We start from the raw sequence: 72089 nt of genomic DNA, 5'->3' as shown, positions 1-72089 counted from the left end.
TCCTGCCCTTAGAACATTTCTTTATCGTGCTTCCCTCTTCTTCCCTTTTAAAAAGGTCCAGCATCTCATTAAAAAGAAAAACACAATGAAATATTGATTGTTTTCTCACAGAAGCTACAAAAGTTGTCAACAGGTTTGCCACTTGCGATTAATGAGGCAGCTGAGTGCAGTGCAAGAAATTACTATAAACGTGCTTAATTGCTAAGATTCATTTGGGGAGAAAGTGAATCTACTTTTTTTTTTTTTAATGGTATTTGTTAAGTGCTTTCTGTGTGCCAGGAACTGTACTAAGCTCTGGAGTAGATACACGTGAATCAGGTTGGATAGAGTCTCTGCCCTATGTGGGGCTCACAATCTTAATCCCCATTTTACGGGTGAGGTAACTGAGGCCCAGGAAAGTTAAGTGATTTGTCCAAGGTCACAAGGCAGACAAGTGTCAGAGTCAGGATTAGATACTGTGATTCAACATTTTCTCACTTGTGAGATTATTCCTGCACTTAGGTTAGTTTAGTTGTCCCTTTTAGGATAGTTTAACTGGGAGTCACTATCTTAAATTCCAAAATCTGAACCAAGAAGTTTTTTGCACTTTGGTTTAGCTCAAGGCAGGTCAAGCACTTATGTACATATTCGGAGTAACATTTATTTATTTATATTAATGTCTGTCTTCACTCTAGACTGTGAGCTCATTGTGGGCACGGAATATGCCTACCAACTCAGTTGTACTCTACTCTCCCAAGTGCTTACTACAGTGCTCTGCACATAGTGAGCATTCAATAAAACATGGTAGTTTGATTGCTGGATTGATCCTTTTGCAATTTCACCAGTAAAGACGAACTGATGTGGGCCTTCAAATAATTCAAACTTCAAATCAGTGTATCTCTCAGTGATTTGGCTTCTTACCCCAGCTACGTCACTTGCCTGCCATGTTATCCTGGGCAAATCACTTCACCTCTCTGTCTATGTTTATCTGTAAAATGGGGATTCAATACTTATTCTTGCTCCAACTTAGACTGTGAGCCCCATATGGGACAAGGACTGTGCCCAACTTGATTAACCTCTATCTACCCCATTGCTTAGTACCCTACTTGATCTAATGCTAACCTTCTCACTTTACCTCGATCTCTTCTATCTTGCCATTGACCTCTCGCCCACATTCTGTCTCTGGCCTGGAATGCTTCTCATATCAGACAATTTCTCTCCCTGACTTCGAAGCACATCTCTTCCGAGAAGCCTTCCCTGACTAAGCCCTCCTCTCTTTTCTCCCACTCCCTTCACGTCACCCTGACTTGCTTCCTTATTCATCCCTCCAGCAAGGTCCACAGCACTTATGAACATATTTGTAAATTATTTATGTATATTAATGTCTGTCTCTCCCTCTAGACCACAAGCTCTCTGTGGGCAGGTAATGTGTCTGTTGTTGTATTGTACTCTCCCAACTGCTTAGTATAGGCTTTGCACCCAGTAAGCGCTCAGTAAGTACGACTGAATGAATGAATAAAGGAATGACTACTAAGTGCTTAACAAATGCCATTAACTCCTGGTGGGCAGGGAGTGCATCTACCAACCTCTGCTGTTTTGTACTCTCTCAAGTGCTTAGTACAGAGCACTTTCCAAAGTCAGGGCTCAATAAATACCATTGACTGCTTATTATTATTATTATATTATTATTATTAATAACAATAAGGCCTAGATCACAGTCCGAGCCTGCATGCGTTCCCTTCCTCCCTGCCAACCAGGTGTCACCCTCCCCCTGGCACACCAACAGCCCAAAGGAAAAGCGATGGGGCTGCCAGCAATGCCCAGCAATGCCCACGTGATGCTTTTGTTTCCCTTCTTGGTCTTCGCTTGATCTCCTCTCTATTCTACTTCTGAACACAGATCTCACAACCCTGGTTTTGTCTCTTGGGAATCCTTAGGCATATGTTTGGTGTCGGTCTGCGGAATGCTGTATTTTGTCTTTTGCCCAGAGGTTGCTCCCTCTGCCCTAATGAATGCTCTCAGAAATTGTTCTCCAAAATCGATGGGGTCTAAACTAGGCCGCACAAGTCCAGTAAATAGCTCTAAACTTTCCCACTTCAGCTGGTATCACATTTCTGTGTTTAGAAACTTTAAAGGGGAGGGGGAGTCCAGGTTCCGTTTTGGAGAGAATTGAATGTCTGTCATGTTGGCAACTTGGGGTGGGGAAGGAACAGGAAATTAAGGGGCTGGTTTAGGGGGTCGGGGACCCCGAGACTAATACCTCCAACTATTTCCCACATTATGACATCTCACAATAAAATTCTGACTGAGTGGACAGCCAGGAAAATGCTTGCTTGTCATGCATATTGCCTGTAATTCACCTGAGTCTTTGGAAAAATAACTTCACGGACTTTGACCTTTGATTTGTATATATGCAAAACTAGATCCATCAAAACACTTGATTTAATGCTTGGAACAAAAGATGTGGCTGAGGTCCAACACAATGATTTCATCCAGCGCTTAGAACTGCGCTTTGCACTGATGTGATAGTGAGCGCTTAACAAATACCATTATTATTATTCAAGGTAGCTATAGGGCCTTCCACTTGCTATCGGTATGGGATGATTTTGAGTCCTATCCTCACAGTCTTGACTCTCAAATTACTGACTGCGCTATCACTAAAGGAAGTGAGGAGCAGATTCGGACGGCACAGATGTGTAACGGCTGTCTTCTCTTACATGGATAATCTATACATCAATTAAAAGATATCACAAAAGAGGGCAACTACTGCTTCCAAAAATGCACTCGCTTCTGACCCAACACATATTTTCACCATAGACTCTGACCAGAAAACTGTTAGAGAATTAGTGAAGCAGGCGTGACCCAGTGGAAAGGGCCCAAGAGATCTGAGTTCTAATCCTGATTCTGCCGCTTGCTTGTTGTGGGACTTGCGTCATTCACTTAACTTCTCTGGACCTCAGTTTCCTCATCTGTGAAATGGGGATTAAATACCATTTCTCTCTCTCTATTAAAATGTGAGCCTCACGTGGGACAGAGACTGTATCTGATCTGATTGTATCTATCCCAGTGCTTGGCAAATAGCAAGCGCTTAAAAAAAAAAATCACTGATTATTCTTACCGTCTGATAACCGGCTCGCTGATTTGAATATAGCCTGCTGCAATTTTGGAAGAAATGGTTTGCATGGCACTTGGGACCTGGTGAGTACTATAACCCGTGTTTTCCTGAAAGGGGCTTTTACAAGAACGCAACCCCCTTGCATGAGACAAAACTGGATGCATGTGAATGCAACTACAGACGTTATGGTGGACAAATCCTGCTCCAGAGGTTAGGTCTGTAACCACAGAGGAAATCCTGGAGTGAAGAACTCTTTGGAATTAGGCCAGTGACGAGGAGGGGGCTGTACCCACCTGGCAGTCCCTCTTCTCGATTTGAAGGGGTAGTGCTAAGCTGGAGCCTTGGTGTTCTGGTGAGGATACTTGTCTGCTGAATGATCTTGGGAAAGTCACTTAACCTCTCTGTGCCTCAGTTACCTCATCTGTAAAATGGGGATGAAGATTTTGAGCCCCATGTGGGACATGGTCTCTGTCCAACCTGATTAGCTTGTATCTACTCCAGCGCTTAGTACAGTGCCTGGCAAATAGTAAGTGCTTAACAGATACAAAAAAAGAAAGAAAAAACGATGGTCTGGTTGATGATTGGATTGACGACAACAACATTAGACAGGTGATGTCTCAATGTGTTACCATTCAGTAGTCAATTTTAAAAGATTCATTTATTCATTCATTCATTCATTCCATCGTATTTATTCCATTGCTATCGGCAGATGTACAAACACTACAACATCCCTCTCAAATACTTTTGAACTGCTTCACTCACTGTAGGCAGGGGCTATGTCTACCAACTCCATTGTGCTGTACTCTACCAAGTGCTCAGAACAGTGTTCTGCACACAATAAGTGCTCAACCAATACCATTGATTGATTAATTCACAGAATTGTCAAGGCCTACTGACTAACAAAAGGCCTGAGAAAGGCCTAAAACCCCACCAAAGATTTTCACTGGTACCACACAGCAGCCGAATGCTATCATGAAATTTTGCCCACCTTTTGCTCTAGGATGGGCCGAAAGACAAAAATGAAGACCTGAGTCAAAAAGACCGGTCTGTCCTTCGAAGGGCAGAAAGTGTGGGCCCAGCAAGACATCAACGTCGTATCAAACTGAAGGCTGGTAGTATTGTTGTTGAGTCTGACCTGCTGTTCTCCACAGACATCACAGCTGACTTCCTGGAAGTAGTTCACATCCTTAGTTGACATTCGTGAGTCCAACCCTTCAGGAATCTAAGTACCGCGCTTCTACACTCTGGTGAAAAGAGCACAGACCGAGAGTCAGGAGAGTGAGAAAGTACCCAAATGATCCAATTAGACCCATTCCTAATGAAAGCTCAGTTTCCAGCATGGATGTCCACTCCCTGGGCGTGGTGGCCCCCACAGTTTTACAATTGGACTTCCTGTCTCGCTCAACCCCGGTCTCTGACAAGAACTGAGACTTTCCACTCTCGGCTAGAAATACCCCAGGGGTGGCTTTCTGGCCTATTAGCTCCCTGCAGCCACCCCATCCCCAGTAAAGTTCCTGTTCCACTTCTAGACTGTAAGCTTCTATTGGCCAGGGAATGTGTTTACCAATTCTGTTACACTGTACACCCCAAGCATTTAGTATAGTGCTCTGTACACAGTAAACATGCAATAAATACGACCAGTTGATTGATTTGCCTTCTCCATCCAGTGAAAAGCTGGCATTCTCTGACTCCCGGCAGCTTTGATTTTACACATCAACAAACGTGAGATGTTTGTTATTCTCCTTTCTTTGTCCATCCGTGGGCAAAGTTTAGTGTCTACGGGCCTTTCCCGCAGAAACTCGGAGCGGTTCATTTTCTGGATCATTCCAGGACCTAATCCGAAACGAACAGTGGACACAGAACAGTTGAGAGATCATTGGTGAGAGCAGTCACTTATCCTGTGGCTCTTTGTGAAGCCTGGATCAGACTCTCCCTTGGACCAGCAGTCTCTAACACCTCTCCTGGAATTAGTTCCAACTGATGATGAGCTACATCTGGCCTGTGAAATGAAAATAGGAAAACCTTCGATTGAGTCCAAGTTAAGTGGGTCTATATCATCTGCTCAGTCAGCATTTGCCAAGATGGATGATACTGTCGCAGTGGACTGTAATTTCAGAGGTGGATTCCCTCTCTTTCAACAGAATAGTTTGCATGGACTCAAGCAAGGCTGGTGTATGTGGGAATGGGTCTTGGCTGGTTCATTTATTTGGAAACGATGATCCTAAAATGGTTGTCAACTAACACTCATTGACTTCCTTAGATCACTCTTTTACTACTCTCGCATAGTCACATTAGAGAGACCACAGTCGATAGAAATGTTGTAGGGGGACAGGAAGTTCAAAGGGAAGGGAGGAAGAGGAGGTGCCATATTGACAGATGAAGAAACATTTCTGTGGTCCTCTTTTCTCCCATCCGGTACTACACGCCCCTCTCCATCACTCTCCTTGCCCTCTACCCCACTGGAGATCCCCAAATTGGTAGCAAAACTGGGGAGAACTCTGTGGAGCCCAGCCCCCAACTCTAGATGAGGGCAGTACCAATGAAAGAGTCAGTCTCACTTATTGTCAGCTGAAATGTGGAATCCCCAAAAGAATAAAAAGTGAAATTTTCCAATTCGACAGAACATAACCTGATTTTTTTACGTATTTACAAATGGGTATGTCCTCTAAAAAAAACCATGTAGGTTGCGTTGAATCACAAAAATCTACTAAATGCTTGCTGTAATCATTTTCTTCTCATCACTCCTGATTTTAACTTGTGTTAGTGGGTGGATAAAATTCGGAATAAACACAGAGAAAGAGCCAGATTTGAAGATTCGACAACGCAAATTCCATAATGATCCGCAGCCACACTTTTTGATCACACCTAGAGTATTTATACGAGGCCCTTAGTCATTGAGAGTGATGAGTTTTCTACAATGAGTAGATGACAGAAAGTTGATTTATTCTACCTCTCTATGAAGAATGGTTCTAATTCCCTCTCTGTTGAGTGGGGGTGATTAAAAGATGCTAAAAGAACGCTTCCTCCGATTTATCTGACGGTATCTTCCCCACATAAGGACAGATGAATTTTGGTCCCATCATGAAAACTTTAGCACTGAGAACCTGAAAGAAGAAACCTGAATGATTATAGCGCTAGAAGGTTTTACTGCTCCATTTTCTTTCTCTTGTTCCTGCCTATTGTGTTCAGAGAGTGTCAAAGCCTAGAGACCCCAGCATGTCGCCAGCGCTATTCCATAGACCTAAAGACTAGTGGGTCATTGCTAGCGTGGCCACTGAGGTCTTTGCTGTCTACATTAGTCAGAGAGCTCACAATCCTTGGTGGTCCTTAAGTCAGAAACCTTCACCACTGATGAAATAGCCCTAGCAGGTCCTGACCTACTTCTCTGGTTCACCCGCACACTTCCACCTGTACTAAGCTCGAAAGTGACTAAATTAGAAAGAAGTTGGAAGGCAGCACCTGGGGAAGCGAGATCTAAACTACAACAACTTGATGAAGGGATCAGAACAATCAGTCATGACTGAGAAAGAAATTTTGGCCTCCATGTTGATTGTTTCCTCCAACTGCTAATGGCCACAGCTTTATGGAAAAAAAGGCCATAAAACCTCTGGGTATCATCAGCAGGGAGAGTGAAAACAAGTCAAAAAGGATGTCAAGGATGATGTCTTAAGTCTTCACAGTCCTAACATTGGGAAGCAGTGTGGCCTAGTGGAAAATGGTCATGGGAGTCAAAAGACCTGCGTTCGAATCCCACCTCCCACCACTTGTCTGCTGTATGACCTTAAAAGGTCACTCAACGTCTCTGTGTTTCAATTCCCTCATCTATAAAATGGGGATTAAATCCTACTCCCTCTTACTTAAATCGTAAGACCCTATGGCATGGGGATTGTGTCCAACCTTCTTACTCCAGTGCTTTGTGTTTGGCACATAGTAAACTCTAAACAGATACAATAACAATGATAATAATGATAATTCTTCCTCTCCTCCTCCTCCTCTTCCTCCTCCTCCTTGATCCAGGCTCCTTCTCTGAGTCACTGGCATGATCGATCCTGAGTTGCACTAGTATCTCTCGCGAGGGTACCCTTCTCCCCAAGATCTGCTCTTTCCCAACAACAACAACGACAACAACAATAATAGCAATAATAACAACTCTGGCATTTGTTAAGCCCTTCCTACGTGCCAAGCAGCGATCGACGCACTGGGGTGGATAAAAGCTAATCAGGTAGGACACAGTCCCTGCCCCACATGGGGCTCACAGTCTTAATCCCCATTTTACAGATGAGGTAACTGAGGCCTAGACAAGTTAAGTGACGTGCCCAAGGTCACACAGCTGACATGCAGAGGAGCCGGGATTAGAACCCAGGTCCTCTGATTCCTCTAAACCGTAAGCTCCTTGTGGGCAGGGAATGTGTCTACCAACTCTTATAATGTTACACTGTACTCTCCCAAGCTTAGTACAGTGCTCTGAATACAATAAGTGCTCAATAAATATGTCTGATTGATTTTTAGAGAATGACTGTGGCTGCCCTTCCAATTCCGGCCAATTCTGTAACACCCAGCTTGTTTTAAACAGCATCCCTCCTTTGCAGGCAAACAACTACTAATAGCAGCCTGCAGGAAGGTCAGTGAATGACTCTGTAAATCAGGACAGCTCCCTTAGCAGTGGAAATGACCCAGCAATAGCCTAGAAAACATAAAGTGGAAGGAGGCTAGAAGAGTGGAAGAAAATGAAAGCTCCATATTATCCCACTAACTCGTATTGGTTTAAAAGTAAAATCATCAGAAATTCATTGCACTTCTTCAAATGTGAATAGTAAAATACGCATTCAGTTATCATCCTCTTTCTTCATTCTGATATTTTTACGTATTTTCTTCCTCCTGCTCCTACTATTTGTACATCATTTTTGCTGGTATGTCTCCCCGATTAGATCGTAGGCTCCTGGAGGACAGGGAATGTCTATCTCATTTCTGATACCAAGAACTTAGCACAGTGTGCTGCCCTCAGTAGGTGCTCAATAAATAACACCGATTAGTGGATTGCTGACCTTAGCTGTCCTCTGTATTCGAAGATGATGCCACTGATGGAGTTTGTCCTTGCTTGAGAAGGTGGCTTGAAAGGCCCTTTTATGACTTCCAGTCCATTACACAAATTTTCTTGGCTACTTTTTTATTTTTAATGTTATTTGTTAAGTGCTTACTATGTGCCAGGTTCTCTTCAAAGTGCTGGGGTAGATACAAGCTAATCAGGTTGGACCGTGTCCAAGTCCCACATGGGACTCACTGTATTAATCCCTGCTTTACAGATGAGGTAACTGAGAAGTGAAGTGACTTGCCTAAGGTCATACAGCAGACAAGTGGCAGAGCTGGGACATTTACAGTGTCGATCATAATATTTGTGACTCTCTCTCCGGCTCTGCCACTTGTCAGCTGTGTGACTGTGGGCAAGTCACTTCTCTGGGCCTCAGTTACCTCATCTGTAAAATGGGGATGAAGACTGTGAGCCTCATGTGGGACAACCTGATTACCTTGTATCTATCCCAGCGCTTAGAACAGTGCTCTGCACATAGTAAGCGCTTAACAAATACCAACATTATTATGATTATTATTGTTATCTTAAGAGAAAGATCTTTGGCACTCAGATTTGCTCATGTAGTTTACACAGGAACTCTTATTATTTCTATTTCTTTAATCCAGTGGCTAGATCTTTTCCCCCGACCATCACGGCCCAGATGCTAAATGCCTGTTGACCTCCCTGCCTCTTGTCTCTCCCCATTCCAGTCCATACTTCACTCTGCTGGCCAGTTCACTTTTCTAAGAAAAGTTCAGTCCATGTTTCCCCACTCCTCAAGAACCACCCTTCTGCGTCACCCTGACCTGCTCCCTTTAGTCATCCCCACCTCCCAACCCCACAGCACTTATGTACATATCCAAAATTCATTTATTTATGTGAATGTCTGTTTCCCCCTCAAGACTGTAAACTATTTGTGGGCAAGGAATGTGTCTGTTATATTGTACTCTCCTGAGCACCTAGTAAAATGATCTACATGCAGTAGCAGCGTGGTTCAGTGGAAAGAGCCCGGGCTTGGGAGTCAGAGGTCACGGGTTCAAATCCCGGCTCTGCCACTTGTCAGCTCTGTGTCTGTGGGCGAGTCACTTCACTTCTCTGTGCCTCAGTTATCTCATCTGTAAAATGGGGATCAAGACTGTGAGCCCCACGTGGGACAACCTGATTACCCTGTAATTAATTAATACAATTGGCGGACTGATACTCCCTTCAAATGGGTCACCTGCTACAGAATACTGGTTGTTATGGTGATTGGGGCAAAGCCACCCTGAGACTCAGAGAGGGAAAAGGAGGGGTTGTGAATAAAGTGTTTGAGAACTGCTTTATTTTATGGGATTATCCCCAAACTCCTTCACTTCACCACCTTTCCCCAATCCTCCTCCCACTCCTCTAATTAATCAGTGAAATCTAAAAATTTACACCAAGCACTATAAGCACCTGGAAGACTACAGTACAGCAGAGCTAGTAGATCCTGGACACAATGAGCTAAAGAGTGAATCTGGCTCTCCTAAAGAGGTGTCTGGTTGTCTCCGGATAAAGAGTTCAACCGTTTGCCTCCCGCAGGGGCTGACTAACATTTTTGGAAGTCCCCAGGCAAACGGGGGACTAAATCGCCCCAAGGCAAACACGCCCAGAGAAGTCCACAGTCTCCTTATGTCTGTGTCATCTGCCGTTCGGACCAACGCTTTTCAAACGCCGATGAAATATTCAGTTTCGGCAGCCTGGGGAGCTGGTGTCCCTCACAGCAGACCGATGCGCTCGTGTCCCTGAAGGCTGGGACGCTCCAGAGGGGCCCTTTCCCACCAACTACCTGCTTCAGCTTGTCTCAGCAACAATGATAGCCATATGTGGAGCTGCGGGAAAACAGATGCTGTTTTTCCATTTGTGAAATCAAGTTGTTGGAAAGTAGTCAGGTTTCCAATGTTCGAAAGCTCAGCTAATCAACCTACAGAGACAGTGTGAGCTTTTTCAGAAATATTTGACAACATTGCCTATTATTGGTGACTAGAAACATATATGAAATAATAGGACGGAAGTGATCACCCTTTCCATACTTGTTTTGGTAATGTCTGTTTTGATGACTGAAAATGGAACCCTTAATTTTCATAAACAAAGGGAACATGCAACCCAGTTCCCCATTGCCAGAACTGCTTCAAGGCACAAATCTCTAGGTTTGTTGTAGATTTCCCAGAACATCTTGATTATTTTATCATATTCCTTGTAAAGGGCTGGTGAGACTTCGATCCACGACTAGGAAAAATAACGCTAGAGCGCCCCAAAGGAGGAAATCAGCAGTAAAAATGTAGTAGAATGAATCCACGTGTATGCACGTGGGTACACACAAAAGTGGGTCCCTGATTTCAGAAGACTCACTGAAGCCCCCCAATTTCTCATCATGCTGTGGAGGGGACCGCTTGGATTAAATCAATAGATGGTATTTACCGAGTGCTTACTGAGTACGGAACAATGTATTGAGCCCTTGAAAGAGTACAACAGACATGGGATAACATGTTCCTTTCCTACAAGGATTTGACAGTCTAGAGGGGCAGACGGACATTAAAATCAATTACAGGGAGTAAATAAAATACAAGGAGTTCACCAGAGGCAGGGGATGTGCTCTTAAAGAACCTCATGTTACAGAAAAAAATCACAATATAGCAACCATTAATTCAATGGGAATGAATCGGTATGGGGTAGATGGTTTGAAGATATCACCATGGCTGACGATTTTTAATGCAAACTCTTTTATTATTGCTATCTTCACAGCAGCATAACATAATACTCAACACCTTGGCCACTCGTTTTAATATATTAAATTCTTCAAGATGTGAAAAAAAACCCACAGAGTACCGTACGGTTTAGTACTGTGAAGTTAGGCAGGGGCGGAGACTGGGAGCTCCCTATAAGGAAGAAACATGCCTACAGATTCTGTTGTATCGTACTCTCCCAAGCATTTGGTACAGCGTTTTGCATACAGTAAATCCAATAAATACCGTGGATTGATCGATCGATCGAACTGATCACAGGGTCAGACTTTGATGTTCCCCATGAATTCCATCGGCTTCTAACCGAAACACAGTGAAAACAGGTGCTATAAGCAGAACTGGGTGGGATGGTCTCTCTGAGTGAGTCCCTGCCCACCGCAAATATGACTTCATGGTTTCAAAAATGACTAAATGTAAAACCACCAACATGATATGTTATACCGGGAATAGGAAGGCAGGCAAGTCTTTTTCTCATCAAACTGGTGCTATGTGTGGGGCTGTCTCCAGGAGTGGGATGAGATGTTTGGATTGGGGAGGATGAGGTGGGTGTCTCAATCCCCCATGAGTTGCTCCTATTAACAATGTGTGGGATGCAGACCATGCTTCCAGAACTGCATCTCCCAGGAGCCCTCAGGGCAGAAGAATTGACAACAACACTAGGGCAAGATCGGACTAACCCAGTGTGAAATTGGTGTTCTGGGTCTCAGCTGTCACTTCTGGGGCTCGACCGCTGCCTCTCCCACCTGGAGAAATCACAGAGGATGACATGGGGAGGGGGGCACACCCTAAAATTTGCCTTAAAGGGACTACTGAATGCACCCAATTATAGAAGGACGTAGGGGTCCAGAGAAACTAATTATGTGGAGGATCCGAAACACACACTCGAGCATTTGGTTCCACCTTCTTCCTCTACCAAACTTATTCCAGAGGGGCAAGGATTTTCACCTCTTCCAACAGACCCCATGCCTCAATGGGAGGATTAATGAACACTGAAACTAACAAGATGACAGGTAATAAGCAGAACAAGGGTACCCAAGACCTGGAAAATCCCAGACTGGACAATTCATCTCAGAACAATTGAGGACAGTCGATCCCAGACAACAGAGGCCAGCCTGTGACTAAAGAAGCTTAGAGATTCCAGGAGATCGAGTCCCTGTCTTCACCCCTAAATCAATCAATCAGTGGTGTTTATTGAGTGCTTACTGTGCGCAGAGCACTGTACTAAGCACTTTTTAATGGTATTTGCGAAGCACTTACTAGGTGGCAGGCCCTGAACTAAGCTCTGGAGTAGATACAAGCTAATACTAATAATAATGTTGGTATTTGTTAAGCGCTTACTATGTGCAGAGCACTGTTCTAAGCGCTGGGGTAGACACAGGGGAATCAGGTTGTCCCACGTGAGGCTCACAGTCTTCATCCCCATTTTACAGATGAGGTCACTGAGGCACAGAGAAGTTAAATGACTTGCCCACAGTCACACAGCTGACAAGTGGCAGAGCCTGGATTCGAACCCATGACCTCTGACTCCCTAGCCCGGACTCTTCCACTGAGCCACGCTGCTTCTCTAATCAGGTTGGACACAGTCCTTGTCCCACATGGGGCTCACAAGCTTAATAACCATTATACAGCTGAGGGAAACAGGAAGTTTAAGTGACTTGCCCAAGGTCTCGGGAGAGTACGGTACAATGGATTTGGTAGACGTGTTCCCTGCCCACAAGGCCCTTACAATTTAGAGAGGGGAAATGCACCAAATGCACACTCTTTTTTTCCCCAGAAATTTTTGTTCCCTTTGCCCTGCGGCACCTGTTACTCAGTGTGGCAAAATTCCAACTGTGCTATTAGAACCGAGGAGGGAGAGAGGGGTCAGGGAGAGAGCGAGAGAGTGGGCCATTTTGCTCTGGCTCTGACTCTCTCCCCACCTCCTGCTTCCCCTCATGTGAGTGGTCAGGGGCCACCCCTCTCTGCTATCACCAGTGGCCCATCTCCTCCTTTTTTCCCCCCTTCTCCTCCCATCTGACGAAATCCCCTCCCCCAGAATGTCAGAAAGTGGCTGTTAGGCCCGAGGGCTCTGACTTACCTGACTCCAGGGAGACCTCCAAAACCAGGGATCCCACTCTCCACAGCTCACCCTTGGTCTTTACCGCGACCAACCCTCCTCAGAACCACCTCACCAACCAAAAATATTTCCCCAGGCTACAATTGCTAGGGGCTGTTTGAGGATTAAGAAGCTGTACCTTGCAAATAAAGAAGCATATTTATTGTAAGTTTAATTAAACAAGTCTGGGCAGTCTTTTTGGCAATATGGAGATTAACTGTCAAATTTATGTTAATATGATCTCAGAGAATAAAGCTGCGACATAACATTTTTTTTTTTAAGGGTTTCTTTTCTGGTTCTTCACAAAGCTCCTGCTACCGCCTCATCGCCGCTGCCTCGAATTGTTTGGAATCTTATAAAGATGGGGTCAGGTCTGTCTCATGTAAAAGTAATTAAAACACATCTAATGTTTTTCATTTTGAGCTCGGAGAAATTAAGGGCCATAAACCAAACAAGCCATTATCTGATAATCCCGTGATAGAGATGGCCAATGGCTGTGGGTCAAATGGGGCCTGGGTTCAGCTGCAGTCTCCCTTAGCAATCATTCAGTGCCAAACGGCCCTCTCCCTGATTAACACAAGATTATAAAGATCTTCTTGACCCTCCTGACAATACAAGCAGTCTTTCATTTTTGAAGGTTTCCTTTTTACATGGGGGCCACCCAAAATTTTATTTGGAGATTTGAACGGGGGGCGGAGGCGGGTGGAGGGAAGGGGGTAGCCACAAACGGTATCCTGGTGGGGGGACGGAGTTAATTAAAAACCTGATGTATATATACAGCTGATCCTACTCATCCTAATGAAGAACATTAATTCTAGAACATGTGTGGCTGTAGTCACATTGCTACAAATTACTGGACCCTTTCCTTTATCTGTTTCCAAGAAAGTCTCCCCCGGTTAGTTAGGAAAAAAGAAAAATATGACGCCTTAGTTCTCGGCAGCATAAATTACACGCATCAATCAGAAGAAGCTTAAATTAAAATACACATTTGGCAAACAAATATGAATATGTTGATCTCATCTGTGAATCAAAATGATTTAGAGACAGGACTGACCCCCCGCTGATCAACACGAAGGTCACTGCGGACGGCTTCATTCTCAATGAGAGATGTTGTCGTGTCTCTTAAGGATGGGTTTCTCCACGTTCCCGAACCCTAAATTGAAGTAATGTCAATGTGGGGGGACTGATTTATTTTACAAAGAAAATGCAAGACTCATTTTTTAAAATTTATGTAATCCAAAACAGATAGCTAAATTAAAATGTGAGGGGAAAAAAACACAAGTGGTTTATGTATCTGAGCTGAGGATTTTCCAGTGTGTTGATGATATTTTCCAATCTAGTGGGATACTATTTGGGAAATGGAATGCACACCTTTCAGATATTGAGCAGACATAAATCAGTCTACTCTCATCTCCTTGTTCACAGTTCCTTGCTGTGGGGATAAGCACTTGAGTGGTCTCCATTAGGAGGTGAACCGAAGAAAAGATCATCTGCAGTCAGAAAGTTCTACCAGCCCTGGCAAATGTCTACAGCAGCTGAAGGGGGACGGTGATTATCTTCCAGCTGCTTTTTCACAACGCTTCATTTGGGGCACTTCAAAAGCCTGAACGATGTTGAGTTTTCTTGCTTGAATTCAGGTTGGTGAATTCGGATCGTTAGGTTGCACTTGTGGATATTTTCAGGAATACCTGGAAATCCTTAGGTATGCCTGGCCATATCCGGGAATGCCTGGAATTATGGAATACCTAGGAATGCCTACTCTGGCCTCTGGCCCCTGCTCCCTAACCCGATCCTTTTTCGGCCTCTTTCACCTGCACCACCTATTTAATTAATTATGGTATAAGTTGAGTGCTTACTATGTGCCAGGCACTGGAATAAATGCTGGGATGGATACAAGCAAATCGGGTTATGCCACATCGGGCTCACATTCACAATCCCCATTTTGCAGATGAGATAAGTGAGGTCCAGAGAAGTAAAGTCACTTGCCCAAGGTCACACGGCAGGCAAGTGACTGAGCTGGAAGCACCTGTTCTCCCTTCCCCTTTAGACTGTGAGCCCCATGTGGGACAAGGACTTTGTCTGGCCTAATCATCTTCTATCTATCCCAGTGCTTAATGCAGTGCTTGGCACCTAGTAAGTACTTACAAAATTCCACAGTTATTGTTATTATCATGGCTGCTAATGTTCCTGCTTCTGACACAGCCATGCCAACGTCCTGGTCCATCTCCCCTCACACCCCAGCATCTTCTGCCAGCTCTGCGACTCTTCTCTCCCTTGCATTCCCTACTCAACAACCTCCACCCTTTGGCCTCCCAGTTAGGGGGAAACCAGCGGCTGTGAAATATTTTGATTTCTGAAAGACATTTGACAAGGTTCCTCGGTGAAGAGGAGCAGCATGGTCTAGTGGCAAGAACACAGGGCTGAGAGTCAGAGGACCTGAGTTCTAATCCCAGCTCTGCCAAATGATTGCTGTGTGACTTTAGGCAAGTCAATTAACTTCTATGTGCCTCGGTTAACTCATCTGTAAAATGGGATTTAATACTGTGAGCCCCAAGTGGGACATGAACTGCATCTGACCTGACTAGCTTGTATCTGCTCCAGCAATTAGTACAGTGTCTGGCACATAGTAAGTGCTTAACAAATACCATAGAAAGGAGTAGTATTTGTGGCAACTGTTAAGCACTTACTATGTGCCAGGCACTGTACTAAGCGCTGAGGTAGATACAAGATAATCAGGTTGGACACAGTCCCTGTCCCTCATAGAGCTCACATTCTTAATCCCCATTTTACAGATGAGGTAACAGGCACAGAAAAGTTAAGTGACTTGTCCAAAGTCATACAGCAGGATGTACATAGTGCTGTGGAGGTGGAAGTGGGATGAGTAAGTGCATCGCGCTAGAAAGGATTTAGCTTAAGACGGGGTCCCCGTGACTCCAGAAAACTAGTAACTTCTTTGCCTACATAAATCCCCAGAAGGAGTCCGGACCTGCTTCTGGTCTTTCCGTCCAAGGCATGAGTTTAGCACACAGTGAACGTTAAATAAATACCATCAAAATAAAGGAGAGAAAAAAAGATGAACGGCATCGTTTGGTCATGCCGCTCAGGAGCAGCTGGTGATGCAAGCTCTATCAATATGTATCCCCAAGTTTGGATAATCTAAAGACAGTTGTTTGTCACGCATAAATTATGCCCTATGATTTTTGCTCAGAAAACCAAACACATGCACATTTGGTAGGAGGAATAAGCCTTCAATTCAACCTTCTGCTACTGAGTTAGCAGGAGTCAAAGGCTACCCTTCTGTAACCATCCACATGGGTTAAAAACGCACAAATGGAGATTTGGAGGTTATTTTATGCCTCATTGACTGTATGCAATTTTTACATAGAAATCTGCAAAAAGACAGCATTGTGGAGGACAAAGATTTTTTCCACACACAAAAAAAAAGCCATCACTGCGTATAGAGATTTTTCTTAATTTATAATGAGAATGCATACCCCCAAATTCTTCCCAGATTGAAAATGTTATTTGAGTTCATTTGTTAATGTTTAAAAAAACAAAATATCAACTGTAGCAAACTTTTCATGAGTAGTTACTGGGGCTTTGTAAATCTCAAAAGGGCCTCTTTTCGGAGTTTTGAAGTGGGTCTCCTACAGGAATCGAATCACACTCACTGGAATTAGTAATAATGATAATGATATAGTGAAATTTCTTAAGCGTTTACTAAGTACCATGCTAAGCACTAGGGTAAATACAAGGTAATCAGATTGGACAAGGTCTTTGTCTCTCATGTAGGAGGGAGGAGCATTTAATCCCCATTTCACAGATGAGGAAACTGAGGCACAGAGAGGTTAAGTGACTTGCCCAAGGTCACACAGCAGGCAAGTGGCAGAGCCAGGTCTCCTGATGTCCAGTCCCATGCTCTTTACACTAAGCCATGCTGCTACTCAACATTTGGACTGGTGGCCATTTTATTGTGAAATCATTCTCGAAACCCAAGGAGGTTTCTACCAGCAAAGCATATGGAGATGTTGATAGATAATCACAAAAGGAATTTTATGGAAGGATTCGCAGGGAGGAAAGGAAAAAATGAGGGAGAATATCTGGGAACCTGTTTTTGCAGCAGTCATTGGAAAAGGAGCATATTTCCAGTGAATTTGTTAAATATATTATTCGGTAAAGAAAGAGTCTTGTGCTCCTGTTGTACTTTCCCAAGTGCTTAGTACAATGCATTGCACCCAGAGGGTGCTCAGTAAATATCGTTACTACTACTAAATAATGAATCAAAGACAATAGAGGCCTCCTGCCCTCCCCTCCCCATCCTCCTTGTCCCACACTGGGTAGAAGCAACCCCGGTCTATGGTCTGCCTGAAACTACTTGATGTGCAATAAACTGGATTTTGGGGGTAGTGGGAGGAGGGAGTGCCGGAAGGAAGTCTAAGAAACATAGCCCCTTGCCAGGGCAGTAATTCCCACCAATAATAATAATAATAATAGTGATTATTATTGTAGCATTTGTTAATGACTTACTACGTGCCAGGCACTGTACTAAGCACTGGTTGGATACAAGCAAAACGGGTTGGACACAGTCCCTGTTCCACATTCGGCTCACAGTCTTAATCCCCATTTTACATTTGAGGTAACCAAAGCCCAGAGACGTGAAGTGACTTGCCCAAGGGCACACAGCAGACAGGGGATGGACCCGGGATTAGAACCCATGACCTTCTGACTCCCAGACCCATGCTCTATCCATTAGGCCCTTCCTTCAACCTTCCCTTCAACCTTCCCATAGCAAACAAGTCTAAGAGTTATTGGTTCTGGAGTCCTACACTGGGTGATATTTCTGTGAGCGGGGGCTCTGTCTTCACCCACCCCCAAAACCAGCTCTGCCTAAAGAAAGAATTGAGGGGAATCCAGTGCCGATTATTGGTGGACACACTCACACACACATATGCAAAGGCAAATGGGAGTCGGAGGCTGGCATTCCTTCACAGCATGGGCCCCCAAATCCACCTCCAGCTCCTAGGACAGGCGAGAAGTTGGAATGCCGCCCTGGCTGTCCCCCAGCTCCTGTGGGAGCCAGACCAGACATCCGAGGCTGAGGGGGACATTACCCGGCTCGAGGGGAACACAAGGGAAGCTCTCCCACCTAGTTAGGATCTTACCATCCATCGTGTCGGCTACGGAGTCCCCAACCAAGACTGCTCTTTCCTACCACATCGCCCCCACTCAGGCCCCAGACTCCCATACCTGGAGTTTAGTCTCTATGCCACCGATGCAATCTTAGCGGTCAGAGATTTATTTTCCCCTGCTTTTTCCAGTTTGCACTCCAAGCAAAGCCACTTTTATTTAATTCCTACCGATGTAATGACCACTATGCACCGATAGACCTACAGGCGAACTTTACCACAACACCAGTTCTCAGCTAGCACGGAATTCTGACTGCAGCCCTCCACACTCCTATTTAGGCGTCTTCCATTAAAACCCCACTACCACATTAATAATTGACATCCTCAAAAACAAAGTAGCCCCAGGGCTATGTGCTTATATTCTAATATTCCTTGTAGAGATACAAAAGACAGAGTTAGCATTCTTCTACAGAAGACTATTTACTAAGAAATCACGGTTATTCTCTAGAACCAGAAGTTTTGACTGTTTCTGCTGGTTTCCAGGGACTAGTGAACAAGCTCTTTTCTTTTTTTCACTAGCTCATTCATTTCATTTAGCTCTTTAAGGCCACATCTATGAGGCTGCAATTATCTGACTAATTTAGGACTAAAATACCCAACTGGTTTTTTTTTTTCATTTATTTGAGGAATAAAAGGTATTTGGAGGCTCAAATTATCCAGATTTGCCATCTTCACTTCCCCCATTGACTCATTACCTTCCAAATTCATCTTATCTAGTGAATAAACCGCTTCCTCTTTTTTAGCTTTGCTTCTGGGACTTGAATCAGAGAGCAGGTGTGTATTTGGCTCAGTAGTAATCAATTAGTCAAAAGTATTTATTGAGGACTCACTACGTGCAGAGCAATCAATCATTAATGGTATTTGAGCACCTAGTATACGTAGAGGACTGTAATAAGCGCTTGGGAGAATATCACAGAATTAGCAGACACTTTCCCTGCCCATAACGAGAGGGAGTGATAGACATTAATATGAATAAATTAGTAATTTTAATCTATAACTTGAAGGTAGGAATGTAAGTGCCGTGGGATGGGGGTGGGGCAAATATCAAATGTCCAGAGTGTACCGATCCAAGTGCATAGATGATGCAGAAAGGACTGCGAGCTGGAGAAAAGTGGGCTTTATTGGGGAAGGCCTCTTGGAGGAGATACCACCTTAATAATGCGTTGAAGATGGTCCATGCAGCAGAGTGCAGTATGACCGTAGTGGGAAGAGACAAGAAGGGGAGGGACATATATATGTCTGGAACTCAGAGGACCTGGGTTCTAATCTCAGCTCTGCCACTTGTCTGCCGTGTGACCTCGGGCAAGTCACTTAATTGATCTGTACCTCAGTTACCTCATCTGTACATGGGGATTAAATCCCCCTCCTTCCAATTTAGATTAAGAGCCCCGTGCGAGACAGAGAATGTGTCCAACCTGATTACCTTGTATCTACCCCAACATTTAGAATGGTGCTTGACCCATAGAAAGCGCCTAAAAATACAAACAGTAATCATAGTAATAATCAGCATAATAATGTGTTTCATTTTTAATTATGCTACTATAAACTATGATAGGTTGAAAGAGGGTCAGTAATTCTTTTCTACTTTACATAAGCGATGAGAATACAAAGTATGACTCCAAGTTCACAATCAGGGACTCGGGGATTAAACAAGAAAATTTTGTATAAAACCACAAACTATGACTCAGTCCTCTCGCTCTGTCCCTACATCAGAAGGAACCAGATTAGGAGAATAAATTATGATGCAGGATTCTCAGATCACCCCAGTCTACGTCCCATTCATACTGCCTCGACGAGGAACGTGAACATTTTCCAAGGAAGAAACTTGGTTGCATCAGCTCCCAGCGAAGGAAAAGACAGCCCATGGTGATTCATGATGATTCAAGTTTGAGTGGGTTGAAAGGGCTCCAGGCTGGAACTCACTGATTGCCGTAGTTTCCCTGGATTGCCTCACTGCCCTGGTTGCCAAAACCTCTTGGCTGAGTGAGGGTGGGCGGGGTTGAAAATGTGATGTAAACTTTTCCTTGAAAATCCATTTTTGACTAATGTTGTTGGACTGTCTTCCCTTCAGTCCCACCTCCACCAGAAAAAGAAAGAGGCATGACTCCTTTCAGTATGTGAGTCACTGGCATAAAGGGCTTCTGGCCATCTACGTAACAGAGAGATGTGTCGCAATATGATATTCATTAAGGAATTTAACTTTGAAAAAGAGAACCTCCCACACAGTCCTGGCACAGTTTGTTTGGGCTTTTCGGGGAAAGGGAACCAGAATTCAGGTTTAGCAGACAGGTTTGCCCAGTTCAGGCCGTGACACCTTGTACTGACTCTGTAAAAGACTTTCACTGGGCCACTTTGAGGTGGAACAAAGAGAGAAAGCCTGGCCTGTCTCCTAATCCAGGTCTTGGCCTCAAACAGATCAAACCTGACCTTCAACTGGACATTCTTTCCCCACTTTGGAACACATTTCACCACCAGAGCACATTGGAGGGAGGTACATGGTGCTACAGGGATAGGTGCTTTATAAATCCAGAGATTAATCAACCCGCCCCACTACCCCATTTAGGATCACTCTGGAACAGGCCATAACTGCATTCGGCTCCCGCTTCCTAAAAAGTGAAATATTCTGTAACACCTTGAATTTAGCGCTTTCATTTTCCAAAGCATTGTCACATCGTTTATATCATTTTCTCCTCTTGACATCTCTATGAGGTAGGGACAGGCAGGTATTATGATCTCCATTTTATAGATGAAGAAATCGAGGCCTAGAGGGATAAAATCTTGCCCAAGGTTACACACAGGCTTCTGGAAAAATCAGGACAAGATCACAAGACCGTGCTGTCTCTCTATTTCTATCTGACATGGAAATGCACATATCCCTCTCCAGTTAACCTCTCCCAAGCTTGGATTCCCTTCAGAGTCTTGCAGATGGCCTTCCATAATTTACTGGGGTGTCTGTCTTCCCAGCTAGACTGTAAGTTCCTTGAAGGCAGGGCTAATACTACTACTACTAATAATGGTATTTATTAAGCACTTACTATGTAGGGTGGGTACTAAGCTCTGGGGTGGATACAAGCAAATTGGGTTGAACACAGTCCCTGTCCCACATGAGACTCGCAGTCTTTATCCCCATTTTACAGATGAGGGAAGTGAGGCACAGAGAAGTGAAGTGACTTGCCAAAGGCCACACAGCAGACAAGTGGCAGAGCCAGGATTAGAACTAATGAACTTCTGACTCCCAGCCCAGTGCTCTATCCACTAGGCCTCACTGCTTCACAGATTCCATCCCTGTCCAACACAGAGTTCACAATCGAAGAAGGAGGGAGAGCAGAACAGGTACTTTATGTCCATTTTACAGATTATGAAACTAAGTCAGGGTGAGGTTGAGTGACTTGTCCAATGACACACTGCAGGCAAAAGGCAGAGGCAAGACTAGAACCCGGGCCTCCTGACTCCCAGTTCTTTGCTATTTCTACTAGCCCCTGCTACCTCCCAATCAATCATATAAACCAACTCTAAGAGCTCCTTGGAATTATAGAGCCTTATGTCCATATCTGTCACATTTGACAGACCACTGCTCTCCCCATATTCAAAGCCCTTCTGAAATCACATCTCCTCCAAGAAATCTTCCCTGATTAATTTCTCATCTTTTTTTAAGATATTTGTTGTGCTGACTTAGTGCCAGGCACTGTTCTAAGCACTAGGGTAGAAACAAAGTAGTCAGGTCGGACACAGTCCCTGTTCCAAAAAGACCTCACAGTCTTAATCCCCATTTTAAAGATGATGCACCATTTTAAAGATGATTTGCTCAAGGTCACACAGTCAGCAAGTAGTGGAGCTGGGATTAGAACCCAGGTCCTCTGATTCCCAGGCTTGCATTCTTTCTGTTAGGCCTTGCTGCTTCTCAGTTCCCAAGAATGGATTTGACAGAGATTCTTTGGAGGTTAAGGCAGAAATTAAGCAAACCTCTGTTAACGCTCCGACTCTTGGATATTTCTTTTCAAGTCACTGCTACATCTGTCCGTCAGCAGGTCCCACCTGGAGGAGAATTAAACTTCTGAATGGATGGAAATCTGTTCCGTCTCAGCCGGCTTCAAACCAGAACCAGGCCCTCCTCCGTCTCACTCGTTTAACTTCAATATGCTGATAGTATGGTAATGGTGGCTCCCTCCGAAGGAGCTTAGACCGAGGCGCGTGAAAAATTGTGATTGATGCTTCACATCCAAAAGACTAAACCACTTCATCAAAAAGCTCCTGAAGAGCAAAGCCCGACCCAAGCCACTTAGATTCGTGGTGAGATGCTGGAATATTTCCCATCCAGGGAAGTTCTCTCTCTCGCATAAAGCCAACTGATATCAGTTCGCGCTTTATAGCGAAGCTCTCTGGTACCTGAAGGAAAGACCTCGGCATTGGATTGGCAATTGAATTTGTGATTTTTCAGGCTGTTGCGATTATCCCACTTTGGTCGTCTGGAGTCGGAATGTGGTCAGCACAAGGAAGACACATCACGGGCTTGAGGAAATGGCATTTGCGTTTCAGGTGGTGGATCCCCTGAGCTTCACGGATGCACATTCAATCATTCAATGGTATTTATTGAGCACTCACTTCACGCAGAGCATTCTAATAAAGCACCTGGGAGAGTACAGTATAACAGAGTTGGTAGACACGTTCCTTGCCCACAGGGAATTTACAGTCTGGAGGGGAAGGCAGATATTAAAATAAATTGCAGATGGATATGTGCATAGATGCTGTGGGGCTGAGGGAGGTGTGAATATCAAGTCTTAAAGGGTACAGATCCAAGTTCATAGGCAAAACAGAAGGGAGAGGGAGTAGGAGAAATGAGGATTTAGTCAGGGAAGGTCTCTCGGAGGAGACGTGATTTTATAATAAAGCTTTGAAAATGGAGAGAGTGGTTGCCTGTCAGCTGTGAAGTGGGAGGGAATTCCAGGCCAGTGGGAGGACGTGGCAAGGGGGTGGTGGTGGGATAGTTGAGATTGATTTACAATATGTAAATTGGCACTCATGTCAGCTGCTGGTAGCTCGCCCAGCCCCAAAGCAATCGGGGGCAAAAACCAGTTCACTGTCCTGGACACGTGATCAAAATGTTCGATTCCAGGCCCTCCAAGGACAGAGATAGATGGAACGCCTCCCCAGTCCCTTTAATGACTACCCGACTCCCTCTGCATCCACAAATTCACCTTACCATTCGCTGGCTGCTTTTCATCACCTTTTGCCACTTTCCGCTTCGGCTCTCCTCACCCTCTATTCCTCAGTTGGTCCTCTTTGCTCCTCTGTTAACTCTACCCCATCCTGGACTCTTCTCCTGCCTCTAACCTCTCGAGCTGTTCCTCTAACCTGGAACTCCCTCTGTCCACAAGTCTACCTGATCATAGCCTTTTCAACTGAATGAATGAATGAATGAATGAATGAATGAATGAATGAAAAATCCCACCTCCTCCAGCAAGTATTTTTTTTTGTTTTAATGGTATTTGTTAAGCAACTACAATGTGCCAGGCACTGTATGAAGTGCTGGGATAGATGAAAGCTTTGTTGGGCACAGTCCCTATCCCATATGGAACCAGATTTCTTTGATTAATTCCCAAAGCCCAAGTCATGCTATCCTAACAGCCACCCTTAGCATTTATGCACTTATACCCGCTCACAGCACTTAGGTATGAATGTATATTTTTATCTGTATATCACATTAGGTATTGATGTATACATTCAATTATTGATTCAGCTAATTCATCCTGATCTGTCTCTACTATTTCCTACTATATTCTTGTCCTCTTGATTCCATTCTATCTAAATAATGTTTGTATATTTATTTATATTAGCATCTGTCTCCCCCTCTATACCGTAAACTTGCTGTGGGCAGGGGATATGTCTGTGAACTTTGTTGTTTTATACTCTCCCAAGTGTTTTGTAGAGTAAGTGCTCAGTAGATAAGATCGATTGATTGACTTCTCCTGTATACTATAAGCTCCTTAAGGACAAGGAATGTCCTGTCTTGCGATTGTGGTGGTCTTGGAGGACTGAGAACGGTATTTCACATTCAGAAGACAGTTGATAAGTACTAATTGATTGACTGGAGATCCTTTTAAGGCTGATGAAGAAGTTTCAAAATTTCCTCAACAGTAACTTTAAAAATGATTAAAATGCACCTCGCAGTCAGGAGACTTCGACCAAATTTCTTCCCACAAGGAAAAAAATACCAACACCCGGAGTCTAATCTTTGCTGCCAGATGGAGAAGGAGAAGTTTGGCTTGGGAGAAACAGAGATAGCAATTTAGGGAGAAAGTGGGTGAAGAGAGAAGATAGGTAAAGGGAGGCAGATGGGGGAGTCCCTTGAATCTGATGGTGAAGAGTTTTTGTTTGATGTAAAGAAATTAAGGCATATATAAAGCAACACACTTTTTTTTACCAGTGCTTAGTTCACTGTGTTGCACACAGTAAGCACTGAAATAATACCACTATTGCTGTTAGCACAAGATCTGTCAGCATATCCAGACACTCCCAGGGCTCTGCCACATGGGATGAAAAAGGTTTTTTTTCAATGGTGTTCATTAAGGGCTTACTAGCATCCTAAAGGAGCTATTTAAAAGTGCTTAAACTCCTGAGATAACAAGGTGCAGAGAACTTGAGGGTCCTGCCAGCTGAAGGCTGAGTTGATGAAGCCAGCGATTTGTGGAAATGTAACTGTGTTTTACCAACAAGCCAAGAGAGTAACCAGGCACCCATGCAAAAACAAAGGTGGCTGAATGAACATTTTAATTAACTCATGTGCAATTTTAATTAAAACCATAATGTGTCAGCGAAATGAATAATGCCTTGGGGCAATAATGTAGCTGCATTTCCTGTTTAATCTTCTGCTTCAACTCTCTCATGGAAGTAGCATATCATTGTTAAGGTAAAGGTTCTTTCTCTGTCAGCCCGCCTACCAGGAAAAGAAAGATTCTGTCTGGATCAAATGAACAGTAGAGAATCGTATATGCTTAGTGAAAATATCCAGCATTGCAGGGTAGAGATTGTGTTCCTAGTCTCCTCCTGAATCAGAACCTCTGATCAATTTAAGCTCTGCTTGAACTTGGTGCAGAACAAAAGAAACTTTACTAATGCTTTGCTGGCTTAAATTTCTGCAAACCTCTCACCTTTTAGTGGAGCACAAAGGTTAGCATTCAAGGAGTCTTTTCCCGCTTCAAGCGTTATGGCATGTTAAATAGGGAAAATAGCCTGATCAGGTTGACAGTGTTCAACTGGATTAGCTTGTATCTACCCCAACACTTCGAGTAAATGCTTAACAAATAGTGTTTAAAAAACAAAACAAAAAAGACCCATGTTTTGCTGCTTTAGTTTCTTGGGTGAGCAAAGAGATTAAGAAGGATGGATCAGAATAGGCTGCAAGTGTGGGGAAAAGATGGGATCACCATACAGATGTTTGCTTCTGGAATAGCAGAACCTCAAGAAGTCATCTTACCCTTCATTCAGTAGCATTCATTGAGTGTCTACTAGGTGCTGAGCGCCATGTGATGTGGGCTGTTTATGTTTCTGGTCTGATCAATAAAGTGTCACACCAGCGAGGTTTGCTGCAAGTTGGACAAACATTTTCACAAGTAATAATAATTATTATTACTATGGTAATTGTTAAGTGCTTACTCTATGCCAAACACTGTTCTAAGAGCTGAGGTAGATTCAAGGTAATCAGGTTGTCTCATGTGGGGCTCACAGTCTTAATCCCCATTTTACAGATGAGGGAATTTAAGCACAGAGAAGTTAAATGTCTGGCCCAAGGTCACACAGCAGACAAGTGGCGGAGTCAGAATTAGAACTCATGTCCTCTGAGTCCCAAGCCCTTGCTCTTTCCACTAAGCCACACTGCTTCTCTATGATTCAGGTTCCTCAGGCTTCTACTATGTTGTTTTTTTCCTCTCCCTCTGGCAACAAAGATTAGACTCCTTGGGTGTTGGTATTTTTTGCCTTTTGGGGAGAAATTTGGCAAAAAAACCCTCACTCTCCGCTCTCTCAAGTCCATCCCCTCACTCACACTGTTCCCTCCTCCTGTAACTCCCTCTCTCTCCACATCAGACAGACCACAAGTTCTCCCCACATTCAAATCCCACCTCTTCTGACAAGCTTTCCCCAATTAATTTCCCAACACCCTGAGCCGCATCACCCCTTCAGCCTCTTCTACCATTTATGAACTTATTTACAGTCTTCAGAGTAGTGACGCATACACACCCGCTTAATTTATTTGGGCCACTCTAGTTGTAATTATATGTTAGCTCCCCGAGGGCAGGAAATGTGTCCTTGGGTTATTATGCACTTCCCAAACTACTACTTGGATGAGAATTATCCATCAGTCAATCATATTTATTGAGTGTTTACTGTGTGCAGAGAACATGAGAGCCCTGCTGGCTGAAGGCTGAGTAGTTGAAGGCAGTGGTTTGTGGAAATGTAACTGGGTTTTACCAACAAGCCAAGAGATTGCCCAGGTACCCGTGCAAAAACAAAGGTGGCTGAATGAACATTTTAATTAACTCACGTGCAATTTTAATTAAAACCATAATGTGTCAGCAAAATGAATAATGCCTTGGGGTAATATGTACAATGAGAGAATGCAGTATAACAGAGTTGGTAGACCCATTCCCTGCCCACAACAAGCTTTCAGTCTAGACATGATCCCTGACCTTAAAGGGCTTCCATTACAAGAATATGGCGGAGAGTCGGGAGACAGTTAGTGCCACACCCAGAAAATTTGTCTTGAAAAGGTATGTGTGGATCTGGGCAGAGCTGATCTTACCATTTGAAGTGTGGGAGATATTTTAGATATTCACTTCAGTCTCTAATTGCTTAACTCATGTGAGTTAGGTTCTAGGCCAAACAAAAGGTCTACAGACTTGTAATGCTGTCAAATCTTCTCTAAGGCTGTGAGACCTAGACTTTCCAAAGACATCACATTTGATTCCTTGAACACAGAACCCGGGTCCTCTGACTCCCGGACCCAGTCTCTTTCCACTAGGGCATTTTGTAAGGACCGAGAGATTAGATGGCAAAAAACAAAATTGCACCAGATGCTGCAAATATGAAACCTGACATCAGAACAAGTGAGTCTTTGGGTGTGCATATTGTCGCCAGGACTGTGGATCCCATAACGGCTTTTTCTGTTAATACGCACCCTTAGGTGAATTTCAGATAGTGCATCTTCTTTGAGCATGAAAGACAACTCTACATTAAAAAATATGAAACAGAGTATCCTGCTAGCCTAGTCAAAATAAATAAAACTATGCTGAAGGGTACTTATATTTATAATTTGCTTTTCACTGTATTTAGATTGTAAATAAAAAGGATATTATTACTTAGTCAATTAGAAAAACTCCCAAAGGTGTTTGAATTCTAATTGAAAATCCAGTCTGTGAAACAATTCTGAAATATTTTAGTCAGCAAATAAACTTTAAACTTTTATGGTCACTCTCCAATGGCTTTAAACATGCTCATGTTTTCCATATCCTAAAAAAAACACTCCCTTGACTCCATGGCTCCCTCCAGTACTCATCCCATCTCCCTCCTATCATTCCTCTCCAAAATCCTTGAGAGAGCTGTCTACATCCAGTGTCTCTGCTTCCTCACCTCCAACTGTCTCCCTGACTCCCTCAAATCTGGCTTCTGCCTCCTTCACTTGACTGAAACTGCCCTCTCAAATATCACCAATAATCTCCCTCTTGCCAAATCCAACGGCCTCTATTTCATCCCAATCCTTATAGACATTTCATCTGTCTTCCACATTGTTGATCACCTCTTTCTCCTGGAAACATTGTCTTCCATTGGCTTTCCTGCCACTCTCATGCCCTGGTTCTTCTCCTAGCTCTCTGATCACTCCTTTTTTTATGGTATTTGTTAAGCCCTTAGTATGTGCCAGCCACTGTACTAAAGGCTGGGGTAGATCCAAGAGAATCGGGTTGGACTCAGTCCCTGTCCCTCATTGCGTTCGCAGTCTTAATCTCCATTTTACAGAAGAGGAAACTGAGGTCCAGAGAAGTTAAGAGACTTGCCCAAAGTCACACAGTAGTCAAGTGGTGGAGCTGGGATTAGAAGCCAGATCCTCTAACTCCTAGGCCTGTGCTTTTTTCACTAGGTCACACTCCTTCTCAGTCTCTTTGGCAGGATCCTCTTCTACCTCTCTCCCCTTAATTGTGGGGGTCCCTCAAGTCTCAGTTCTAGGTTCCCTTTTATTCTCCATCTATACCCACTCCCTTGGAAAACTCATTTGCCCCCATGGCTTCAACTACCACCTCTATGCAGATGATTCCCAAATCCACATCTCCAAGCCTGCTGTTTCTCCTCCTCTGGAATCTTGTATCTTCTCCTTTCAGGACATCTGTACTTGGTTGTCCTGCTGACACTTCAAATTTCACATGTCCAAAACAGAACTCTTCATCTTCCCACCGAAACTTTGTCCTCTCTGTGACTTTTCCACAACTTTCTCGATAGCACCACCACCCTCCCTGTCTCACAAGTCCGTGACCCTGGCATTACCTTCAACTCGTTTCTCTCATTCAACCCACTTATTCAATCTGTCACCAAATCTGTCACTTCTACCTTCACGACACCGTTAAAATCTCACGGCTTAGTGGATAGAGCACAGACTGGGAGTCGAAAGCACCTCTGAGTCAGAAGGACTCCTTTGTTTCGCAGGGTCTGAGGGTTATTCACGGGGTCTGGAATAACCTCCCCGAAAACTTGGCAGAAAAGCCCGAATTTGTGACGTTTCTGAAGTGTGGGACTTCTCTCTGAGAGTCAGTGACCTAAATGTAAACGGGAGACTTTCAGCCATCTTTCTGCACAATTAAAGAACTGCTCCCAGAAATGTTGCATTAAGTCTCTTTGATAAATGCTTAAGTCAATACCTCCAGCACTTCAGAGGGAGTTGAGCATTCCCAGGACGCCAAGGGGAAAGCACAGAAAAGCAGTTTCATTACCAGCTATGTAAGGAACTGCTAAAATCAAAATGAGAAGCAGCTTGGCATACTGGATAGAGCACAGACGTGGAAGGCTGAAGGACCTATGTTCTAATTCTGGCTCCTTCTCCTGTCTCACCTTGGCCTGGTTACTTAACTTCCCTTTATCTCATTTATCTGTAAAATAGGGATTACGCCCCGTAGGACAATGATTGAGTCCAACTTGATTAGCTTGTATTTTCCCCAGCACTTAGTACCAAGCCTGGCACATAGTAACCACTTAACAAATACTATTAAAAATGCTGAAAGGTAGCGTCCTTAATCTGTTTCTCCACTTTCAGAATACTTACCGGGGACCTATTGGTTAATGTGCTAAACCCAGCAGGTTAAACTACTCCTCTTCAGCTTCGAGTAAACTTTACTTCAGATCATTTATATGTGGGTACATATTTGTGTTGGAGAAGCGGAGTGGAAAGTTCACAGCGGGACCTATTGGTTAATGTGCTAAACCCAGCAGGTTAAACTACTCCTCTTCAGCTTCGAGTAAACTTTACTTCAGATCATTTATATGTGGGTACATATTTGTGTTGGAGAAGCGGAGTGGAAAGTTCACAGCGGGACCTATTGGTTAATGTGCTAAACCCAGCAGGTTAAACTACTCCTCTTCAGCTTCGAGTAAACTTTACTTCAGATCATTTATATGTGGGTACATATTTGTGTTGGAGAAGTGGAGTGGAAAGTTCACAGCCCTAGGAGTCAGAGGACCTGCGTTTTAATCCTGGCTCCTCCACTGAGCTGCCCTGAAACCTTGGACAAGTCATTCAACTTACTTGCCTCAGTTTCCTCAACTATAAAAAGGAGATTGACTACTTCTATTGTGAATCCCCATCTGATTATCTTGTATTTACTCCAGGGCTTAGAACAGTGTTCGAGACATACTGAGTGCTTACCGAATACTACCGTTATTATTAATATCGCTATTATTACTATTATTGTTATGTATTTAATAAATATAATAGCATAGAGAGGAGGCAGCCCACATAAAGCAGCAGGACTTGTTTTTTGTTTCAATTAGCTTTGGTCCCCAGCCAGAACTGGCACCCCCTGAAGCTCTCTATTCCTTTTCCTGTTTGGGCGGCACCAATCTTACTTCCTGGGTCCGTAAGACTTCGGCAGTAGTGGGTGATAGTAATAGCTCTCCTCCTTCCCCGTCTCTTTGCTATTTTTAGAGCAGGGTGAGTAACTGCCTCATCCCCTCATTTATTATTCTTGATGAATAGTAAATTATTCCAACAGCATTGACTGTTCTATTCATTTATTATTTGAGGATGATTAGAAGCGAATAGCTGTTATGAAGCCTCGCCAGTTACAAAAATCAGACTTTTAGAATTTTGTGTTTGCTTTTTAGTCTGAGTAAATTATCTTTATCGCTTCCTTTGATTCCTGGTCTCACATCTTTTTCTTTTTCTGAGTCCAGCTTAGCTTTCTCTGAAAAGTAGTAAATGTAGATTCCCATGGGATGGGTGGGAATATTTTACACTTAGATCCCACTCAGTGGGCCCTTTAACAAGTCCCAAATGACTGGGTCATTCCCTGCTGACAGGGACAGAGCTGGGACATGATAACTCTAGTCTTGGAAAGGAGTTAAATACACAAGCTGATTGCAACGACACATGATTAGATTGCAAGCTTCTTGTGGGCAGGAAATGTTTGTTTTGTTGCTAGCAAAGGCTCAGTTCATTCTACTGATTGCTGAGACAGAAAGGGGCCAGAGAGAGAAACATAAATGGGTGAGGATTAGCCACAGGGCTAAGGAGGGATTCTATCAGTGGGCCAATCAATGCTCATGACATTCATCTGAGACAGTGGAAAGAGACAAATTGTACATGGAGAAAGTGGTGCTCCATTGGAAAATGAGGCTATAAGGGGGACTTTCATTCGAATGTCATTGGCTTTAAAGCACTCCACCACCTTGCCCCCACCTACCTCACCTCACTACTCTCCTTCTACAACCCAGCCCGCACAACTCACTCTTCTGGTGCTAAGCTTCTCACTGTATCTCCATCTTTTCTGTCTCGCTCTGGACCTCTCGCTCACATCCTGCCTCAGGTCTGGATAGACAATGACTCTCCCCCGCTTCAAAGCCGTATTGAGGAACATCTCCTCTGAGAGGGCTTCCTTGACTAAGCCCCTCCTTTCTTCTTCTCCCACTCCCTTCTGTCCCTGACTTCCTCCCTTGTTTCTTTCCCCCTCTCTGTCCCACAGCACTTATGTACAAATCTGTAAAATTTATTTATTTATATTGATGTCTGTCTCCCCCTCTCTAGACTGTAAGCTCGTTGCGGGCATGAAATGTGTCTGCTTATTGTTGCATTGTACTCTCCCAAGTCTTTAGTACAGTGCTCTGGACACAGTAAGCACTCAATAAATGCGATTGAATGAATGAATGAAGAATGTAAGCTCCTTGTGGGCCTTCTGCTGTACGTCCCAAACCCTTAGTACCGTGCATTACATTCAGTAGGCTCTCAGTAAGTGCAATTACTACTAACTACTACTATCAGTGAGGACGTAGGCAAAGTCCTTGTTACGAAGCTTAATAGATATGCTCCCACCGCACACAACCAATGTGAGCCCTTCTCAAGACACATACGGTTGGATTGCAGGGACCGAACCTGAAGCATAGTGTAGTGGATAGAGCACAGACCTGGGAGTCAGAAGTACCTGGGTTCTAATCTGGACTCCACCACTTGCCTGCTCTGCGACCTTGGGTAAGTCATATCACTTCTCTGTGGCGGAGTTACCTCATCTGTAAAATGGGGATTAGGACTGTGGGACATGGACTCTGTCCAATCTATTCAGTTTGTACCTACTCCAGTGCTTAGTAAAGTGTCTGGCCCATAGTAAGTATATAACAAATACAAACAAAAAAGAAAAATGGGCAGGTTCCAGAAACACCAGCTCCCAGGCTAATCCCAAACCCAACAGAGATGCTTCCCCAGTCAGTTCAAGTTCAGCACTCATTGTTCCCTGGTGGAAAAGGTACCTGGCCCTCCTAATCCTTGAAAGGAGAATGAAAAGAGAAGCACGCTTAAGAGCTAAATCAGTCTTCCCGGGGAAGATGCATGAAATCTGGAATGAATACAGTTTGGATCTGCCTGTCTTGCTCCATCAGGCTGAAAGCTCCTTGAGGGCAGAGATGCTGTTGTTAACTCACTCTGCTCTCCCCTTTGCTGGTGCCGTGCCCTACACACAGGAGGAATTAGCAAAAACTCTCACTTCCACCACAGTGTTTTCTCTAGACACTTTGACTAGAACGTTGCTCGGGAATCAGAATGCTCATCTGTCAACGGGAGCCTGTTTGGCCACAGTGCACCTTGGGGCGGAAAAAATGGTGTGGGTGCATCCCCACAAAACACACACGCAAACACATACACACACAGTCAGAATGGGTGAATGCTGCAGGGGGAGTCTTCCTTAATGCGGGACTGCCCCCGGGTCCCAGGAGAACTGGGGGGACCTATTGAATTGAAGAGCAAACTGATTTGGAACAAACCCTCGATTCTGTTGGTTAAAGGATCATCGCGTCAGTACTCGAACACGGCGTTTCATATCTCTAACTTCTCTTCTCTCAGTCCTGTCCCCCACCTCTCCGACTCCATCACCTGGCTTGTTTCCTGACCAGTTTTCTTGGCCCAACTGGAAAGTAAGTTGTCATATCCCTTGCGACGAATCCTTCTACATCTGAACGTATTTCTCCTGACGGGGCTCCGTCGGATGCGGCCGAGACCCACCCACGGTCCCCTAAGAATTTCCCCGATCCGTCGAAGGCTGCTGCTTCCACGCAGCTTCTCTGACACGACGATTAGGGGTGCCCGGGAGATTTGCGTATTGGCTAGCCCATGGTAGCTCTTCGGCGGGCCTGGCCGATGACATCATTTATTAGGGAGATAAATGAGAGTAATTAAGCATGCTGGCTCTAAGTGGTGAAACTTTTTTGGAATTAGTGTGCTATTAAAATGACAGAGTGCCCAGCTCTGCCTAGCTAAGTTATGTTATTTAATCTCTGTGCTCTGTTTGGTGAGGTGACCTCTGCTGGTACTCCCAAAGTGTGCATTGTTTCCCGAGAGCTATATATAATCCTAGTGTAAAATGGCAAAGGGGGTGGTGATTAATGCCCGATTTATTTTTAAGAGCCATCTTCTGCTCGATTATTTAGTGTTAAACAGGACAGCTGATAAACATTACCCTTTAGTTCATGTTTGTTCATCTATTTACTTGAACAACCAGCTCAAATCCTGATAAATGATGTGTTCAGGAAGAATAGCAGTTACCTCTTTTTCATGTAATATACTGGAGTTTGGGTGTGTGCATCTCCTTTTTTCCTCGACTGTATATCAAACACAGGCCTCAGTCATACAAAGCGCGACTGAAATGTTATTAGCACAAGCGCCTTTTTTTTAACCCCAAATAAATGTGTCTAACAAAACGACCAGCTCTTCCATTTGTAATCTCTCTCTCTTCAGAGAAGATATCTTGACAGGTATTGGTAAATAAAAGCAGTCCCGTGAGGAGAGCACAGGGTTTGGGTACTTAAAAGTACCCTATAGATTTAATGATTATAATAATTTTTTATTCAGCGGTTATTTTGTGCCGAACACTGGGATAGATACAAAATAATCAGAGGGGACTCAGTCACTGTCCCACATTGGCCTTATGTTCTAAGAGACATTTCAGACCCATTTTACCGAGAAAGAAACTGAGGCCCACAGGAATCAAATGCCTTGCCAAGGTCATGTAGCAAACAATGGGTGGAGCTGGACTAGATCCCAGGTCTCCTGACCTCCCGAGGCCATTTTACATTTCCCTGCAATTCAGACTATAATCCCAGGCCTCCATCATTTCTACCAGCTTGTCAGTACCATAGAAGAGTGTCACCCTGTGTGCACACATCAAACAATTGAGTCCTAAGTCATCACGATCCCCAGCACCTTCAATATTTAGCACTTCCTGAAGAAGGGTGCTAGAGTCTCCAGGAGCCCAGAACGAGATGCGGCCTTCCCCGCAAAGACGTCGCTGAGGTGAAACTGAGGTGAAACTGCTTTTCACACCCAGGGCCCTGAGTCTTAAAAGGCTATGAGTTATTTCCCTGAATGTGCAGAATGGAAGTTCTGTACAATGCAGAATTTCTTTTATAACGAATGGTGTCATCTTGTGGGGCAAATGTCTCCTGGCTCCATGGGAGAGCAAATCTTCACTGGAGTCTGGAAAGATGATGAAGCGCTTCTAAGAAAAGTGACTTTATAAGCTCGATAATAATAATGATGGTACTTATTAAGGACTCACTGTGGGCTAAACCCTGGGATAGGCATTAAGTAGACTGGACTTAGTCCCTGATCCACATCGAAGAGTTTACAGTCATAGAGGCAGAGATAACAGGTATCATCCTTATTTTACAGATGAGGAAACTGAGGCCTAGAAAGGTTAAGTGACATGGCCAAAACCACCAGGACTAGAACTTGGATCTCCTAACTCCCAAACCTATGCTCTTTCCCCTAGGCCACTTTACCTTTCTCCTGCCCAGTTAAAGGATGTAAGCTCCTTGAAGGCAGGGATCATGGCTAATAAATCCATTGTATTCTCCCAAGTGTTTTGTACCATGTTCTGCATACAGTAGGCCCTCAGTAAATACTATCAGTGGATTGAAAAAGAGGTTTCCTCCACAACATTGATAGAAGGAATCATTTTTAACCAGTCTAAGTAACAGCAGAGGAGGAGAGTGGGAGAAGTCAAGCTCACTTCATAGACAGAGGGGCCAGGAACAGCTTAGCATCCGATGTCTTGCATGATCAAATGGCGGGAAGTGTAATGGTGAAGTCATGCTTGAGAGGCCTGCAGCCCACCATTTTGGATGGTAAATATTAGACAACAGTAGGGTCTAGTGGAAAGAGCACAGGTCTTGGAGTCAGAGGACCTGGGTTCTCAACCCAGCCCCACCATTTGCCTGCCGTGTGACCTGGGACAAATCATTTAACCTCTCTGTGCCTCAGTTCCCTCATCTGTAAAATGAGGATTAATATTGTGAGCGCTGTGTGGGACAGGGACTCTGTCCAGCCGGATTATCTTGTATCTACCCCTTTGCCGAGTACAGTGCCTGTTACATCGTATGTGCTTAACAAATACTATTTTTAAAAAGTGGATGTTCAAGTTAGGACACTTAGGGTAGGCTTTCTATCATCTGCCTTCAAGAATTATTTCAAAGGGTAGTCCCTAGAACAACCACAGAGGATCCACTCTAAGCCCCATAACTCAACTACAGAATTGTGAAGTTCCCTAAACAGAGGAATTCCTTCAAGCCGCCACTGGAAACAGAACAGGGGGTAGATGAACTGACTATTGGCTAGAGCTAGGTTGGAATCATTTATTAAGAGACCATGATTCAATCTGGTCTCCATCTTCTACCGTCTGGGACCCTCATGTCCAACTGTTCACTATTGGCATCACTGAAACTTATCATGGCGGCCACAGGGCAAGTTGAAGACACCCTACCCATCTTAGGGTTAGTGTGGAAAATGTGACTTTCACAGATTCATTTTCATGGAATCCCTCCATAGCCTGGTACGATTACACTTTGTCTGGGCTTCTTTGCACGAGTAGTGCAGTTTGAAGTCTTAAAACCAGGATTCTAGCCATCCCCTTATCAAGAGAAATGGAGGTACAGGGTGGGGGGAATTTACATTTGCCGTTTCCCCTCTGTGTCACCTTTGTGGGCTTCGCTATAATGCAGCAGAATGGCTGCTCCTATTTAATTACCCAGAAACCTGGATTAACTCCAGCTGTGGATCATGCCATCAGCCCATGTGCATGCAAAGGGGGTGTTTTCACAGAGTCATAGATCATGGCTGCACAGAAGCCTGTCCTCCCTCAAACTCATCCACGCGCCGCAGAAGAGCATTTTTCCAAACTGCGTCGCTTAGACTGGACTCCACTCCCCAGCCTCCATGTAAACCTTTCTCCTCCTGCCCCTACCTTGTGAATGGCAACAAAAGGCAGAAACAGTTTGGTTTGTCCACTTAACAGTAAGTCATTTTTAATGAAAAGGGCCCTGCTGCTGAAATCTAAATCCGACATTTAATTGATGCCCTATTCCCCCACTTATTTCAATCTGCAGGTGTGTGGAATTAGATCCTTGGATGCATGATGACCCCACTTCAAGAAACAGATTTTGGTTCCAAAGAAGCTTCAGCATTCCTCCACAGGGAAGGAGCTGTTGGGAGCTGGGGTGGGGGGGGCGGACACTGGTTATTTGTCAAATTGTTAACTCCTAAAACTATTTTTGAAAAGGAAGAATGTTGTTAGGTGATGTCCAGAACTGATGTGGATTGAGGACTGGAGTCCAAATTGGAGTTGGGATTTCTCTTATGTTATGCCGAGAATTGTACTAAGCACTAGGAAGAGGCCAAGAGAGTTAGTAGACATGATCCCTTTCCTCAGGGAATTTAAAATAAGAGACCGACACTAAAATAATTTACAGAGAGGGGAAGCAATAGAGTGGAAAGATACGTGCAAAATGCTGTAGAAGCAGGATTTGAGAGTTCCCAAGAGATGCTTGGGTGACACGGAAGTGTTAAAATAGGAAATACACTGGGGAAAGTAGAGATTAATCAGGAAAGAACTCCTGGAGGAGATATGATTTCAGAAAGATCTTGAAGATGGGAAAAGCAGTGGCCTGTTGGTTACAAATAGGGTCGGGTGAGTTCCAGGTAATAGCAATAATAATAATAATTGTGGTGTTTGTTAAGCGCTTACTAAGTGCCAGGTACTGTTCTAAGTACTGGGGTAGATGAAAGATAATTGGGCTGGACATAGGCCCTGTCCACACAGGGCTCACAGTATTAATCTTTATTTTACAGATGAAAGAATTGAAGCATGGAGAAGTTAAATGACTTCTCTAAGGTCACATAGCAGACAAGTGGTAGAGCCAGGATTGGAACCCAGGTCCTTCTGACTCTCATTCCCCCACTCTATCCATTAGACCTCGCTGCTTAGAGGTCAGCAGTGAGAGAGATAACAAAGAGGCACCGGGAATAGGTTGGGTTGAGAGGAACAAAGCGTCCGAGCTGAAGAGTAGTAGGAGAGAAAGGGGGATATACTTATACTGGATAATGGATAATGGATAATTATCCTACTGGATAATGAGGGAGCCCCTCTCAGGATTTCACCTAGAGAGTTTCCAGGCCCCTAACAGTCTCTGCTTCGGGAGGGAGAGTCAAGCAGAGGCCTACCCATTCCATCCCTAGCTTGGGCAGTGGATAGCGAGTCGAAGCCAATCTGCTACAAGTCAAAACTCACCTGTTCTGGGTAGCGCGGCATGGGAGAGAACTGAGGGTGGAGACTCAAACTGACTGTGCGGAAGAAGGGAGTGGTAAACTACTGCCGTATCTTTATCGAGGAGACTCGATGGGTTCGCTACCAGAACGATTGCAGATGGTGGTGGGGCGTTGTGGGAGAGATGTGTCCACGGAGTGGCTATGGGTCGGAGATGACTCAACAGCATAAGAGAAGACAAGGGAGGGTAGAGCTAATTGGGTGACTTAAAGCCAGTGCTCGGGCTTTCCGCTTTATGTGGAGAGGAAATGGCAAATACTGAAGAGAAGTGAGTAAAATGACGTTTCAATAAAGTGATCTGGGTGGTAGAGTGGAGTAGGCACTGGAGAGGGGAGAAACTGGAGGCAGGGAGGTCGGCAAGGAGGCTGATGCAGTAGTTGAGTGGGGATGTCATCTCGAGTGCTTGGACGAGCGTGGTGGAAGTTTGGATGGAGAGGGAGGAATGGACTCGAGATGGACTAGAGGAAGAATTGATAAGATGTGGTCATAGACTGAATATGGAGGCTGAAAGAGAGAAAGAGAAGTCAAAGATAATGCCAACACTGTGGGTTGGAGAGAGAGGATGATGGTGGTGGATCGGCCGCCCCCATAAACTCATTTGTTATTCACCTGTGACTGATTTATTTATCCATTTGGTATTGTTATTTATATCTGTTTTCACAATTACTGCACGCACTACTGTCTACATCAGGTCTCCCTCTCCCAGGAAAACTGACACTGAAGCACTCGCCCACCCAACACCACCCCCCTAATGAAGAAGGTTTCTGCTGTTGCCCCGGTGGGCTGTCCCCATGAGGTTTCTCCTGGTGGCCAAACATTCTCCCAAGTCGCTAACATTCTCACCAAAACATGTTTGGTAAACCTGAGAGTGCATTTGCATTTGCTTAGTTGCCCTTGAAGCCAAGGATCAACCCTTGGATTTTTTTCTGTTTGTTCCCCAAGAACCTGGAATGATGTCAGGGCTATCAGAGGGGCTTTATAGATGGAGCTGTTAATAATGGTGAATAATAGAGAAGCAGCGTGGCTCGGTGGCAAGAGCCCGAGCTTGGGAGTCAGAGGTCATGGGTTCGAATCCCGGCTCTGCCACTTGTCAGCTGTGTGACTGTGGGCAAGTCACTTCACTTCTCTGTGCCTCAGTTCCCTCATCTGTAAAATGGGGATTAAAAAATGTGAGCCCCACGTGGGACAATCTGATTACCCTGTATCTACCCCAGCGCTTAGAACAGTGCTCTGCACATAGTAAGCATTTAACAAATACCAACATTATTATAATGGTGGTGATGAGTTGAGGCAGAGGAAATATCCCCCATTATGGACTACAGTGACACATTCTGGGCTCTGTCTAGCGACCCCTAAACAGAGCTTTGTCCTCGACCACTTGCACTGGAGGTAACTCCTGGTCCACACTGGACAGAACCTGAATGAAAGCTACTTAACAATCAGAACAGGCGTTTGTTTGTTTATTTAATGACTTTAAGAATGGCAGCCCCAGGGCAAACACATATTCTCCAGTGTTTAACAGGAACAATGTCCCCGGGCTCTACTTGCGGGGTCTACTTGCATGACATATTTTGAGATTTTTGTCTTGTCCCATCCAGTGATAACCACCCTCCCCACCCCACTGTGAGTTCTCTGCTCTGTAGAATGGGCATGGGCTTCTCCACTCTCCACTCTCCATCCCTCACCACTGGAAACTTGGGAATCCTACTGGACTCGATGAGGAAGCCGTAATTAATAGGTCACGTTATTGCCAATCTTTCTGTTCTCCGGCAGAGGAGCTGATACGGTAATCTGATGCTCCACCTGCAGAATTACCACTCATTGCAGAGGAACACAGTCCAGATCTCCCTAATCCTTCCCTTCCTCCAAAGCCCACCAAAAATACGAGCTCCTCCAGGAAGCCTTCCCCGATGAATCCTCCCCACCAGCTCAGTCACGCCACCCCCCCCATCCACCTCAGGGTTCTTGTGTGATTTGTTCTCTTTGTTCTGATTTGTTTAAACCAGGGTTTGTGTATGTTTGTTCTGGCCAGGGCTGAGAGTAAAAATCGACCCGAACAGGAACGGGTGGTGGGACTGAGAGATTTAAAGGAGCTGCCATCTCTTTTATCACCATCACACCAGTAAGGATGGTGATTTCAAACTCCTCGAGAGCTATAGTTGTGGTTTTTCACTCAGCGCCCAGGACGGTGAACTACACACAGAGGACATAATATCAATACTGCAGAGACCGGTATCGAAACCCAATTCCTAGTTTGCTTGTTGTGTTCCTTTTCTCCCCTTCTTCTATTCCCTCCCATTTCCTCCACTTTCTTCCTCTTCCCTTCCTCCACCTGCCTCCTCTCCCCTTCCCCCATCACTTCCCCCGACATCCTGACCACATAACAAACGAAAACATCTTCTGTCTGGCTGGAGCTACTGATGATTCCATTGACTCTCAGTTTTTTCCTGTGGAGGAATCAGGCAAAAGTCTGGATAGGATGTTTCTGCTGCTACTTGGGTTGTGTCTTAAGAGGTCCTGGCCACAATGAGAATGGTAGGTTTTTCACTAGACAAAGTTTGGTATGAGTCACTCCACCTGCCTCGTTGCTAGAAACTGCTCTGAATCTAAGCTGATGAGAGGAAACCAAATGTAAGACGGGTTTTTTTGGCCACCAGAATCAAACCTCGCTGTTCTTTCCTCCATCCTCAACTCTCAAAAGGGTACACTCGTGATCGGCGGCCAGGCCTCAACCCTCCCCTCTCCTCCAAGCTAAAACAGCGAAGAGAGAGAGCAGCAGGACTGGGAAAGAAAACCCTATCCTTGCGGAGAAAAAGAGGGCAGTTTAAGGCTGTATCGATATTTCTGATATAAACTGATAGACCCAGAGCGCCGTGAGGATGGGCTTTACACGCTTGAGCTGACATGCCGATCTGCCAGTAGTCATACGGTTCTCATATGGCGAGGCTCCACAGATGCCAGCAAAATGTGAGAAGTTTCTGGCTCATTGCATTTCATTCTCCTGAATGCCATGTTTGACGGTATACAGAGTGGAGGAGGGAGAGAAAAGGGAAAAAGGAGAAAGAGAAAGAGAGAAAGAGGATCCGTTTTACCTGTAATGGTGTTTTAGCCTGGGCCACTCCAGAAAATCCATGACAATTCCCTTACTCCTGTTTCTCTGAGGTCTGGGAGAAATTAATTCTTCACGGTCGAGCCTGCACACGAGAATTGATATGCAAACTCTGCTCACTGAACAGAGAGGAAATATTTCTTGTGAGTTTTCCAACGACTCAGCACCATTGCTTTCAGATTTAGAACTTACTTCACAAAGAAAAAGCTTCTTTGGGTAGATTTCAGCATTTCTCACTTGTCAACTGATGATTTTCTGGAATGGAAATAGGTTTAAAGGTGCCCCGTACTGAGGAACAACAATTTTTAACTTATTTATCGAGGAAGATATAACCCCAAACAATAAAGGACTGTGCTGCTCTGATTAGAAAATTATCTGTGAGTTGTTTGCCTTTTTCTTCCTCCCAGCCTATCTCTGTGGGTTTTAATAATGGAACATCTCTGTAGCCCAGGCAGGCATGATAAAATTTTTAAAATTGTTTAAACGTCTCGGAAATTGTCTAAATTCGTATTTACTCAATAGACCAAGATGGTTCGTTGAGTACGATACACAATTTACTCACTCTGGAAATACGTATTCTAAAATAGCCTATCACTGTAGCTGTTTATGGTAGTTTGTGTCAACTCTAATTGACTTCAAGACGGCTTTTCTCTGTTTCAAATGTTACCAAGAAAAATCGATGGCAATGTGACCAAAATAAATATTAAAACAACATTACCATGGGTAGCATCATCACCCAATGAATTATTAACGAAATTTCATCCTTGATTCAAAAATGGAGGATGGGAGGCGTTTTTCATGAGTTTCTGCTCTTAATTTCCTTTCCTTCAGACTCTAATGGCACATAAATATTTGTGATTTTAATACATTCAGTATTTAGAAATATAAATACAATATGGCCTGTCTTTATCTTCTAAGCCCTTATATGGTTGGAAATATGTTTGTAGACTATATACAAAATGGCTGGCAGATGGCCATTGGAGGAATCTAATATCCTGCCTGACTCACAAATGAAGAATGGGATTTTAATGAGCTATATCCTCCATTCCCTCTTAGAAATGTTTCTACCCCAGAGGCTTCATTTCAACAAATACAGTCTTTTTGCTTTGAAATAAACACACCTATGCCAATTCTTCTCGATGGTGTCGTGTTTAAACAAATAGACTCTAATAGCTCGGAGAGTTACTTGCCAGCTCCAGTTAAAATTTGTCCACTGGCCTATCAATCAATCAATCAGTGGTACTTATTGCATGCTTATTGAGTTCAGAGCAGTGTATTAAGAGCTTGGGAGAGTACTCTAGAGCAGATAGATATCATCTCTGCCCTCAGAGAGATTCCAATCTATCTGTGGAGGGGCTCTCATCTTTGCAGAAGGTTGAGATTGTTGGGTCCAAAGTTTCCTTCCATTGGAAAAAAAAAATCCAACCCGGATATTTCCGACTATCTGATAACAGGGTAGCTTTAGGGAATTGGGCGTGCATTTGGCAAGCGGGAAAACCAATTCCCAGTTGGGCCCACAACACATCTTCACCATGGATCAGGCCTAACTGGATTGTCTCACAGAAGCAATGACAGCAACAGCTAGAACCTCAGTTGTTCAATTCCACCCCAGCACTTAGGGACTTAGTGAGTTATGTATCTACTATTTAAGGACTGACACAACTGTATATCCATTTTCCTTTCTCTTTTATCTGTTATTTTGTGTCTATCTCTTCCACTAATAACTTCTAGAGTTTTTGAAATGTCCTGAGCTCCTAATGTTGCCATATTATGGAACTAAGCATCTGAAATAGACACAGAACACAAAAGATTAATAGCCACCAAGTAACAAGAGCTGTGCGAGCTGTGATTTCCACTTAGAGGGTTACGGTCTTCTTGATGTACAGAGACCTCACCCACTTACCCGCGGAAGGAAAGGATGGCAATTGGGAACCCTTTCCAAAATGAATACAGTAATTTCTCTGAGATCCCGAGGCTTCTGTATTTTTTCTTTTCTTTTTTTTGGTATTTGTTAAGCGCTTACTCTTTGCCAGGGGCTTGGTGAGCTAATCAGGTTAATTAATTAATTAATGTTGGTATTTGTTAAGCGCTTACTATGTGCAGAGCACTGTTCTAAGCGCTGGGGTAGACACAGGGGAATCAGGTTGTCCCACGTGGGGCTCACAGTCTTAATCCCCATTTTTACAGATGAGGGAACTGAGGCACAGAGAAGTTAAGTGACTTGCCCACAGTCACACAGCTGACAAGTGGCAGAGCTGGGATTCGAACTCATGAGCCCTGACTCCAAAGCCCGTGCTCTTTCCACTGCGCCACGCTGCTTCTCTAGGGACACATGGGGCTCGCAGTCTTAATCCTCCTTTTACAGTTGAGATAACTGAGGCACAGAGAAGTTAAGAGTCTTTCCCAAGCTCACACAGCACCACGACAAACCTTGCGTTCAGGAAAGCACACCTGCAAGAGCACACACCCAGTTCTGCACCACTCCCAGGCACACAATCATTTTCTTCGGACATTGTATCGGGTTCTAGCTACACCCAAGCTCTCTAGACTGCAAGCTCCTCGTAGGCAGGCGTCAGATCCATCAACTCTGTTGAATTGTACTATTCTCTCAGGCACTTAGTATAACGCATTGCAAACATTTAGCGCTCAATGAACACCATTGATCGATTGATCCAGATCGATGGGTGCTGTCAGAAGAACTCTCCCTAATTCTCACTCAAAACGCATGGGGCGATGGTGCAGCCGGTGCGCCGGGGGGAGAGGGGCAGGTAAGAGGATTGATCTACACTCAATAATCTGCCTTCATCAGTCAAATCGGAGAACGTCATTCTGAATGGGTTACTCCCCATCCAGCCAGTACCAAAGCTGCCCTCATCAGTTCTAGCCAGTTCTCTCTAAAGCTGGCTCAATTAACGCCACACAGAAATGGACTGTTTTTAAGACCTCGATTCTTATTTCCAGCCTCACCTCCCAAACACGTGGCTAATCCCTCGCTTTAGAAGAAAGCCCGCATCCTTACGCAACCCCCAAGTTCTCCTTCAAGCCAATCCTCCGCAGATGCACCGAACAAAACAAAAGCTTCCTTCCGAAGAGTTTTCGATGCCGTTTCTGAGGGATGGAAAGTGTGGGGAAGGTTGTTTCTTTCCTCTTAATGCTGCCATATTGCTTGGTTCACAGCCGGAGACAAACTGAAATGACCATCTGGATGATGTGCAAACAAAAGGGGGCTTTGCCAAACAAAGAAACTACCTTTTATTACACAGAGCGAAGCCCTGGTCCTTCCCAGCTCTCTCCCAACCTTGTCTTCTAGCCCCTGATGGGCCGGGATGGCACGAACAAGTGGCGGGCCCGAGCTTCACCTGCTCTCAGCGGCCCCTGCCCCGGAAAGAGAGGGCAGGTGGGAGCTGGCCTGCGGGGTCCGTAGCGCCAAGCCCGCTACGTGCCTCGACATGGAAAGCGAGATGCTGATCAGAACAGACTCTTCCTGTCATCAACTCACTCCTCAACAGCCTGTAAATATGCACCCAATGAAGTGCCCAAATGGCAGCCCGTTCGTGAAAGCTGGTTCGAGGCACAAATACCTGCTGTCTCCTCCCCGGTGCTGACGGGTGCGTGGAGCAGGGTGTGCCAGCCTGGGCCCCCCCCCCTCGCTTCCGCCATTCAAGAGTCCAGACCAAGAGAGTCCCCCCCCATTCCTCCCACTCAACTGCCGCCTCATCGTCTTCGGCCTGGAGCCTTGTGTCCTGGTTGGTTGGCGACCACACCATCTTTTCTCTCCTCACACGAAATCCTAGAAGGAGAAGAGTAGTTATAAGGAAAATGATTTTCAAATTCTCCCCTTTTCCGATCTCTGTGGAAACAAAGCCAAGACATCGAGTGGAGACAGGGCAAATCTTAGGGATTTCCAAATGATTGGACTTGGAGCGCTTCCTATAGAGAAGCTGTGGCCGTGCCTAGTGGGAAAAGCACAGGCCTTGGAGTCAGAGGGCCTGGGTTCTAATGCCCGCTCCTCCATTTGTTTAAAATGGTATTAAGTGCTATATCTGGGCCAAGCACTGTTCTAAGCACTGGGGTAGATGCAAGGTTATCAGGTTGTCCATGTGGGGTTCACAGTCTTCATCCCCCTTTTACAGATGAGGTCACTGAGGCACAGAGAAGTTAAGTGACTTGCCTAAAGTCACACAGTTGACAAGTGGTGGAGCCGGGATTAGAACCCACAACCTCTGACTCCCAAGCCCCTGCTTTTTCCACCAAGTCACTCTGTCCACTGGGTGGCCTAAGGCAAAGTCACTTCACTGCTCTCTACCTCAGTTCTCTCATCTGCAAAATAGGAATTCAATACTTGTTCTCCCCCCTACTTAGACTATGAACCCCATGTGGGACCTGACTAATTTTTAGCTACCCCAGTGCTTAGAACAGTGTTTGGCACTTAGTAAGCACTTAACAAATACTATAATTGGTGTGTGTTTTGTCCCTAAGCTTTATCTAGCTTTTAATTATACCTAGTTTTTAATTATACCTCCTCCTTTCCTACACCTCTCTCGTTGTCTGGCAAGGTTAGTCTATGAGTTCCATTTAGTGTTATGCTTAGCCATGTGCTTAGTACAGTGCTCTACATAGTAAGCACTCAGTAAGTACCAACGGTTGCTTGATGGGTTGATTTGCTAGCTTGCACCAATTTGCAATGACATTTCTGGTGCTCGGGTGAAACTGATCTGGCCTGGATGTCTGGTCAGAGTAGATCCAGGGCATCCCGAAACCTAAGGACTCCTGGAAAATAATCCTTTCATCTCCCCCACCCCACCCCCTCATCATTTTTTCCCTCCTCCACGCCTCTTCCCATCACCATCAATGGTATTCCCTGAGTGCTTAATGTGGTCCGAGTATTGTACGAGCCCTTGGGAGAGTCTATTACAGTACAGTAAGTAGAAACAATCCCCGCCCTCAAAGAGCTGACATCTAGCAGGGGTGGTGAGATAACTCGAGTTCCAGTTCCGGTCAGAGCATTTTGAGGCCACCCAAGCGGCGTGGCTCAGTGAAAAGAGCATGGGCTTTGGAGTCAGAGGTCATGAGTTCGAATCCCAGCTCTGCCACTTGTCAGCTGTGTGACTATGGGCAAGTCACTTAACTTCTCTGGGCCTCAGTTACCTCATCTGTAAAATGAGGATTAAGACTGTGAGCCCCATGTGGGATAACCTGATTCCCCCGTGTCTCCCCCAGCGCTTAGAACAGTGCTCTGCACATAGTAAGCGCTTAACAAATACCAACATTATTAAATCCCCAACCCTCAGAGGTTCCCCAGTGCTACCCCCAGTCCCCATGCTTGGAAGTGGCCTGGGGTTATTCTCAACGAGAAGTTGTTGCTGACAAAAGTGAACTGATGGTAAACTCACTGTGGGCAGGGATTGTGTGTACCAATTCTGTTATATTATATTTTTCCAAGTGCTTAGGGCAGTGCTCTGCATACAGTAAATGCTCAATCAATACAGTCGATTGATTGACAGCGGTTAGAATGTACCACCCTCAGGAATATGCCAACCCAAACAACTCTTCTGCACCCAATACTGAGTCCCGGGATAATCTCTGTGACTCTCTGAGGGAGATTATATTATTCTAGGGCCCCTTCTGTTGGTGGAGAAATGATATCTAGAATTATTTAGTTTCAGTCCAAAAGTCATCCAGCCAAACAGTGTAATAGTAGAGCTAGAGTGAGACCTTCAGTCTCTGAATTTTCAGACCTTTGCATATTCCCATTAAATAAATTATTTCTACTATTTTAAGTCTCAAATATGGTCAATTCTCCAAAGTCCAACATTATGGGGCCCAGTAAGGGGTGGATAATTGAAATCCACGGATAATCCATAAACCCAAATTTACTAGTTTCATCCTTCTTCCTCATCAATCTTTTATTAGAGCTGTTAACATGAATTGATAGTTTTCTCTCTCCTTGGTCTTTCGCCCTAAGACTCCCAATGGGGCTCAGAGTTCTCTAATGATGATAATGATCCTAATAATGTATTTGGATCAGTCTTTTACATGTGGGCATGGGGAAAAGAGAAGGGATGTGGAGAACCAGAGATAAATGGAGGGGGGCTAGAGAGACTTAGAGGTGGAAGATGGTGAGAAGGAAGATAAGAAATGGCGGGGGGATGGGGAAGGGGAGGGAGATAGAGAGGGGAAGGTGTTGGAGAATGGGGGTATGGAAGAAGATGGGGAGGAAAATGGGAAGGGGGTCTTGAGAAGCAGCATGGCTTAGTGGATAGAGGACAGGCCTGAGAGTTAGAAGGACCTGGGTTCTAATCCCGGCTCTGCCATTTGCCTGCTGTGTGACCTTGGGCAAATCATTTCACTTTTATTTGCCTCAGTTACCTCGTCTGTAAAATGGGGATTAAGAATGTGAGCCGCATGTGTCTAACCCGATTGGATGGTATCTATCCCAGAGTTTAGAGTAGTGTTTGACACATAGTAAGTGCCTAACAAATATTACCATTATTATTATTATTATTATTATTATTATTACTGTATTACTAAGAACCAGATGGTGGGAAATTAAACCTCTGAGGAGAATTAATCAGTCAGTCAATCAAACAATAAATGGTATTTAAAAGCTCTCGGTGGAGAGGGATCACATCTACCTTTTCTGTGGTACTGTCCCGAGAGCTTAATACAGTGCTCTACACACAGTAAGCACCCAATAAATACCACTGACTGATAAATTGTTAAACTTCAGAGCTATGAACTAAGCGCTTGGGAGAGTACAAAGAATGTGGGAGAGTACAGGAGAAGAGAGAAAAGGATTTCCACATCCAATACAACTGCAGAACCAAATCAGGCCATCTTGGTTGAGAATCAGCAAACAATTCCATTCTACACTGGCTGTTCCACTCCTCAGAATTTATTGCTTCGTTCCCCAAATTCCTCAACAAAATCTATTCTCCCATTTTTAAAGTCTGCAAAGTCTGTTGACTGGAAACTTCACTAGTGATCAATGGTTTTGGGTATTCTTTCAAAAGCAGGCTCAGGTCAGCTGGATGGAGCCCTTTGGTTATTCAATTTGTATGTTATACTTCTAAAATATTTATATTCCAAAACTGTCTGTCATAGAATCAGAGCAACAGTGGCCCTCTAAACTTCAACCACAAGTATGTCTCTCAACTTGGTTCAAGGGTTAATACAGAGATTGTGTAGATTTTACCTTAAATTTATTTAGAAATTTGCAGCTGGAGCTAGGAAAACATCTGGGAAGTTTCAATATCAAATGTTGAAAACAGGTTGCAGTAAAGATAAATAACTTTCAGTTTGGAAACCGGTCTCACCCAAGTCCTTATTTCCTGCCTTGGTTACTACAACAGCCTCCTCAGTCACCTTCCTGCCTCCCGTCTCTTCCCTCTCCAGTCCACATTTCACTCTGAGAAATGTTCACTAGAGAAGCAGCGTGACTCAGTGGAAAGAGCACGGGCTTTGGAGTCAGAGGTCATGAGTTCGAATCCCAGCTCCGCCACTTGTCAGCTGTGTGACTGTGGGCGAGTCACTTAACTTCACTGTGCCTCAGTTACCTCATCTGTAAAATGGGGATTAAGACTGTGAGCCCCACGTGGGACATCCTGATTCCCCTGTGTCTACCCCAGCGCTTAGGACAGTGCTCGGCGCATAGTAAGCACTTAACAAATACCAACGTTATTATTATTATTACTCTGCTGCCCAGATCATTTTTTCTTGAAAAACTGTTCAGTCCCTGTTTCCCACTTATCCCAAACCTCCAGTGGTTGCCCATCTATCTCTGCATCAAACAGAAACTTCTTACAATAGGCTTTATTCAGCTCGCCCTCTCCTATCATATCTCAGTGATCTCCTACTACAACCCAATCCACATACATTGCTCCTCTAGTGCCAGCCTACACACTGTATCTCGATCACCTTTAACTCACCGACCTCTGGCCCTCATCCTCCTGCTGGCATGGAATTCCCTCCTCCTTCACATCTGACAGTCCACCACTTTTTCCACCTTCAAAACCCTCCTACAATCACACCTCTTCCAAGAGGCCTTACTTGACTAAGCCCTTATTTCCCCTTATATGCCCTCCCCTCTGTGTCAACTATCCACTAGACTGTGGACCCCTTAAGCACTCTGTTACCCTAGCCCCACATAATAATAATAATGTTGGTATTTGTTAAGCGTTTACTACGTGCCAAGCACTGTTCTAAGTGCCGGTGTAGATACAAGGTAATCAGGTTGTCCCACATGGAGCTCACAGTCTCAATCTCCATTTTACAGATGAGGTAACCAAGGCACAGAGAAGTTGAGTGGTTTGCCCAAGGTCACACGGCAGACAAGGGGCAGAGCTGAGATTAGAACCCACGACCTCTGACTCCCAAGCCCGGGCTCTTTCCACTAAGCCACGCTGCTTCTCGTTTATTTCTCATTTATGCACATAGCCTCCTGTTCTACTATTTCCCCTCTCTGCAATTTATTTTAATTTTTGTCTCCCCTTATAGACTGTAAGTTCCTTATGGGTAGGGATAGTGTCCACCAACTCCATTGTATTGTACTTCCCGAGCGCTTAGTACAGTGCTCTGACATAGTGAACGCTCAATGAATCATCTTGATTGATTGACTGACCGATTGAAACCGAGAGAGAGCAAAAGTCAGTGAAATTTTTAATAGCTATTTCCTAGTGCTTACTTGCCCAGGAGACACAACGGTGGATCGCAGTCAGTCGCCGGGAGGGGAAGAACTGCAATTTCATCCTTCCTCTCGTTCTTCTTTCCCCTTTTGTCTTTAGCCTGGCGGGAGTCCTGGGTGGCTCAGGAAGGCAGAGAGCGTGTGTATGAGTATTCAGGCTGCTCCAAGTGACTGCCGTTCATTTCTCTCAGAGGGAGAAAGCGTGGAGAACTTCAAAAACAGCATTCTCCTGCTGAGACAGGGCACTGTTTTATTGAGCTTGCACCATCATCAATAACATTTACTAAGCACCTACTGTGTACAGTGAACTGTTCAAAGCACTTGGGAGGGTCAGATGTAAGTAAAAGACACGGACTCTACCCTCAAGGGGCTTAAAATCTCCTAGGGGAGAGAGACAGACTCAAATTTCTACACATGATTATCTACAAATAGTGGGAGTGGGGGAGGAAACAGAGATGCAGTCATTAATAGCCAGGGGGTGGAAAAATGAATAAATCAATAAGTCAGTGATGAAATAGCCGCCTCTTCTTCCTAGCATAAGTAAATGATTTCACTGCTTCCCCTCCTGGATCGTAAGTTCCTTGAGGGAGGGATCATGCCTACAAACTGTTGTACTTAGAAGCAGGCTGGCTGTATACAGCACGGGGCTGGGAGTCAGAAGGACCTGGATTCTAATCCCGGCTCTGCCACGTGTCTGCTGGGTGACCTTGAGCAAGTCACTTAACTTCTCTGGGCCTCAGTTACCTCATCTGTAAAATGGGGATATAGACTGTGAGCCCCATGAGGGACAGGGACTGCGTCCAACCTGATTAACTTTATCCACTCCAGCGTTTAGAACAATGCTTGGCACATAGTAAGTGGTTGCCAAGTAATATTACTACTATTGCTCTCTCTTAAGCACTTAAGACAGCCCCTGCACACAGGAGATGCTCCACAAAGGCTCTGGACCGACTGATGGAAATAAGAAGCAGTGGCTGAGTGGAAAGAGCCCGGGCTTGGGAGTCAGAGGTCATGGGCTCGAATCCCGGCTCTGCCACTTGTCAGCTGTGTGACTGGGGGCAAGTCCCTTAATAATAATGTTGGTATTTGTTAAGCGCTTACTATGTGCCGAGCACTGTTCTAAGCGCTGGGGTAGACATAGGGGAATCAGGTTGTCCCACGTGGGGCTCACAGTCTTAATCCCCATTTTACAGATGAGGGAACTGAGGCACAGAGAAGTGAAGTGACTTGCCCACAGTCACACAGCCGACAAGTGGCAGAGCTGGGATTCGAACTCATGAGCCCTGACTCCAAAGCCCGTGCTCTTTCCACTGAGCCACGCTGCTTCTCTAACTTCTCTGTGCCTCAGTGACCTCATCTGTAAAATGGGGATTAAGACCGTGAGCCTCACGTGGGACAACCTGATTACCCTGTATCCACCCCAGTTTTTAGAACAGTGCTCTGCACATAGTAAGCGCCTAACAAATACCGACATGATTAAATAAACAGCCAGATAAGTAGAGGCAGGGGGATCGCTATTTCTGTAAGCGCTAAGGAAGGCTGCACGTACAGGAGGGGTCGAGTCACTGAGGACATCGGGAGGCGATGATCCCCCATCCATCAGGTGACCGGGGCTGAAACGGCTCACCAATCTCTCGCGCCCAGCATGTGACTGACCGAGGGCATCGTCTCGTTGATAACGAAGCAACATCCGGAGAAGGGGAAGGAAGCCTGCGGGCCTCTGATACGTCGCAAGAGATTCCTTTCCACCGTAAATCGGTCCCTGTCGAAGCAGACTGATGCCGGAGGGTTGTTTTTCTTCCCCGCCCCCTCTTCATTTTAACGCTCTGCCTTCAAGTTGGACAAACTTCCGCGGAAGGCAAGGGTGTCCGCTTCAGGAGAGTGGGTGTCCCAAAAACCTGCCAGCTGTTTGTCCCTTGAATTGAGGACATCATGTTTTCAATTTCCTTCAATAAAGCTATGAATCTGGCAATTTGCTGGCCTGCTCCAGCTAAACAGAAAGGACAATTTGAGAAAGATCATAGTTCAGGTTCAGTCAGATGGAAACGATTGAAAACAGAGAGCTGGCCGTTCTGCTTCCCCGATGCAGCTCGCTGTCGCCGTTTGACTGACAAACTGACTTTTTGGAGGTTCTCATGCCCATTTCAGTCAGACTTTATTGAAGGTGATTTTGATCTTCTCCATGAGGCCACAGCAGTGACCATGCCATCTGTCACCTTGATTGCATCGCGGATTCTCTGGAGAGAGCACTATGGCTTCTGATCACTTACAGATTGCACTGCTTTTCCCTCCATAAGGACCACATGCACAGAGCCAGATGGTGAACATACACGCTTATTATAAGTCTTTATCTCTGTGCAGGAAGGAGAGGAGCCATTAGATCTCCCTCAGGAACTCTGCTCCTCTCTACCATCATGCTGCTCTTCAGCAAATACAGTCTTCTTCAGCTGTCATCAACCCACCTCTGAAAATTAAAAAAATAAACAATAATTCCATCCGCCGAAGCAGAGAGAGACCTCCGGGCTGCTCGGTGAAGCAAACTCCCCTCCTCCCCTTCCCCTCCCCGGCCTCCTGCCCCCTCCCCGCCCCCACTTCCCTGACTGTCACCTCTAGGAAGAGGCGAGGGTGTTTGCAAATAGATCGTTAGCACGGTGGCTTTTGAGAGCCGATCAGAGGCCGCTGCCTGAAAGACTGAACCACACGGTCACGTATATTATTAGCGTTCCAGGTGCCGCTATTAACCGGAACGGATCTGTGTCCGTTCGGCAAATGAGGCTCACGATATACTGCCTCTCTCGGCCCCAGGCTGGAGTTGGCCCCGGGCGCGGAAGCGTTGGGGTCCAGAGGTTCACGGCCAGCAACTCCTGCCCTGTGGAACTGCTCCTTCTCAGGTCTGGGGGTCTGGGAGGAAAGGGACGTCGCTCAAGGCGCAGGTTGGAAGTGGGACTGAGCAAGCCCAGGGCGGCCGCTCAGCAAATCTGGGGGACCGTGGGGCAGGACCAGCTTCAGGAGGCAAATTGGGGTGCGGGGGGAGGTGTCTGAGAGGATTTTCTATCCAGAACTTCCAAAGCATGGCAATTTAGAGATGGGCTCGTTGTAAGATCGAAATGGTTGGATCGCTTGCATTGTTTGCCTTGACTATCGTTATAGTCTCGACAGAGGTTTGGGTGAAGTCCCCCAGAACGTCCCCTGTGACGTCAGGATGTTCGGCTGTATGCCGGGCGGGACGTGACCCCAAGCCATTTGAGACAGGATGGACACCCCCCAAAGGAGAGGGGGGCCTCTGGACATCCTTATCTCCCCTGAGGGAATCACGAAAATGTTGAAAATTATCTGTAAGTGGGAATAGTATACACATGCGCACACACTCTCCTAGCTATATGTGCCCACCGGGACACAGCCCAAATGAGGTGTGAATTCACATCAGACACGAGCCCATACGTCCTGAACTGAGCTTGTCTGCTCTGCAATAGTGTAAATATCCTGGAAAACACTGGCTGGTCAGAGCACCATTCAGGCAGGCCCTTCCAGGGATGGAGAGTTACAGCTCTCCATCCGGGTCATTCGCTGGGAACGGTGGTTAAGTCAATCTGGCAACTGTAATGACCCGATTCCCGCAGCTGCGTATAGACAGCAAATTCAGGTAATCCAAGGGGTTTGCTGTGTTCCTCGACACTTTCTCCCACTGGCTGTTGGCCCTGTGGTATTAATGAGCCTCAGAAAAGTTCTTTCCCCTGGGAAACCAGAGAGAACTCAATCGTTCTGCTTGGTGTCGAGGCTTTGCCACGAGACTGCATCCTAAAGGGACGCAAAAAGCAATGAGAATTTTTCTCACAATTTCCATTTCTACTGGTTAGGCACACTGGGGGAGATGACGGGAGGGAGGCAGGCGGTCGACTCTTCGGAGGACACCTTCACCTCGGCCCAGGTTGCTGTGAGGAGAATCTAAGCACGTTGTTGGCAGAAAGCATGTCTACTAACGGGCATTACTGTAAACTCACAGTGGACAGGGCACGTTGCATTGTACTCTCCCAAGTGCTTGATACAGTGCTCCACACACAGTAAGGCTCAGTAAATATGATTGTTATTGTACTCTGCCAAGTACGAAGTACAGTGCTCTGCACACAGTAAGTGCCACAGTAAGTGCTCAATAAATATGACTGATTGATTGGTGGTGGCTTACACATGCTAAACTCTAAACTCCTTTAATGCTAACCTTCTCACTGAACCGCAAACTCATCCATCTCACCGCCGACCCCTTGCCCACATTCTGGAATGCCCTTCTTCCTCATATCTGACAGACAATTACTCTCCCCCATTTCAAAGTCTTACTGAAGGCACATCTCCTCCAAGAGACCTTCCCCGACTAAGCCCTCGTCCTTTTCTTCCACTCCTTTCTGCATCGTCCCGACTTGCTTCCTTCATTCATCCCCTCTCCATCCCCACATCTGTCATTTATTTATTATTAATGTCTGTCTCCGTCTGCTCATTGTGGGCAGGGAATTTGTATATTGTTCTCTCCCAAGTGCTGAGTACAGTGCTCTGCACACAGGAAGCGCTCAATAAATACCACTGACTGACCCACTGAGGGTGCATTCCTCACGGTCAAACTCTGAAGGGCGTGGTGACCCAGGGGGATGAGATCCTCCTTCCAACTCCGGCTCCAGACCCTCCCCACCAGCCGCAGTTGGGCTTGGACCACATGCCTCCAGGCACAGGCCTTGGACCAACCTACTGCGTGCAGAAAGGAGAAGGTCATGGATTCTAATCCCGGCTCTGCCACTCGTCTGCTGTGTGACTTTGGCAAAGTCACTTCACTTCTCTGTGCCACAGTTACGTCACCTGCAAAATGGGGATTGAGACCGTGAGCCCCACGTGGGACAGGGACTGTGTCCAACCCGGTTTGCTTGTACCTACCCCAGCGCGTAGAACAGCGCCTGGCCCTCCAGTTTCCATGGGCAAGATTAAATGAACATTCCACTGAACGTGAGTGGTGTTCGATTTTTCTGTTTTAGATGAGCTCACAGGTCACGGCGCCAACGTTCTGAGCTGAAAGAGTTGAGGACTCACAGCGTGACTCTTGTGTCCACAGACGAGACACCACGTGCATAGCAGAAAGCCTATTTCACAGTAACCCAATTTCCTGTGCCTTTCTTTGGAAGGGCTTGCTCTTAAGTGGGCCACCATATGTAAAGCGGTGTTATGAAACAATACTTGCTGCTTACTGATCTGGTAGGGATGCTGTGAGCCTTAATAGGATAATTTTGATAAAAGATTGGAAAGAGCCTCCGGAATTTTAAGACAACCAAAGGAGTCTGTTGTTAGATCTGGAAAACTGTCCTTTCTAATGAAAGGCCGGGCATGGTAGGAAAACAAAAATCAAGTCAATTCATATAAAATCAAATCCAACTAATCGGTTAAGGGCACTCCAGCTTGTTTCCAACTGGCCTTTGAAAACAGATTCAGTGTGCCCCTGCTGGTTAAAATATTTCTACTTTCCTTTTTGTCACTTGCATAATTATCGCATTAATTTCCACAAAAAGAAACTTCAAATGCTACTGGCCCAGGGTGTGAAAGGAGATTTGTGAGGACTAGTTATAACTCCCATCGTCTGTCTGTCTGTCTGTCTGTCTGTCTAAACTACCCTTCTCTCAATTAAACAAACATGTGGCAATCACGTCCCCCCCCGTCTTCTGGGTGGAACTGTATACTGTGTTCAAAATCTCTGATTAATCTGATTAAGCTAGTGAGTGAATAATCCTTTAATCTTCTCAAGAACACTGTTATGTCTGACGAGTGTCAGGTCTGAGAATGATAAGCAGTTAGGCAAATAGCAAAAGTTCAACAGAAACCCCCAGCAACACGCCAAAGTCAAACCGGGGTGTCTCTTTTCCTGATTCTGCTTTTTGCGAGAGTGACCTTCGCAGCTGAAACAGGAACGAGAAACATTAGTAAAAATAATAAATCATGCAGTGGTGGTGATTCAGCCGCAGCAAGCAGCTCAGTCGCTGAGGACCAATTTGCTAGCATGTGCTTCTCTTTCCCAACCAGTTTAATTATGAATTAATGGGTGCTCCCTTTTGCCTCTGCGTCTCATCGTGGAACGGAATTGGTAAACGCCATACAGCGTTATTTATTTTACAGATAGAGCACGGTCTCCGCGGTGAGCAACTGCCATATGTTTTGTAAAAGCATAAAAGTAGGAGTTCGTTTCTGTGCCCGCGAATCCCAGCCAGGAAATCGCACCTTGTGAGCAGAGTTTTGGCACCTGGGCCAGGAGCTGTTTTAGCCGGGGAGAGGAGACTGAGGTGCCAGGCTGCGGCCTATCTCCGCCACCACGTTGGAATATCAGCCCGGGGAAGTGGTGGAATCATGCTGCCGGGTAGCGAGCCAGCGTGTGGACGCGTGAATCAAGTGGGCGGGAGGAGTTCGGGCCGAAGCTTTTGCAATCCGCTTGGAGTCTGACTCGGGGTGGAATGGGAGTGAGATACTGTTTGCTCTTATTGACTGGGAACTGGGGTCACAGGAAGAAGGTCAAACGCTCTCATGTGATGAGGCTGGCTGGAAGAAAAAGATGAGCCAGATTTCCCAACAGGTACATGTGGGAATGTCCCACTGGAAAACTGCAATTTCCTTGGGGAGTAAGCTGGGTGGCTTAGATGGGTCCTCGCTGGGGGGCGAGGTGCTAGAAGGCTCTTCATGGAGTCTACAAGAATTATTCCTTCAAGACCTTGGGCAAGTCACTTAACTTCTCTGTGCCTCAGTTACCTCATCTGCAAAATGGCGATTAAGACTATGAGCCCCTTGTGGATCTGGACTCTGTCCAACCTACTTAGTTTGTATCTACTCTAGCGCTTACAACAATGCTTGACACAGAGTAAGCACTCAGAAAATACCCTCATCGTTATCATTATTATTATTACAATGCCTGGTACATAGTAAGCACCTAACAAATACCATAAAAAACCAACAGGGCTTATCAACCTATAATCCCTCTCTACAGAAGACAGAGAGTCTCTCTTCCCCCAATCCCACCCCCGGCCCCGCCCCCGGCCCATGTCTAAAGGCTAGCTCTCAGGACTTTGGAGGGTTTTTTCCTTTCTCTTGTGGAGCACTCTTTGATTTTACAAAGCACCTTGAGGTAGGGATCGGCAGGTATCTTTTTTTCCACGGTATTTGTTAAGCACGTACTATGTGCCAGGCACTGTACTAAGCAATGAGGTAGGTACAAACTAATCGTGCCCATGTCCCACATGGGGCTCACAGTTTGCAAAGTACTGAAGTGACTTGTTCAAGGTCACATAGCCAGAACTAAATCCTGAGGTCACTTCATCTTGAGCCATTTGTTCCCATGAGGGGTACATGACAGAAGTGCCTGAAGACTGAACAACCAACCATTCTGGACCCATAGGCCCTGCTGGGATGATGAACACTGGGCCACCATTTCATCCTTTGCTGACCTTCAACATTTCTTAAAGTCGTCATTCTATGAACTATGAGTGGAGCAGCCTTCAAAAATCGGAATGTTAATCTTTACTTTTCCATGTTTCTGTGTAATGTGTCTGCACATTCTGTGGGAATGTGTCTGCTAATTCTGTTGCACTGTACTCTCCCAAGATCTTAGAACAGTGCTTTGTTCACAGTAAGCCTCAATAAATATAACCGATTGATTAAGTTGAAGGCCCTGGGTCTCTCCTCCCACCCTCACCAGACACCTGATAGGTGTTTGTCTCAAAGTGGTTTGTACCTCAGGCTTTATATACCACAGAGGCAGCGTGACCTAATGGGGAAATCATGGAATTTGGGGGCAGAAGACCAAGGTTCTAATCCCAGTCTTGCCACTAGTCTTTTCTATGACCTTGGATGAGTCATATTCTCTGGCTTCAGTTTTCTCATCTGCAAAATGGAGCTCATGTACCTGATCTCCCTCCTCTCAAAGTGTAACTCGGATTTGATTATCTGGTATTCAGTCGAAGGTTTAGCACAGTGCTTGAAACTTGCTAAGGGCTATAAATCTTTGTCAATGTTATTTTTATCAATCAATCAATTACTGTGAGCAGAATACTGTACTAGGCACTTGGGAGAGTACAATACAACAGAGTTGGTAGATATGTTCCCCGCCCACGAAGAGCTTACAGTTTAGAGGACATAACAGATGGAAAACAGAATGGAAAGAAAACGATCCTTACATTAGGTAGCCTACTTCTCCTCAGAAAGACTGCTCCCATTCAGGGTCTAGAAAAGAAGGATGATCAATACTGTATGAGGATCTTGGAGGGGATGGGAGACTTCTCATCTAATAATAATAATAATGGTGGTATTTGTTAAGCGCTTACTATGTGCAGAGCACTGTTCTAAGCGCTGGGGGAGATACAGGGTAATCAGGCTGTCCCACGTGAGGTTCACAGTTAATCCCCATTTTACAGATGAGGTAACTGAGGCACAGAGAAGTTAAGCGACTTGCCCACAGTCACACAGCTGATAAGTGGCAGAGCCGGGATTCAAACCCATGACCTCTGACTCTGAAGCCCAGGCTCTTTCCACTGAGCCACCTACTGATACATCTGCCAACCAATCTATCAGTCAATGGAATTTATTAAGACCTTACTGTGTACAGAGCACTGGGCTCAGCACTTGGTAGAGTACAAAACAACAGAGCTGGTAGCTGTGTTCCCTTTCCACAAGGAATTTACATTCTAGAGGGAAGAGACAGACATTAAAATAAATCGTGGATATGTACTTAAGGGATGTGGGACTGAGGGTAGAAAAATGACCTGGGCAGCAGAGTGAAGTATTGACTGGAGTCGGGAGAGATAAGAGTCAGGGAGGTTGGCAAGGAGGCTGACACAGTAATCAAGGTGGGATATGATAAATGCTTGGATCAGCATAGAAGTGGTTTGAATGGTGAGGAACAGGTGGATTTTAGCAATGTTGAGAAGGTAGAACTGACAGGATTTGGTGACAGATTGAATTTGCGGTTTGAATGAGAGATGTGAGTTGAGGATAATGCCAAGGTTATGGGGCTTTTGAGACGGGGAGGATTGTGGTGTTGCCAACAGTGATGGGAAAGTCATGGGGAGGGTATGGATGGGAAGATGAGGAGTTCTGTAATGGGTGTGTTAAGTTTGAGGTGACTGTGGCACATCGAAGTAGAGAAGTCCTGAAGGCAGGAGGGAATTCAAGATTGCAGAGAAGGAGAAAGACATCTCAGGACTGGAGATGTAGTATTGAGAATCATCTGCGTAGAGATGGTAATTGAAGCCATGAGAACGAATGTGTTCTCCAAGGGAATGGGTGAAAATGGAGAATAGAAGGGGACCCAGAACTGAGCCTCGAGGGACAGTTGGGGGTAGAAGGCAGAGGAGGAGTTTGTGAAAGAGACTAGGAAGGAGTGGAGAGATAGAAAAAGAACCAGAAGAGGACAGAATTAGTGGGACCAAAGTTGGATAATGTTTCAAAGAGAAGGGGATGATCCACAGTGTCAAAGGTAGCTGGGAGATCAAGGAAGACTAGGATGGAGTAGAAGCCATTGGATTTGGTAAGAAAGAAGTCACTGCTGATCTTAAAGAGGGCAGTTTCCGTGGAAAGCAGATTGGAGGGGGTCGAGGAAAGAATTAGAGGAGACTAAGTGTAGGCAGCGGGTGTAGACAACTCACTCAGGGAGTTTGGAAAGGAATGGTAGAGAAGAGATGGGGTGATAACTGGAAGGAGCAGTGGGGTCAAGGGAGAGTTTTTTAAGATAGGGAAGACATGAGCATATTTGAAAGCAGTGGGGAAAAGCCATTAAAAGTGAAGAGTCGAAAATGGCTGTCAGGTAGGAAAGAAGGGAGGGGACAAGTGTGCAGCCTGGCTCAGTGGAAAGAGCCTGCGCTTTGGAGTCAGAGGTCATGGGTTCGATTCCCGGCTCTGCCACTTGTCAGCTGTGTGACTGTGGGCAAATCACTTAACTTCTCTGTGCCTCAGTTACCTCATCTGTAAAATGGGGATTAACTGTGAGCCTCACGTGGGACAACCTGATTACCCTGTATCTCCCCCAGCGCTTAGAACAGTGCTCTGCACATAGTAAGTGCTTAACAAATACCAACAATATTAAAGTCAAAGAGGCAGGCAGGAGGGAGAGAAGGACTGGAGAAGGGCAGGGAAGACTTTCAGATATCATGCCTGATGGTTTCAATTTCCAGGGGGTTTGTGGAGGAAGTTAAATAATCGGAAACAGCCGATGTGGACAACAGGTTTGGGAGTCAATAAGGATACAGAAGTATTGTTGGCGGATGAAGGAGAGGGAAGAAGTAAATCAGGTGAGAATAATGTTGAGATGGACAACTTCAGCCTGTTTAGATTTCCATCAGCAGTACTGACCCTGAGCATAGGAGTGGAGGAAATGTGCTATGGAAGTGATCCAGGGTTAGTGGCACGAGATCGGTGGAGGGAAATAGGAGTGAGGGAGTTATAGGGTGGTGTTGAAGGTGACGATTTGCATATTAGGAGAAGTAGTGTGGCCTGGTGGATAGAACACAGGTCTGGGAATCAACCTGTATTCTAATCCTGCTCTGACGCTCATCTGCTGTGTGATCTTGGACAAGTCACTTCACTTCTCTGGGCCTCACATACCTCATCTGTAAAATGGGGATTAATACCGTGAACTCCACGTGGAACATAGACTGTGTCCAACCTGATTAGCTTGTATCTATCCCAGTTCTTAGAACAGTTCCCCGCATATAGGAAGAACCTAATAAATACCACACACAAAAAAAACTAGTTTGGATATGAAGGCCATTTGGGGCTTTAGAAAATGATTTTAGAAAATTTGAGGTGGCCAAAAAATCAGAGGTCTCCGTTGGGGAACGGGACAAATTTGTGGGGAGTGGGTGTGTGGGAGAGAAGGTAGGATGAAGAAGTTGTGGTCAGATAGAGGAATTTCAGAGTTAGTGTGGGTGAAGATTGCAGATTACAGATTACAGATGATGAGATCGAGTGTATGTCCCAGATGGTGAGTGGGTGAGGTAGGATGGAGCAGGAGGTCATTGGAGTTGAGGAGTGAGAGGAAGCTGGCAGTAGACTGGTCATTTGGAACATGCACATGGATACTGAAGTCACAAAGCATTGATGTAGGGATGGAGAAAGAGAAAAGGAATGTGAAAAAGGGATCAAAATTATTCAGAAAGTTGGAGGAGAGACCTGGGTGTGCTTGTGACTATTAACTGATGGTAGAGGTGGTTGTTACGCGCTTCCAAGGAAGGAAAAGAGAGGGATGGGGAAGTGGGATGGTGTGAAAGCGGCACTGGGGTGAGAGAAGGAAGCCCACTCCGCCCCCTTTCCCACTGAGTCTTGGGGACTGGGAGAAGCTGAGGCCCCCCTCCAGGGAAACCTGCAGGGGACCAGTGTCATCTGAGGTGAGCCAACTTTCAATAATGGTGAGGAGGATAATGATTGGGTCAGGAACACGTCAAGAAAGAAGGGAAGCTTATGTATCAGGCACCGAACTAAGCACTGGGTAGATACAAGCAAATCAGGTGGGACACGGTCCATGTCCCACAGGGGGCTCAGAGGCTTGATTGCCATTTTGCAGATGAGGTAACTGAGGCATGGAGAAGTGAAGTCTCTTGCCCAAGATCAAATAGCAGAGCTGGGATTAGAACCCAGGTCCTTCTGACTCCCAGGCCCGTGCTCTATCGCTAAGCCACCCTGCTTAGGTGGCTCCACGGGTCACACTTGGCTGAGGTTTTTTAAGGAGCAAGAGGCGAGGACAGGGCAAGGGATGGCAGTGTATCTCTATAGGAAACACAGCAATGGATAGGTGCAGGATGGTGATTTCTCTTTGATGCTAGCAACGGATGCTTTTCATAGAAACCGAAATCTTGTATAGGATAAATTTGGACCCGGAATTTCGTTCAAACCCTGGATTTGATGGCAGTGGGGGGTATTTCCATGACAGTCACCATGTAAACTTACCCCCACCCTGCACCTCTTTTTCTGAGTTTCAGCTGTTCCCATGAGTCAAGCTCTTAATTGTCAGGGGACTTGTTGTAAGTAATGGTCATTTGTGTTTCATAATTATCTTGAATCAACACAATTAGTTCCACATTCTGCTGTTTTCTTCCTAAGGCATCTGTAAACATTTTGCACAATTCTAGCAAATAGCTTTTGGCAATCGTTAGAGGGAAAGTAAAAAAAAAAACAACAAAAAACACCACCCAAAGCAAAGCGGGCCTCTGTGAATCCTGTTCATTTATTCTAAGGCCACACTGGGAGGATATGGCGATCTACTCCACAAAGGCAAAGAGAGTTTCCCTTTCATGTGCTCATCCCCAGTAGCACGGTGAAGGGCGTCTTCGGTCACAGCTCTAATTCGGTTAAATCGACTCGAGGCCTGAAGGGCATCAGTGAAAAGGATGCACTCCGTCTGACTCTGGGTGTTCATTTTCATCCTTTGAATCTTCTCCCTCCAAGCAAATGGGGAGGTGGGTCTCTTCCTCTTTTCTCCGACCACCTCTGATGGGGAGTTCAGTGCTCCCCAGCTCAGAAAAGCCAGGTCTGCGGAACCATGCCGAGGCCCAAGGGATCTGGAGTTAAATCTGGCTCTGCTAGAGGTTTGTGCTGCAGGAAGATTTCCCCAGCGGAGGAAAACCAAGCGCCCCTCTGTACAAGCGAGGTGGTCAAATAAAAAGACATTTCGGGGATAACAGATCTGCCCAGGTTATTTTCCTAAAAAAGCATTCAGTCCATGTTTCCCCACTCCTCAAGAACTTCTAGTGGTTGCCATCCACCTCCACATCAAAGGGAAATATCTTACCATTGGCTTTAAAGGAGCAGCGTGGCTCAGTGGAAAGAGCATGGGCTTGGGAGTCAGAGGTCGTGGGTCCGAATCCCAGCTCTGCCACTTGTCAGCTGTGTGACTGTGGGCAAGTCACTTCACTTCTCTGTGCCTCAGTTACCTCATCTGTCAAATGGGGATTAAGACTGTGAGCCTCACGTGGGACAACCTGATTACCCTGTATCTACCCCAGGGCTTAGAACAGTGCTCTGCACCTAGTAAGCACTTAACAAATACCAACATTATTATTTAAAACACTCAATCACCTTCTCCCTTCCTATCTTTACTGATTTTCTGCTCAGCACGCTCACTTCACTCCTCTAACACCACCCTACTCAAAGCCCTATGAAAATGACATCTCCTCCAAGAGGCCTTCCCCGACTGAGCCCTCATTTTTCCTATCCCACTCCATTCTACATCACCCTTGCTCTTGGATCTATATCTTCTATTCAGTTAATGATCAATCATAATTGTTGAGCACTTACTGTGGGCAGAGGACTGTCTTAAGAGCTCGGGAGAGTACGATATGACAGAGTTATAACCTCCCCACTTTCTAGCAACTAGGAGAACTGAGAGCAAGAAGGGTAGAGGAAGCATTTTAAAGACAATGTAAAACAAACCCACAGACAATTGACATGTCTCAGCTGAAAGGTGGGAGTCACCTGCTGAGAAAAGACTCGCATAGCACACTGCCATGGAGAAGGGAGTGACTCTCTTAAGAAAACCCATTGCAGGGAATGAAAGGCAAGGAGGTAAAAGAGGAAATGGCACCAGACTCTGGAGAATCAAACGCAACAACACAATGGACGGAGGGTCGTGTGTTCTAATCCCGGCCCCACCACTTGTCTGCTGTGTGACTAGGGACAAATCACTTTACTTCTCTGGGCCTCAGTCACCTCATCTGTAAAATGAGGATTGAGACTGTGACCCCATGTGGGACCGGGACTGTGTCCAACCCGATTTGCTTGTATCCACCCACAGTGCCCGGCTTATAGTAAGCGTCTAACAAATACCATTATTATTCTTATTTGTGTACCCACTGTGGCCAGGAACATGGATCCTGCATTGGTCTTTTCAGCCATGCATGCACTCATAAATGAGTCACGAGTGGTGCTTTTTGATTTGAAATTGAAGGACAATTATATAGAACCATATAGATAGATAGCTATAGTCACATTTCAATCTCTCCCCACAAACTCCCACACCAGCTTTCTCACCCCCTAAGCCCTCACAACCCCTCCACGGCACCTACGTATGTATTTCATAATAATAGCAACAATCATGAGTGTGGCATTTGTTAAGCACTTACTATGTGCCACCCACTGTACTATGCAATGGGGTAGATACAAAGACCATCAGGTCGGACACAGCCCCTGTGCCACGTAGGTCTCACAATCTAAATAGGAGGGGAAATTGGTAGTTTTAAATGCTCTCTTACTTCTTCCTATTTGTAATTTACCGTAGCGTCTGTCTCCCTCACTGGATTTTAAGCTCCTTGAAGGCAGGAATCAGGTCTAGTATTTCTTATGTACAATGCTCTGCCCAGTGTGAGCACTCAATAAATATGATTGATTGACTAACCCAAGAAATCCCCTCTGACTTCATAACAGCTGGAACATTTTCTTCCAAATTTTAGCCTCTTAATATTCTAAATGAAAGTCCATCCTCCAACTGAGCTCTTGGGATTCAACTCATATTCCTCGGAGAGGAATAATAATAATAATAGTTTTGGTATTTGTTAAGTGCTTTACTATGTGCAGAACACTGTTCTAAGCGCTGGGGGAGATACAGGGTAATCAGGTTGTCCCTCATGAGGCTCACAGTCTTAATCCCCATTTTACAGATGAGGTCATTGAGGCACAGAGAAGTGAAGTGACTTGCCCACAGTCACACAGCTGACAAGTGGCAGACCTGGGATTCGAACCCACGACCTCTGATTCCCAAGCCCGTGCTCTTTCCACTGAGCCACGCTGCTTCTCTGAACCACTCACTCCCTCACTCAATCATATTTATTGAGTGCTTACTGTGTGCAGAGCACTGTTCTAAGCACTTGGGAAAGTACAGTATAGCAATAAAGAGAGGCAATCCCTGCCCACAACGAGTTCACAACCTAGAGGATGTTAACCAATGAGGATAAGATCGAGCCTGACCTTCCCGACAGTACGGGGCACTGTCTGGAAGTATCAACATGTCTGAAAGTGCCCCTTGGGGCAGGGCCTATTCCACGTGGTTATTAAAGATACCCACGATCCAGCAGGGAGACGTCATTTACCTCTGTCCAGGAATCAAACAATCAGTGATATGTACCGAGAGCCCACTGGGTGCACAGCACTATACTGAGCGCTTGGGAAAGTACAATAGAGTTAATAGACCTGATTCCTGCCCTCAGGGGGCTTACGGTCTAGCTCACCGTGGCGGCACGGAAGAGAAATAGCAAGCCTCTAATCTCTGGACACTGATAGAGTGGAGGACCTGTCACGCTTTAAAATAAGGAGGCGCTGCACTTTAGGGAAAGACGCAAGGTGGTTAAAAATGCAAAGAATCTGTCGATTGGTAAAATTAGACGAAAAGTTACTCTGAGTTCTGCCCTACATTTGGACGATCATAAGTGAGGCAAACTTTTCTAGGCAAACCGCTGAGGCCTGCCAATTTAACAAGCTGTTCTATGCTGCGAGGGACATATTTATGGACATACTTTCAACAAGACGTACCTAGTGCTACCAAGCTGTGCTGTACTAAAGAGCAGAAAGTATCAAAAAGAGGATTTTTTTTTATAAAGCTTTCACACATGGAAACTATTAAAATCAGATCAACTATTTGGAAATTTTCAGGGGAAAAAAATATTAAAAATAATAACGGGGCGGTTTCAGGGACGTGGAGGGAGAAACCCATCCGAGAGGCCGAAGCGTGAGTTTCCACCTCTTGTTGAGCCCGTGCCATTGTGCAGTCGGGGCACAGCAGGAACCGTGTTGTCAACGGTGTTGTCAATGTTCTCATTTGCAGCTCCCATCGGGTCAACACAACCCTCTTGCCATTTCAAACCACAACGTTCTGGAGAATCCTCATTTTGGGAGGATGACCCGTAAAAATAACTCCCCGAAAGCTCGTGGGATTGGGATCGTTCCTTCTTCCCAGACGAATTAGAACATTTTTACCACTACATGGGGAGGGGGCCTTCTGGAGTTTCTAGAATTATGAGCATATGTGTGGGGTTGGGGGGGAAGGGTCTATTCAGAGCCCACAGGGTGCTAGGTGGAGGGGTCTACAATCAATCAGTGGTATGGAGTACTTACTGTGCTCAGAGCACTTTACTAAGCGCTCCGGCAAAAATACAGTGTGATAGAGGTGGAAGACGCGATCCTAACATGGCAAAGGACAGCGCATAAGGGTGTTTTGCTTTTTCTCTTTTGTTACCGAACGGGATGAGGAGTTTAATGAGCTGTAGTCCTCCCCGTGCTTAAATCCCTCCGCAGGAAGTTTCGATGCCATCTCCGCGTCACCATCGTGAACAGGAGCACCGACTCCTTAAAAGGGCCTCCTGTGGACTGAAAGAGGGAGTGCATATCCGGAGCAGAAACTTCATCTTTGGGAGTGACTTGGGCCATATGGGCTTGAGCGGGTTTGGAAACGAGGATGCAATTCCCAGCCCCTCTCATTGGCGTAAGGAGGATAAGCACCATGGAGCCTTACCCTTCCGAGGGATGAAGTCTCTCCCTGATCCGTCATTCACTCTCGGCTCTCGTCTGCCCCAGCCAGAGACGATGGCTGGAGACGGGATTCAACCTGGGGCCGCGTGGTTTGGGATCCCGCCTCGGCGCTTGACGTGGGGCGACGCTGATGGCACTCTGATGGCTCGCGTCTGAGGATGCGGTGCCTGGCGGCGGATTCCGTCTGGAGAATCGGAAACACTATGAGATTTCCACCCGGTTGGGGGAGAAAAAAGACGCATTAAATAAACCACCGAGCCCAGCGTCCCCTGAAGCCAACGGAGAGCCGGGCTGATGGAACACGGGCATACTGTTCGTGTATTTTGGCATATTACTATTTTAACTAATGTTATGTTATTGTGCTTGCACCCTGAAGCTGTTGTAACAAACAGTGCAGTTTTAGAAATCTGAAGTATAAATAATACATTCTCCCCGGGCTCAGCAGAGATGGCGTCTTCCCTAACGCTTGAGATGGGCTTTGGTAGGGTCGAACGGGATCGGCTCCGGCCCCTGGTAACTTTCCAAGCGGACGTGCGGACAGTGCGCCTCGGACAGAACCCGGGAGGGGGTGGGGGAGCGGCCGCACCATCACGATATCCTACCTGTGATTTATTATAATACCCGTCTCCCCCTAGAGACTGTAAGGTGTTTGTGGCCAGGTATCGCGTCTACCTACTTTATTATATTGTATTCTCTCATGTGTTTAGTACAGTGCTCTGAACATGGTAAGCGCTCAATAAATACCTTTGATTAACATTATTATTTATGATAAAAATTGTGGTATTTACTACGTGCTCGCTATGTGCCAGACACTGTACTAAGCGCTTGGGTAGAAACAAGCAAATCGGGTCAGACACAGTCTCTGATCCGCATGAGGCCCATAGTCTTAATCCCTATTTTACAGATGAGGTGGCTGAGGCACAGAGAAGCAAAGTGACTTGCCTAAGGAGTCACAGCAGACAAGTTGGAGGAGTCAGGGTTAGAACCTGGGGCCTTCTGACTGCCAGGCCAGTGCGCTATCCTCTAGACCCCACTACTTCAGTCCTACTCCTTTCATTCATTCAATCGGATTTACTGAGTGCTTACTGTGTGCAGAGCAGTACTCGGTGGGCCCCCTGAGATTTCCAGACAATCGATAGTAAAAAGTGGTATTTTTAACTCAAAGACGTGGATAATTGTCTCAATTCTTCACCTCTGACCATTTGCTCCCACTCTTCCCCCTGCCCGGAACTCCTTCCCCTTTCAAATCCACCAGACCACAGCTCTCCCCATCTTCGAAGTCTTTCGGACACCACATCTCCTTCAGGAGGCCTTCCGTGATTGATCTCTTTTCCCGAGGTCAAAACCCCCAACCATCACCTCACACCAACCGTGCCAACCGGGCACTTATACACTGATATCCCCCATAGCACTTCAATACATATTGACTTACATAACCTATTTTAGCACTTACCTACATTTCCATTCTTCGCTTCTCTTCTTACATCAGTGTTTTGTGTCTGTCTCTCCCATCGACTTAAAACTGCTTGAAGGCAAGGATCATGTCATCTAATTCTATTCTACTCTACTAAACGTTCTCACCCAGGAGACACTCTCTAAATATTATTGATTGAGTCATTATCAAGACTGGTATAAAGCAGCTCGAATGGCCACTCTGCGTATTGTCTATTTAACTGCTGACACTGAGGAGTCACTTTTCCAGAGTGAAGGAAAGATTAGGGAGGAAATCTCACAAAGCAACTCTGCAGAGATTCTGCTGCTAGACTGTAAGTCACTTGAGAGCCAGAATCGTGTCTTCTAACTCTACTGTACTCTCCCAAGTGCTTAGTTTAGTACTCTGCATATGATAGATATTCAGTAAGAACTACTAATATCAGGGGACCCGTTGTCCAGAGTGTCCAAAGCACAACCAGTGCGTTTGTTTTCTGAGGGTTCCCCCTTTTGATTGTAAACTCACTGTGGGCGGAGAATGTGTCTGTTATAGTTTGCTCTCCAAGTACAGTGCTCTGCACATAGTAAGTGCTCAATAAATACAAATGACTGATGGATTATTTTTCTGGCCCTCAAACCCTGCAATGGATCTTGGACTCCATCATGGGATTCTTCAGGGTCAAGGTCGGAACCAGAACCATACAGCAATCCATGTAGCATGGCCTAATGGTTAAAGCCCTTCTGGGAGTCAGAAGGGCTTTGGTTCTAATTCTGGCTCTGCCACTTGTCTGCTGCGTGACCTTGGACAAGTCACTTCACTTCTCTGTGCCTCAGTTCCCTCAAATGTAAAATAGGGATTAGGACTGTGAACCCCCTGAGGGACGTGGACTGTTTTTAACCTGATTAGCTTCTATCTCCCCCAGAGCTTCCTACACTGCCTGGCATATGGCTAGTGCTTATCAAGTACCATGTCAAAAAAAGGGAGACTTGTGTTCTAGGCACACCTATGCCACTGGCCTGCTGACAATGGATGAGTCACTTAACCTCTCCGAGCCTCAGTTCCTCATCTGTCAACTGGGGGTAACAGATCGAGATCCCTGGGGATGGTCAGAGACTATATCTGATCATGAAAACTTCCATCTATCTCAGCACTTAGCACATAGTAAGTGCTTAGTAAACAACAATGCATCATTTCCAAGCCCTCTGAAACTCTTGCCATGAATCCAGATGAATCTGCTGGGAGACTTTAATCCCCACTCTGTAATTGAATCACATTCTTATTAAAGTTCTAGCCATTCTTTCTAAACTATTCTTAAGTGGAGAGAACAGCTTGTTTCCTTGACAGCAGAGGATCAACAGTTTTGACTTCTTTTGTTGGATCTCTGTCGAGATTCCCACAGAAATTCTCCAATCGCTCCCCCGCCCCAGAAGATATCTACCTCGCGATTTCACATCTTTGCCTATGGAGACGCTGAGTGAGACATGGCTTTTCCAAATGCTGAAAGGACACACCAACACTGGGGGGACTCGGTTTGGTGGGGGCCGGGGGGTGAGGGGGAGCACCTACACCTAAAGTCTTAACTCTCATTCCAGGACCAGGAAAATGAGCCACAGGTTCCCAAGTCACCAGAGTGAAGGAGGCCTAAAGGGGAACGTCTTAGCGAGTTGCGTGAGCAAGTCAGCTGATGAAGGCTAAGTCCAATTTCCCCTCGGATTTTGGGTTCTCTTAACTGCCATCACGAGGACACGGTCCTCCCCTCCCCCCCCCCCCCCCCCCCCCCAGCCCAGGGTCCGGCTCTCCGGTAGAAAGCAAAATTCTTGTGAGCCGGGTTTAGGATGAGGGCAGCCAATGTGCTCTGTGGCCACCTGGATCTGGAGGCCTGTGACTCCCGGCCTCCCCCCAGCATGCCCGCCACGTGGAATATGGATGAAGTGTCAAAAAAGATCCGTGCACTGTGCTCCTGCCATTTACCGTGCTTCTTTCGGAATGATTGTAATGGCAGCTTCGATCTTCCAGAGTTTTCTCCGTAGGCAAAGATGTAGGGCGGGCGAGAGGGGATTCAGTCTTTTCGGTCATCTGTGTCCGCTCGGACGATTCCCCTAGAGAGAGTGAGTCCATGTGCCGTTGGGCTGGTCACCTTCTTCCTTGCGTCCTTCCACGCAAGGGTAAAGATTCTTGTGGACTCGCGTCCAGTGTGCTGTAGGGAGGGGGAACGGTGGGGAGCCCCTTCTGAACTGCTCCCGATTCCATGCCCTGAGGCGCCGGTTTGCATTTTTAGGGCAACAGCCGGCTCTGTGCAAGCAGGAGACGGCGCGTCAGGCTTCATTACCGCACACAAAATGACACGCGCGGGGGCCTGTGGTCGCAATAGGGCTTATGGGGACCTGGAAAGCTATCACGTGGTGTGGCGACCCTCTCCCCAGAAAGAGCCACACTCCCGACTGCCTATTTGTTTTGTTTTCTGTCTCCCCCTTCTAGACTGTGAGCCCGTTGTTGGGTAGGATTGTCTCTATCTGTTGCCGAATTGTACTTTCCAAGTGCTTAGTACAGCGCTCAATAAATACGATTGAATGAATTAATGAATGAATGAATGATTGGGAGGACCAGCTCCAGAATCCAATCGGTCACACGTTGCCATATCTTGGGTAGGAGCCTGGTTTAAAGGCCTTCCCGGCAACAACTGGCTACGCCAGAAGAGTTCAGACCCCTATCAAGATAATAAGAGGTGATTACGTTGCACTTTCGGTTCCCACTCGGAGATTCACAGCTGCGTGGGCCAGAGGTTAAAATGTCTCCAAAGTCTCCCTGTTGACAGCACTCCACCAGAATAAACGAGAGCAGCAGAGAAGATGGCAGTGACAGGCCAGGTATGAAACTTGAGGAAACTCGAGGCTTCCCGGAGATGCAACCCGAGGGCAAAAGACTTGACGTAAGAAATGAACAAAAATGTTAGAAAACTAGGAGAAATAGCAGTCAAAGCAACTTTCCATTTCCTCTGTCCATCCCCCTGTCCAGTGGCTGCTGTGTCTGTAGTTCCTAGATGAGCAGAGACCACAAGTCTCCTGACGTCAAAATAAAATGGTCCTCACACTTTAACTTGTCGCATATATTACTCCAACTGGGAATTAAAATTTTTTTACTGCTGTTGTTGTTTTAACTGATGTGATGTTAATTCAAAAGAGTATCGCAGCCTAGTGGGAAGAGCATGGGCCTGGCAGCCAGAGGGCCTGGCTCTGCCACTAGCCTGTTGTGTGACCTTGGGCAAGTCACTGAACTTCTCTGACCTCAGTCTCCTCAGCTGAACAAAGGGGAATTAATACCTCTTCCCCCACCTACTTAGACTGTGAGGTCTGTGTGGGACAGGGACCGTGTCCGACCTCATTACCTTGTGTCTTCCCCCACACTTAGTACAGTACCAAGGCACATACTAAGCACTGAACAAATACCATAGTTATTATTAATATTATTAGCATTATCAAATAGTTCTTATTTTTCTTGTTGGAAGCCGGACCCAAGGGTACATGAAGGAGAGCAGCTACACATTTGACGACGGTAGGCGTAGGCCCTCCCTGAGGTGGGGAAGAGCAGGGAGGGCACACACATTCTGCAGAAAATACTTCAGGGGACTCAGCCATGTGGATTGAACCTTTCCTGGGAGCTGCACCCGGTTTCACCGAGGCCTCTGGAGAGCAAATCGCAGCAGAACCTGTCACTCCGATTAACTGTCAGGGCCTGGACAATGCGGCCACCGGCCGGGCTCTCGAGTCCATGGTTGGGCAATGAAGCGAGAAAAAGCAGCCTCACGGGAGGTTCAGAAAAGTTTGCTTTATGGACGTGGGATCCCAGCAGTCTCGCCCATAAAGGGAATCGAGTCGGGTGAACAGGGGCACGATTCAGCTCGATCCCCACAACCCTCTAGGGTGGCCATTCGTCCAGCACTTAGTACAGCGCCCGGCACATGGCGCTTAACAAATACCAAAATTATCATTATTAAATCAGAAAGTCCAGATTTCAGCTGGTCTATCACCATCCACTACTGATACTCAACCAGGTGCTCTTTTTCCCGGTTTATTTTCAGCAGCAGCCTTTCTCTGCTGTGACTCTGCTTCCACGTTCCACAGCCCTGACTGGGCACTGAAGCAGCTTGGCCTAGTGGATAGAGCACGGGCCTGGGAGTCAGAAGGACCTGGGTTCTAATCCCAGCTCCGCCACTTGCCTGCTGTGTGACCTCGGGCAAGTTGCTTCACTTCCCTGTGCCTCATCTCATCTGTAAAACAGGGATTAAGACCATGAGCCCCATGTGGGACAGGGACTGGGTCCAACCCGATTTCCTTGTATCTACCCCAGTGCCTAGTACATTACCTGGCACATAGTAAGCGCTTAACAAATACTACAATTATCAACATTATTATTATTGTATTATATTATAATACTATAAAAATATTAGATAATAATGTTGGTATTTGTTAAGCGCAGCACAGTGCAGAGCACTGTTCTAAGCGCTGGGGGAGATACAGGGTCATCAGGTTGTCCCACGTGAGGTTCACAGTTAATCCCCATTTTACAGATGAAGTAACTGAAGCACACAGAAGTGACTTGCACACAGTCACACAGATGACACGTGGCAGAGCTGGGATTCGAACCCATGAACTCTGACTCCCAAGCCCGGGCTCTTTCCCCTGAGCCACGCTGCTTCTCTGATGTCACGACGCAGGTGTAAGAGCGGGGGAACACGATGATTCTGGGTTCGGCCCAATTCAATAAATATGATTGATTTAGGATTGAGTTGGATGGACTTCTGC

General features: G+C 45.6%; 1 long non-coding RNA gene across 2 annotated transcripts; it reads right to left on the bottom strand.

Moving 5' to 3' along the window:
- Window positions 1-43879: 43879 nt before the first annotated feature.
- LOC114813187 lies at window positions 43880-69573 on the bottom strand. Of its 2 annotated transcripts, XR_003760829.2 has the most exons (6): window positions 69259-69573; window positions 65839-66039; window positions 57524-57569; window positions 50884-51798; window positions 49335-49563; window positions 43880-44441 (listed from the first exon to the last, which is right to left on the bottom strand). It is a non-coding gene; the product is annotated as an uncharacterized LOC114813187 (long non-coding RNA). The 2 variants fall into 2 exon arrangements; XR_003760830.2 differs by lacking the exon at window positions 57524-57569.
- Window positions 69574-72089: the final 2516 nt, after the last annotated feature.

The sequence above is a fragment of the Ornithorhynchus anatinus genome, chromosome 7, assembly GCF_004115215.2.
Source record: "Ornithorhynchus anatinus isolate Pmale09 chromosome 7, mOrnAna1.pri.v4, whole genome shotgun sequence".
Lineage (NCBI taxonomy): Eukaryota > Metazoa > Chordata > Mammalia > Monotremata > Ornithorhynchidae > Ornithorhynchus > Ornithorhynchus anatinus.
The sequence above is the reverse complement of the archived record's forward strand: the minus strand, read 5'-3'. Positions and strand labels throughout refer to the sequence as shown.